This window comes from Magnolia sinica, chromosome 10 (genome assembly GCF_029962835.1).
Source record: "Magnolia sinica isolate HGM2019 chromosome 10, MsV1, whole genome shotgun sequence".
Taxonomy (NCBI): Eukaryota; Viridiplantae; Streptophyta; class Magnoliopsida; order Magnoliales; family Magnoliaceae; genus Magnolia; species Magnolia sinica.
The window spans coordinates 80,013,166-80,075,355 of record NC_080582.1 but is presented as its reverse complement, the minus strand read 5'-3'; the positions used below and the strand labels follow the sequence as shown (position 1 = coordinate 80,075,355).

The window sequence follows — 62,190 nt, the reverse complement described above, 5'->3', positions numbered from 1 at the left end:
CGAATCCAACTCTTTATGCCACGTCGTATATGCAGAATGCAGTCTCCTTGTGCGGAGACTGGAGTTGACACCAACTGGACGAGTCGCGCGCGTACGTATACAATCCTATCGCAGAAAAAGATGATAACATGACACACGTGTGATAGATCACATCCGTTTATCAGATATTTCCGTGTGTATTATATTTGAAAAAAAATTAATTCTACTTGGAAGGCCATATCTGCCCGTTGAAGATGCACCTTTAGTAAATATTCTTCAACCATCCATTTTAAATACAAGAATGGCCCACCTAGTAAGCAAGTAGCAGACTATCCTAATGGTGGGCCAGGAAAAATACAGATGGATACCTTCTGATGAATGTTGTACATCTTAAATACATGTTCCACGCCGGCACGTGTTACCGGCCAGCGCGCTGTAATTGAGACGCACAAAGCTGCGTTCGTGCAGAGACAATGATTTATAATGAAATGCCCCTACAGTTTTTCCTGTTTATAATATCACCCTTTAGTTTCTTATCTCATAAATACCGTACGGTGATTTTTTTTTAAACACCTTCCCATGTGAAATCGTATCATTTTCGTTCCACTGTTTAGATCTTGTTAGGAAATGACAGAAAATACCCTTAATCTATTACAACAGTCGTCAGGTAGGGTATGTCGTGAAGGTGGAGGGCATTTTAGTCATTTCAATTCCAACGATGATTTCATATTCACTGTGGTTTTTGATATTATAAACACTTAGTAATTAACGTTAGGTGATATTTTTAAACACCCTCCCATGTGCTAATTTGTGAATTCATGTCCTTTTCCTTCCATGGTTTAAATTTTGTTAGGAAATGACAAAAATGCCCTCATTGTAAAAGAAAATGAACCGTACAAGTTCTCAGCCATCCATCAAGTGGGGTACATTGAGAAGGTGGGGAGCATTTCCGTCATTTTCATTTCATCAACGATTTCTCGTATTTTTAAATATCTCTGATAGTTTTTTATATTATAAAGTCTTAGTGCAATACGTGAACTCATATCATTTTCTAGGGTTTAGAATTTGTTAGGAAATAACAATAATGCCCTCACATTAGAAAAGGATGTGTGAAAGTTCTCAGTTATCTATCAGGTGGGGTACATGATGAAGGTGGAGGGTATTTTAGTTATTTTCACTATAATAATAGTTTCTCATATTTATAAAGATCCCTTATAGTTTTTGATGTTATAAATAACTAGTAACGTTTGGTTTTATTTTTAAACACTTTCCAGTATGCTAATTTGTAAACTTGTATCTTTTTGGTTCCATGATTTAGAATTTGTTAGGAAGTGGCAAAAATGCCCTCATAGTAAAAGAAAGGAATGTCTGAGTTATCAGCCATCTGTCAAGTGGGGTACACAACGAAGGTGGAGGGCATTTTGGTCCTTTTCATTTCAACAACGGTTTCTCATATTTTTAAACATCCCTTATATTTTTTGATATTACAAATACTTTGTTAAATATCATCATCACTTTTCTTGAATATTCGGGAGTCTTTTGGAAACTTCCAAACATTTCTGAAAATTTCTAGAATTTTATAAAAATTTTCGGAAACTTCTAGAGTTTGATAGAGTTTTCTTGACTCTTTCGGAATATTCCGAACTATGCTAGAATCTTCGGGATTCTCTTAGAATACTCTGTAATATAATAGAACCTTATAAGATATTTGTAAGCTTCTAAAACTCTTTAGAGTTGTGTTGATTTTAGAATTTCTCATAGCCCTCTAAAAATATAGGAAGTTTCTCATTATGTACACATATAAACAAAAAAGAGTAAGTTCAAGAGTGAAAGAAATGTGTCCAAGTATTAAGAGTTCAAAAGAGTCTTTCCTTGTGTGTGAGAGTTGTCATTCAAGAGTGATAGTTTATAAACGTTGTAAAGCATACCCTTGCTGTGTACAAGTATTTGTAATAAATATAATTACATTTATTTGTCGTGTTCAACTCTTCAATTTGGTATCAGAGCGAGGTTTGGTCGAGATCCGTTTTCTAAGGTGATCGTGCATAGTTTGAAAACTGTGAAGTTTATTAGCTTGCTTGGTAAATTGAGTGATAATCACACCAAGTTACGATGGCGGATCTTGTGAACATAACGAGCGGAGTTATGAGGCTTAACAACCACAACTATCAAAATTGAAAGAGTCACATTAAGTCCTACCTTGAAGGGCAGGACTTGTGGGAGGTTGTTAATGGGAATAAGATTACCCCATCTCCTAAGGAAAATGCTGAAGCACTCCGAAAGTGGAAGATTAAGGCCGGGAAGGCAATGTACGTGTTCAAGTCAACCATTGAGGATGAGTTGCTCAGGCGAATCAAGGATGACGACACACCCAAGATGGCATGGGACACCTTTGCATCATTGTTTTCAAAAACAAATGATGCTCGACTTCAATATTTGGAGAATGAGTTAATGTCCACCACCCAAGAAGATAAGTCGATTAGCGAATACTTTACAAGAGTAAAAGATTTATACTGAGAAATTTCAGAATCAGATCCGAAAGCAAATATTCATGAGGAAAGAATGAGGAGGATCATTATACACGAGTTGAAGCCCGAGTATAATGCTTTTATCACAGCAATACGAGGTTGGCCTACTCAAGTTACTCTCATAAAGTTGAAGAATTTGTTAGCCAATTAAGAAAGTTTATGCAAATAAATGGCTGGAGTGTCGATAAACAAGGAAGAGGAAGCACTCTACTGCAATAATAAAAAAGACGGACATCGACAGTAGAACAGAAAGGGCGAACAAAGTCAGCAGAACTTTGGAAAGTCGAAGAAGAGAGAAGAGCAAGGAAGAAGTCATCAGACAGGGGGAGTTCAATCTGACAATAATACAAATAAACGACGATCCTCCGTATCTCGAAAGTATGATATAGAGTGTTTCAATTGCGGCAAGAAATGTCACTTTAAAAAAAATTGTTGGTTCAAGAAAAAATCAGCCGAAGGTAACTTGATGACTTGTAGAAATCACCAAGAAGACAGTGAAGATGACTGGGACTTTCAGGCATCCTTAGCAGTGTCTGAATCTATCAAAGGAGATTATTCAGAGAAAGATATAGATTTTGATGAACCACTCAAGCAGTCTAACATAGTCACTGACGAAGTAGCTGTTTCTTCAATAGTGACAAAGACGGGTAAAATAGTCATTGCTGCAGTTTCCAATCAAGGAGCTATCAACTACAATGATGATTGGATCATTGATTCAGGGTGCTACACATCGAGGAATGTTGTCTTTGATGAAGCCTCATCATGGTGGTCGCCACTGAAGGAGGAGTTGCCAAACTCTCAAGACTTAGAAGATGAACTGCATAAGAAGATAGGGGAGACAAGGGAAGGAGAAGAATCTCCTAGTTCAACTAAGGAGTTGACGCCTACAGCAGGAGATGGTGAGCAAGTGCCTAATCTGTCTGGAACACCAGATAAATCTAAGAGTTCATGGCAAACTGAAGTACATCAAAGTAGTCCAGAAGATCTTTGCCCGAGTCAACAGGAGGTTGCGGTAGACAACCCACCACTTAGGAGGATGACTAGACAGGGAAAGCCTAACCCAAGATACGTGGATGCTGCCTTAGCAAAAGAAGAGACCGTGAAAGAGCCAACGACATTTGAAGAAGCATCCCGAGACATAGAATGGCAGAAGGCGATGGAAGAAGAGATTAAGGCATTGAACCAAAATCAGATTTGAAAACTAGTTCTAAAACCCAAGGATGTGAAGCCGATATCATGCAAATGGGTGTACAAAATCAAGACTCGCCCCGATGGATCAATAGAAAGGTACAAAGCTCAACTAGTGGCTAGAGGATTCTCACAAAAATATGGGTTGGACTATGATGAGACTTTTAGCCCAGTAGCAAAAATTACAATGGTGCGAGTACTACTAGCACTTGCAGCGAGCAAATCTTGAAAGATGTGGCAAATGGATGTGAAGAATGTCTTTCTACATTGAGAAATTGATCGAGATATTTACATGGAGCACCCAAGTGGTTTCCAGAGTAAAAGGCATCAGGATTATGTCTGTAAACTAAAGAAGGCCTTCTATGGGCTTAAACAAGCACCGAGGGCATGGTACGGCAAGATAGGAGAATACCTAGTGTAAAGCGGGTTCTCGGTGGCACCTGCGGACTCCAGTATCTTTGTAAAAATCTAAGAAGGTAAACTAGCAATAGTGCTAGTGTACGTGGATGACTTGATCATCACTGGAGATGATGATGGTGAGATTGAAAGGACAAGAGAGAACTTGTCCGTGCGATTCCAAATGAAGGAACTTGGAGAACTAAAGCATTTTCTTGGGCTGGAGATTGACCGAAACAACAAAGGCATATTCCTCTGTCAGCAGAAGTACACCAAAGACCTATTAAAGAAATATGGGATGCTCGAATGCAAGCCAATTGCCACACCTATAAAGGTTAACGCCAGGCTATGTTTGAAAGAAGGAAAAGACTTGGAAGATGTAACCATGTACCGACAAATAATTGGTAGTTTAATCTACATTACATTATCGCGACAAGATATAGCTTACGCAGTTGGTGTGGTTAGCCGGTTCATGCAAATACCAAAGAAGCCGCATCTTGAAGCAGTACGTCGAATACTGAGGTATATGAAGGGTAAACCTTGGTTTATTGTACAAGAAAGGTGGAGCATGCAAGATAGTTAGGTACTGCGATGACTATGGTGGTGATCATGACACACAATGATCAACTACTAGATACGTATTCAACCTTGGCTCAGAAGCAATCTCTTGGTGTAGCAAGAGACAACCTACAGTATCTTTATCAACTACGGATGCTGAATACAGAGCAATGGCAATGGCAGCACAAGAAAGCACATGGCTTATACAGTTAATGAGGGATCTTCATCAACCAGATGATTATCCAATGATATTGTGCTGCAACAATCAATCAGTAATCTGCTTGGCTGAGAATCCAGTGTTTCATGTCAGGACCAAGCATGTGGAGGTACACTATCACTTCGTGAGAGAGAAGGTACTTCAAGGAGAAATCGAGATGAGTCATGTAAAGACCGACGACCAAGTTGCAAACATACTCACGAAAGGATTTAGCAATGCTAAGTTCACCGAATTCAGAAAGCAACTTGGCATGATGACCAAGGCCGCACGTCAGGAGAATCCCAACCCTGTTAAATGTCATCACCACCTCTCTTGAATATTCCGGAGTCTTCCGTAAACTTTCAGACATTTCTGAAAAATTCTATAATTTTCTAGAATCTTTCGAAAACTTTTAGAGTTTGATAGAGTTTTCTTGACTCTTTCAGAATATTCCGGACTATGTTAAAACCTTCTGAATTCTCTTAGAATGTTCCGGAATATAATAGAACCTTATAGGATATTTGGAAGCTTCTAGAACTCTTTAAAGATGTGTTGATTCTAAAATCTTCCATAGCCCTATAGGAAGTTTCTCATTATATACACACATATAAATAAAAAAGAGTGAGTTTAAGAGTGAAAGAAATGTGTCCAAGTATTAAAAGTTCAAAAGAATTTTTCCTTATATGTGAGAGTTGTCATTCAAGAGTGATAGTTTGTGAGTGTTGTAAAGCATACCCTTATTGTGTACAAGTATTTGTAATAAATATAATTATATTTACTTGTCGTGTTCAACTCTTCATACTTACTAACGTTCAGTGACATTTTTAAACACCTTTCATGTGTAATGCGTGAACTCATATCATTTTCTATGGTTTAGAATTTGTTAGGAAATAACAAAAATGCCCTCACCTTAAAAGATAAGGATGTGTGAAAGTTCTCAGCCATCCATCAGGCGGGGTAGATGACTACAATGATTGTTTCTCATATTTATAAAAATCCCCTATAGTTTCTGATATTATAAATACCTAGTAATTTTGGGTGATATTTTTAAACACTTTCCCATATGTTAATATGTAAACTTGTATCTTTTTGGTTTCATGATTTAAAATTTGTTAGGAAATGATAAAAATGCCCTCATTGTAAAAGGATGTGTGAAAGTTCTCAGTCATCCATCAAGTGGGGTACTTCATGGAGGTGGAGGGCATTTTAGCCCTTTTCATTTGACGGTTCCTCATATTTATAAATATCCCATATAGTTTCTGATATTAGAAATACTCATTAATATTTGGTGATATTTTTAAATACCTTCCCATGTGCTAATTTGTGAACTTCTACTCTTTTTTATGGTTTAAAATTTGTTAAGAAATGACAAAAATGCCCTCATTGTAAAAGAAAAGGACGTGTGAAAGTTCTCAGCCATCCGTCATGTGGGGTACATGATGAAGGTGAAGGGCATTTTAGTCATTTTCACTATAATAAAGGTTTCTCATATATAAGCATCCATATAGTTTTTTATATTATAAATACTTAGTAACATATGATAATATTTTAAAACACCTTCCTATGTGCTAATCCGTAAACTCATATCATTTTCGTTCCATGGTTTAGAATTTGTTAGGAAATGATAAATGCCTCACCGTAAAAGAAAAGGACATGTAAAAGCTCTTAGCCATCCTTGTGGTACATTATGAAGGTGGAGGGCATTTTAGTCATTTCCATTACCATGACCGTTTCTCATCTTTATAAATATCCCCTATGGTTTCTGATATTATAAATACCAAATAATATTTGGTGATATTTTTAAACACCATCCCATTTACTAATATGTAAAGTCATTTCTTTTTCCATTTCATAGTTTAGAATTTATTAGAAAATGACAAAAATGCTCTCCATGTAAAAGAAAATGACAAAAAAGGATGTATGAAAATTGCATCGGTCAAGTGAGGTATGTCATGAAGGTGAAGTGCATTTTAGTCTTTTCCATTACAATGTGTTCAAGGGAGCTTATTATCCCACTGCTTTATTTAAATAATAAAACCCTAAAAATGATGAAAGTGGACCAAGCCCAACGAAGAAAAAAAAAACAGCCTAACACATAAGTAGGGGTGCAATCTAGTTGTATGAGTGGACAAATGTGGGGCCCACGTGATTTATGAAGGTCATCGAACCGTTCATCGGATGGGTCATCTCATAATACCGGCAAGTGCAAAAAATCAACGGGTTCCAACACTCGAGTGGGTAAAATGCAGGGAAAATGCGATAGGGGACACCCACCCTTGATTTACAAAGGGACACACACCTGAATTTCAAAACAGCTTGATTTTTCTTACCTAACTGAATGAAGCGTCTGAAAGGACTGGATCTCGCATACAGAACATGGTGGGCCCTCCACAAATTAAGGGAGGAAATTTCATCACATCTTGTTCCTGTGGTGTGGCCCACCTGATTCATGGATCAAAATAATTTTAGGATGCTGGTAGTAATATTAGGTGGTGCATCCAATGGACGCATTGGATTTAATGCAAGTGTCACGTGGACCCTCCTGCTCGGTACTACCGTAGCTTACGGTGGTACAGGTAGCAGCGAGAAGCTATGGTAGGTATATTGATTTCCCAGCAAAAATAGGGGGTTAGAAAAAAAAAAAGGTGATTTTTCCATTGGTCCGCCTGACTTTGCATCCGAGTACAATAATGATACATAAAAGTCCATTTTACCCTTGGTTGACCGTAGATATTAATGTTTCAGCTAACCGTTTCCAAATGACAGTGATGTACTCCACCAATGTTTTTAGCCTATCATTGGCACGTGAGGATAGGTGAGTTGCACATGAACGTCCCTGCATGAAGATAAGTACAGCTCATCAGAACAGTTCTTTAATTCATCAAGGTTTATATGATCTGATCAACAGGTTGGACGGAAAATATACATCATGAAAACATTACAGTAGATCTTAGGAAGTTTTTAATAACAAGGCGCTAAATCAATACCCTAATCCATAACTCAAGTGGTAGACAGAGTGAAAGATACCTTCTTCTTTTTTTCCCTTAGCCTGTTAGTACACTCACTGTCAGTTCACACTTCACTGGTAGCCACCCCCACCAGGGAATTGGTACCAAGACCTTAGGGCCCGTTTGGCCGGATGGATTGGAAGGGATTGAATGGTATTATGGTGGATGGCATGAATTCCAAGGTAATGATGGCTGTGTCAGTGGATTGGTGCAAGATCCATGGGATTGCTATATCGAGCCTTTTTGGCATGCCAGCCAACCTGCGATTAAACCTTCCCCTCCCTTCCAATCCCTCAAACCAACCACGTCCCAGGCAAATTTGAACAGATTGGGGTGGATTGGATGGGATTTAAAAGTAATGATGGTATTGTCAGTGGATTGTCTTAAGATCCATGGGATTGCTATATCCCGGAATCAGATCACCCTGTTTGGCACGCCTGGCTAATCCTGGGATTTAACTTCCAATCCCTTCCAATACCATCCAATCCCTTCCAATCCGCCTGGCCAAACAGGCCCTTAGTGTTAAAATGAGGTATCCTTCGATCAATCTACCACTATTAGCCACACTCACTTGGGAATCGATACCAAGACCTCGGTGTTGAAATGAGGTCTCCTTCACTCAGTCTACCACTGTTAGCCACCCCCACTTGGGAATCGGTACTAAGACCTGTGGTAGACTGAGTGAAAGATACCTCATTTTAGCATTAAGGTCTTGGTAGCATTCTCTAGTGAGGTAGTTAATAGTGAAGTGTCAACTGATGGTGGGGTGTACTAACTAACAAGCAACCAAACAAGAAAAAAATAAAAAAAAAAAGGAAGAAGAAGAATTAAATCGACTTCATTTTTTTTATATAATGCTCTCAAATGATGTGGACAAATGGATGGACAGCGTCTATATAGAATATATACATCAAGGTGCACCCCACAGTAAAGGCCGCACCGTCCTAGGTGGGGCAGTAGACCTTAATATAAAGTAAGCCACACGGCAGAAAAAGGTGAGATTGACTGGTGTTGTTGAGATATCTTGAGGCCAAGCAAGGCTTATTTTCTTTTCCAATTTTGAGTTCATGGCTTAAAATGACTTGGAAAAATAGATGGATTGGGTGGATTTACAAAAACCATCAATCGTGACCCCACGCATGGTGGGAATTGGGTTGGCACAGCAATCAATGATATTCATTGTTAGACTCGAGAGGTTTGGTGGACATTTAAGTCTAGAGGATATTCTTTCCTTAACTTAGTTGGAGCCCACCATGATGATTATGACAAATCCACTCCGTCCATCTGTTTTACTGCCTCATTTTACGGCATAAGCCTAAAAATTCTGTTGATCTAAATCTCAAGTGGGACAAACGAATATGAAAAGGTGGGAATTAAATACTCACCCTTACACATTCATAGAGCCACGTTATGTTTTTCCCAAGTCTAACCGTCCATCTGTTTTTTCCAAATCATTTTATGACATGAACTGAAAAATGAAAACAATATGAAGCTCTGGTGGGCTATATGACAGGAAAGAGTGAGATGGAAGGGCCAACATGGAAACATCTTCTGACCATCCTAGCACCATTTTTAGCTTTTGATTTGCTTTAGTTTTAGACCCATAACCTAAAATGAGTTGAGAAAATAGATAGACGGGATGAATTTCTAATAATATAAAAGTGGGTCGCACGTATGGGGATAGGTTTGAGAGTTGTTAGATCATTGGTGGGCCATAATGATGTTTGTAACAAATACACTCTCCATCTGTTTTACAATCTCATCTTAGCGCATGCAAAAAAAAGAAAAAAGAAACTTATCATGAGCACAAGCTGGCCAAACTAACATGAAACATTGGGAATTGAATGACTTTTGTTGAAATATATGATGTGCTATTTGTTTTTCCATGTCATTTTATGGATTGGGCCCAAAAATAAGGCCAATGGTCCTTACTCTTACCTGAGTGGCAGACTCTCAGGAGTTTCAACACCTGGTAAGGGTTCGAGTACCCATAGGTGGTGAAATCCCACTACAGCATGAGTGAAGGGAGGGGGAGTTTAAAAAAAAAAAAAAAAAAAAAAAAAGGCTCCAGTGGCCTAATTGACAATAAACGCTGGGGAATGAGCACCACCATTGAAAATTCCAGAGGCCATCGAGGGCCCAGTTTGTGATTTGAATATGCTTCTTTTTTTAATCCGAACTTAAAGTGAGCTGGAAAAACATATGAACTGCGTGGATTTCTCATAAACAAGGTAGGCCCCATGTACGGTCGGGTTGGGTAGCGTGTTAGTGAATTCACCGTAGTATAACAAAGGGAGATTGCAGATGCGGTAAGGTGATGGCAAAGTGATGGTAGTTTTGTCATTATCAAATTAAAGGATACCATTTGTACAGTTAAAACCAATAGCTAGTGGTTTTATGTACAACAGTAAAAATTATGGGCAGTTTTCGCTAAATATTTTAAAGCAGGAGGTTTTTGGTCCCTAGCGGAAAAGGCAGGCGATCATATGGAAAATTCCCTTAAAAAAAAGACATCTCCCACTACTGTTGACTCGAGTCTTTTGCATTAATCTCCGGTATGATACACCTCCGGAACACGGATTCATGTAGTTCTCATGTAAATTGCTATAAATAGTGGGACCCACTTTTTTTCAACTGGTTCCGTACTACCAACAGAAGTCCAAGTTCACTGAGATGGCCCAAGAGCGAATCACCCATCGAGCATCCCACATTTATAGCATTTTTTTGGATAATCCGAACGGTCCATCTTGTTGGCTATATCCGATTGGCCCAGCCCAGTCAGATTTTACAGCCCCAATGGCCTACAAGGCTAGGCCCGAGCCCGTTCCTTAAAGAACAAAGCTTGAAGATCCATTGGACTGTCCTGATCCTTTCATACCACTACCATCCTAAATGGCCCTCGATTTGGACGGTCTAGATTGGCATGTATTTATAAGTAGGGGAGAACCCACTAGAATAAAGAACGATGGTGGTCTAGTCAGACTCACGTGAGAAAAATAAGTAACTTCCCCAACGTATCTTGTGATGGATTTCCCGTCTCTGCAATACTTTCTTCGTATTCATCAAAACCCTTCTTTAATGGGCCTTTTTTTTAATAGGAAAAACTTTGATACTCTGGCAGAGTGTGACGGTTGATACACGTGCATTTAGAAATTAATTGGAAAAATTCAAGTTAAACCGTCTAAAATTATTCTCCCAGTTTAGTTGTATTGTTTTTCAAAAATAACGCTGACGGTGGGATTGGTGGATATTTATTTGGACGGTTAAGAATGAAAAATAGAGCGAAGGGTCGCATTTCAACAAAGAACTGTGAATCCGAACAATCTGACTCTGGGACTCTGACAATGTATGTCACGTGTGTTACGAGCGCATGCGTATAAAGCATCATACGCTGCCGGAGTATCAAATAACTTCCATTCTAAAAGCTTTCCGAAGCTTGCCTCGTTTCAAATTATAACTTCCATTCTAAAAGCTTTCTGAAGCTTGCCTCGTTCATGGGGTATTAGATGGGATGGAATTGCCTGTGGTCCTCTGCAAATTCCATTTGAGCATTGGGAAAGGATGAGAAAGGTTGAGATTAGATGGGAGGGAATTGTATTTGGTCCATGGAATTGTAACTGGGTGGCTTAGCTACTGGTATGTTAACTCGCTACCGAAGTGACATCACTAAGTTTGGTAAGTCCACCATGATGTATGTTTAGTATCTGCACTGTCCAATCATTTGGAGCGATCATTTTAAGGGCATAACCCAAAGAATGAGTCGGATCCAAATCTCTTGTACACCCAGATCTATAGCTCAACTAGCAGACTGAGTGGAGATACCTCATTTCAGCACTAGAGGTCTTGGTATCGATCCCTAATGGGGGTGGCTAACATGGAGTGTGTGTACTGACATGGGTGTGTACTAACAAGCTAACCCGAAAAATAAAAATAAAAATCCAAATCTCGTGTGGACCCCACCATAGAAAACAGGGGAAAGAGTGATGCCCACCATTAAATACTTATAAGGGCCACAAACGTAAAGTTTTTGATGAAGCTGTTATTTGTGTTTTCCCTTTTTTAATGTATGTTTTAACTTATAAACATCACTTCAATATCGAGTCTAGCTACTCAACCTGTCATTAGCTAATCCCAGTCCAGTTAGATGTGTGCATAAGTGAATGACATCTATTGTGAATTTGGTCCATTAATTACAATATCATGGCCCACCAAATAGGATTTTTCCTATGGCAAGAATTTTATCCCAAATATGGAATTAGATGGCTAAAATACCATTTTATTTCCATACATGCAATTGTGCAATACCGATATCAATACCATTTAATACAATTCAATGCCATTTAATTCAACGGACCAAACACGCGGCTTTAACGCTGACGAATCCGGATCCCGACTCTTACGGACTGAGTGCTGTAAATGAGCCTGGGTCAGGCCTGTCAAAATTAAAATTTTAATTTGTGCCAGCCCTAAACAGCTCAAAATCTGAAAGGAGAAGAACCCAAGCCAGACCCGTTGACAGCCTTACCTGGACCCCTGCCCCCAGCCTGGACGGTAAGCGGTCCAGACGGGAGTTATATGCGTGAGTTTGTTTTATCCACGGTTTATCCATTTTTTGTAGATCATTTGAGGATATGATCCCAAAAATAAGACAGATTTAAGTCTCATGTGGACTACACCACATGAAGTAATGGTAATAATGATATCCACCGTTGAAACCTTTTTAAGGCCCACCATGATGTTTATTTTCCATCCAATCTGTTGGCAAGGTCATGAAGGGAAAACACAAATATAAGCTTGATTCAATACTTATGCGGCTCCTTAAGAACTTTGTAATGGTAGGCGTTTAATTCCTACAGTGTGGTCCACTTGAGATTTGGATCTGCCTCGTTTTTGAGATTATACATAAAAATTATGTTTCAAAATGGATAGACGGCGTGGATAAAATACATACATTATGGTGGGGCCCACAGAGCCCTGACTGGACCAATTAACGTAGAGGAGGAGGCAGGACGCAATCCGCTACCCTTTTAACTCGGAGAAGAGCACTTTATCTATTTACAGGATAAAGAGTTCCATATTCTGCCAGAGTATGATGCACCATGCTCGTGCACAAAGAAATTGGACCCCACTACAGAAAAAGGTTGCACCCAAAAATCAACTGAAGGTGTGATCGGATTGGCACATTGGTAGACACTAAATGAGGTTAAAATAGGCAATTCAACGGTCCAGAGTGAACAATGAAATTTCTGTTAATCTGAGGTGAGGATCTTCTACTAAGTCTGGTTCCAGGGTAATGAGCCAATGACCCATCTACGGTGGGTCCCACCAGTTGATTTAATTTGAGTTACATGCATTCAACGTCAACCTTTTCCCTGTGAAAGAGTATGGAGCATTATGTTCCGCCAGAGTATCTCATATCAAGATGAAATTTGACTGAATATGCAATGATTGATATTGAAAGTCTATGCCAAGCCGCTTTCTAGGATTTTATCGGGAAAATGTCACGCAAAGTAAATGTCTAAAATTATTTATAGTAGAAAATAAATAAATAATTCAAAGTTTTAGATCATGTAAGGGCATGATTCTAAAATTGAAGTATATCCAAAGCTCAAGTGGACCACACCACAGGAATCGATGGACATAATAATGTCCACCGTCGAAACCTTAATATGACTCAAGATTATGTTTACTTGTCGTCTAACATGTTTTAGAAGGTAAAACAGATATGTGTAAAACGAAAACACAAAAAAACAACTTGATGCAAAGCATGCGTTGTTAGATGGTAAAACAGATGTGTAAAAAGAAAACACAAAAAACAACTTGGTCCAAAGCTTGCGTAGTCTCTAAAAGAATTTTTTTTGTTTTTGTTTTGTTTTTATAGTAATTCGATTTTGAATGTTGCTTGTGATGTGGTTCACTTGAGCTTGGGATATGTTGTAATTTTGGGGTCGTGCCATAAAATAATTCAAAAATAGATGGATAGTGTGTATAAGACACATACATCACCGTGGGAAGACTCATAGAATTTATTAGTAGACTATACTAAATAAACTCAGTGGGAATCACCTTCAACTCAAGTATATATCTTATCTACATTGTCTATTTATTTTTTCAAATAATTTTAATGCATGAGCCCAAAAATGAAGTGGGCCACACCACATGAAACAATGGGATAACCACATCCATTGTTTAAACCTTCCTAGGGCTCAGTTATGTTTATTTGTCATCCAACTGGTTCACAAGGTCAAATAGCCATGGATGAAAGTAAAACACAAATATCAGCTTGATCTAAAACTTGTGGTCCCAAGAAGTTTTCAATGGTAGGTATTCAATTCCCACTTTTTTTCTCTGATGTGGTCTACTAGAGTTTTAGATACCCTTCAATACTTGGCTCATGCCCTAAAATGGGCCAGTAGAATGGATAGTCGGTGTCACAATCTGGGAAGATTGCTACTTAGAGAACTCGGATTGCGTACTGAGTAACTCAGTGGGCTCTTATCCTACTGAGTAAACTCAGTTGGGCCCACCTCGAATGTATTTGGTCTATCCACGCCGTACATCCGTTTTTCCATCTAATTTAAGGGGTTGAGCTCAAAATTGAAGCATATCCAAAGATCAAGTGGATCACACCACAAGAAACAGTTGGGATAATGATTTTCACAGTTGAAACCTTTCTAGGCCCCACAGTGATGTTTATTTCTCATCCAACCTATTTATAAGATCATAAAGACATCAATGAAGGAAAAACACAAATATAAGCTTGATTCAAAACTTCTGTGGACCCTAAGAATTTTTCATCCGTAGATGTTCAATTCAACTGTTTCTGTGATGTGGTCCATTTGAACGTTCTATATACTTCATTTTCGGGCTCAGGCCTAAAATTATCTGATAAAATTGATGGAAGGAGCGGATCAGATACATAATTCATGGTGGACCTCACAGAGTTTACTCAATCCGCTTCCTGCTTAAAAATCTGGAGATATTTTCAAAATCTCACGACACTATAAACATATATGATATTTAGGAAGTAATCGCGAGATTTTTAAATATCTGCGAGATATTTGTAACTAGTAAGGGAAGCTGGTGCCAAATCGGAGTAGGAACTGTGGAAACGCATTTCTGAAGGAGATGTGCAATAAAAGCACTATCCCAAGTGCTCAGTGCGATCCCATATTTCTTCTCCTCAATCAAAGTGGTGGACCCCACCAAAATCCCAATCGTCCGCCTTCGTTTTTTAAACCAAAAGGGGTGCGGACAAAAAATAAATAAATAAAGAAAAGCAAAGGACTTGCAACGTGTCACAACGAGCAAAGGGATGCGGACAATAAATAAATAAAGAAAGAAAAGCAGAGGACTCGCAACGCGTCACAACGAGCAAAGGGATGCGGACAATAAATAAATAAATAAAAAAATAAGCAGAGGATTTGCAACGCGTCACAACGAGCAAACCCACGGAAATGGATTGGCTACTCCCCCTGACACCAGCCCCGGAGCTGGTGGTCGGTGCTCTGTGGGCCCCATCATGATGTATATGTTTCATCCATTCAGTTCATCCATTTTTAAATATCATTTTATGTTTTTATTTCAAAAATGAGAGGGATATAAATCTCAAGTGGATCACACCACAGAAAAACAATAGTGATTGGATATCCATCATTTAAATCCTCCTAAGGCCCTCTGTACTGTTTATTTGACATCCAATCCGTTGATTAGGTCATAAAGACCCAGATGAAGGGAGAAAACAAAGATCAACTTGATCCAATACTTTTATGGCTACCAAAAAGTTTTTAACGGTCGAAGTTCATTAAACACCGTTTCCTGTAATGTGTTCCACTTGAGACTGGGATATACCTCATTTTTTGTGTATTAGCATAAATTGGTCTAGAAAAATAGATGGACGGAATGGATGAAACACATACATCATGGTGGGCCCACAGAGCACCGACAACCAGCTCCGGGGCTGGTGTCAGTGGGAGTAGCCAATCCGTTTCCCAAACCCACACAATCGCTAGGTTGCTCCCCACTAGCCATCTGTTGCCTATCTCTGATTGGGTGGTGTCACTACAACCAAACGTCTAAATTACGGGTAACACCCCTACCGTAGGGCCCACCTTGATGATTTGTTGTATATCCACGCATCCCATCCGTTTCTACGTATCCAAATCTCAGGTTTTGGTAATGTTTATTTGAAATCCAACCCCGTTGATAATATCAAGAAAAACTGGATGAAAGAATTATAGATATATCAGATTGATCCAAAAATTGTGGCCCACGGAAAGCTTTTAATTGTTATTCATCACTGTTTCTATTGGTATGGTCCACCTGAGATTTTGATCTTATGATTTTGGGATCTTGTCCTAAAATGAGATTTTAAAAAAACATGTGGACGCCGTGGATATACAAAAAAGAAATACATCAAGGTGGGCCAGTAAGCTGGTACCCCTCCCCTAGATTACTGAATGATGGGCCCACTTGACAGAAGCAAAAAACAAACCATTCTTCAAATGGGAATGGTAAATCCTAGAAGCTGATTTTAAAAACCAGATCCCTTGATTGTCATACTTAGCCTATTTGGACTCACTCGCCAAAGGAGCTTTTGGGGCCATAACACCATTTTGATCCAAATGCAGGTTGCACGTTTGGCCGTCTCCTATTCGACAAAATGATCATTGGCAATGTGTCAAAAAAGCCCATTCCAAAACCCCCTTTTCCAGAAATCCCATTTTGAGTGTGTCCAAAAAGATCCGATTGAAGTTGCAAGGGAACCCCTTTTCCGTCAACATGAGTGCTAAAATTCTATAACGTGGAGAAGAGATTTGCTCGGTACACTAGCCAGACAGAAACCATGCCAATGCTCGGGCAAGACACATGCACAACTGTAATGAAGGGGGAGCGTTTAGATCTTCCATCATGTGGCCACTTAAGATTTATTCCTGGTCTAACAGCAAAAATGAGATAAGTGTAACAGCAAATGATCAATCCAGAGTCTGTAGGACAAGCGACCACCAGCACGCCTTAGCTGATTCAAGGAAATGATTTACCATGAAAAGAACCCAAAAATAAAAAATAAAAAATCACGGGACTTCGACGAATACAGCACCACACAAGATTACTGATTATAGCATGATTGAAAAGCGCTACAAGCGGTGGGCCATGTATGGTTACAATGCAGAAGCAGGGAAAAATGCACCAACATCTAGTTGAGAAAAGAGTGCATCAGCATCAAGGAGACAGTATTCTCCTCCATATGACTTCATTCTCAAATTGAGTTTTAAGCTGCTGCTGTCTACAACGGATTTTTGTCTAAAAATCTAAATCTCCAATGAGCAACACTGCAATGGCCTGGCAAGGAAAACGAGCAGCAACGATTGAACATGAGACCCCACCTTTCAGTGACCAACCATGACCAGTGAACAAAACCTTCTCCAACAGGAAACCGCAACCATATAAAACAGTGGGTTGTTCGTGTCAAACCTGGACCAACAGCTCAACCACAGTGACTGGGACCAATGGATTTTTGCTAAACAGCTCACCCTTGGTAGGAGAAATCCAGAAGAAGATGAGACTGGATCACTGAAACATGGGTTTACCGAAAAGGGCCATTCTCAATGCCCTGGTGAACGAATTTCATGTCTTTTAAGAACCATATAAATAATACCACGGATGGTAGTTCCCACTGTAAAAGTTCCTTTCACATGAGAACACATGGTGGAGCTGTCAAGAAAGCCCCCTCTCATCCATGTTGCAGTAGGAGGCGTGCTCATGACCACCGGCACAGCGCAATGACTCATGTCGTAGTACAGAAGACTGGGTTGTACGGGCCGATAACATGCTGTAAACCAAAGCTTCCATGCATATGCTGAGATTCTTCTTCCCCATTTATTCAAACAGAACCATGGCTTCCTCTCTTTATGAAATCAGCAATGCAGCAAAACACAGAAGTTGCTGAGTCACCCTTCCATGACAGTTTTTACACTCCTTTCATCTTAAAGACCGAAGAGACGGTGAAGCTAGTTGGTGAAATAGAAAGGGGCTTTGACATATGGCACCCTTCTTTTTTTTCTCTTTAGACAAATAACAACCTAATCCGAACCTTACCCTTACATGAGGTTAGGATTAGGGTTTTGGAGATTTCATGGAGCAGATGTATTCATTTTCTAAAACGATTTTGCTAACCTAATTAGTTTTTCCGTCCAAAAAATCAAAAGCAGCAAGGTGGTTTTTTACCATATTTGGAAACGGCATGAGGGAGCATGTTATATGTCTTTGGGCCAAAAGGGAGGATGTTGTGTCCAAAATTTCAAATAAAAGATAAAACCCAATCTCCAAATCCACATTGATTTAACCTCTTTTCTCCTTTTTAAGTCACCCCTCTTACTTTGCTGTACTAGAATATTATGTAAGTCCATACCATTGTATTACTGAAAGTAGAAAGGGTGGGGTGTATACACCAATTAGTATGGCTCGCAGAAGAAGTTTAAAAAGATAAGAAAACGATCCCTCTTTTTTCATTCTGGTAATAGAATGGTACAAATCTGTACTACAGTATTACCAAAAGTAAAATGAGTGAGCATATGCAGTGGTTGCGGATGTAATATCTCTGTGAAAATTTTTAAAACAGAAAAAGAAGTTTATTTTTTAAAATGTAACCCAAATAATCCCTTGGAACCTGTTTGGTTGCCACTTTTACAAAAAATGGTTTCATCTAATTTAATTATAGAACAGAGATCGTGGCTTATATAAATTACGGGTTATCAAAGATCATTTTAAATCCTTACAAAAATCTGTAACTAGGGCTTTCAATGGGACAGGCTCGGGCCTGGCAAAATCAAATTTTTGAATAGGCCTGGCCTGAATAGTTCAAAATATGGGCCGAAGCCAACCCCAGGCCTGGCCCATTGACAGCCACATCTCTAATGAATAATTACTGTTAACTAAAATTAGATGAACTCTTCTTCTTTTTTCGTGGCAAACAAACAGGACTTGGTATTTTGAATTTTGAAAAAGAAAAGATTGAATACCAGCATGCCCTTGAGCAGCTCCTCGACCCATATACTTCAAAAGACAAAACGCCATTTAGAAGTTTCCATGAAGAGGCGCACTCACAGCCGGAGAGAGTCGAGCACTGGAAGCATCCAAGCAAGACTCAATCGTTTGAAGACGACCACGACAGGAGGGGCGAGGCGAAAGGACGAGAAACCACGAGGCATCTTCGCAGCCAAAGGGAGTCAAGTCAAAGCAGCGAAGAGTCTAATGGAGTGAGGCGTGGTCAACCAAGGCTCATCAATCATTTGAAGATGACGGGCGTGGGTGGGGCGAGCGGAGTACGAAACCGCAAGGTGAGTGTAGATTCACAAAAGCAGTGTACGTATGAGATTGAAGCAGCAAAGTTCTCTACCGAGTCGTTTAAGCAGAACCACGCCTCCTCAAACACACAAAAAAAAGGTACATATCTCAGTGAATATTCTACCCTCATCATTTTCCTTAAGACCCTTCTATATAAAGAAACTGCAATTTGAAATGTATCGATAGAAACTAAAAGATCAAATGTAATAAAAAGCAGGAAAGAAACTTATCCAAATCTGAGCAGTCGAGGCTGTGCGTGTCGCAAATTAAAACACACTGTTCCAATGAAGCCCATGTTACCGACTCCAGATTTCTAAACCCATGTTACTCTCAATACAGACTAGTCTCCAGCACTGCCATTGTTCAGCTCCTGCTCCTGCGGCGGTCTCTAACAGCAGCAGCAGCAGGATTTCTGCGTATAGATCAGAAGCAGAGTAAGTCATTTCATCCAATGGTAAGGAACAAGAGGAAATAATTAGCACTCAGCTGTCTAAATTGGAAGCACAGTTTCATCTATCCAGCACTCAGTACAGAACCCGATGGTATGTGATTTAGATCATTCATCTGGTGGACCGCAGCATGCATAGGTGACAGAGCATAAATTTCACCCATCAGACCATCAAAGCCGTTTGATCAACAGCCTGAGCCTTTAGATCAGAGGCCTGCAATGACGGAAAGTCAACGAATTGGATGACTAGGATGCTCGATGGATGTGAATTTTGGTCCAGCACCATCTGCTGCAGGGTCCAGCAATCAGGATAACTGAAATGTGGTCCCGCCTATGGAATGCTTGGTCTGAATAACAACAACAGTTTTTTTTAAAGATAAAAACAGTAATTCAGGCAGAGAATTATATAATATCTCAGACCACCAGGAACCCAACTGACACACAGCTTACCCATTAGCATATGGTGATTCCTCGCGCCCGCGGTGATATGAAGGCGACTTGCTATAGCTGCGACCACGAGGAGCTGGTGACACGCTTCGGCGCCGTGGAGAACGATCACGAGGACTGTAACTCCTGTTCAAAGCAATTAAGTTTCACAACGCAATAATAAATCAAACAAACAGGAGCTTTGAAGACAGTTGTTCTCTCTCTCTCTCTCTCTCTCTCTCTCTCTCTCTCTCTCTCTCTCTCTCTCTCTCTCTCTCTCTCGGAAAAGGTACTATGCGCTCGAACTCACGAGTCCGTCCCATGAGGTCGAGCTGTGTGGACCCCACCATGATGCGTGTCGAACATCTACCCCATCAGTCAGATGCACCATTCCATCGTGGGCCTAGGTCTCAAAAATCAAGTCAATCCGTGACTTGTGTGGGCCACACCACATACAGAAGTGGGGAGGGGCCGTGCACCATTAAAACATTCATAATCATTTTTTGGGCCCACCGAGATGTGGTTTGCAAATCCAGCCCATCCATTATGTGTGTCCCACTTGGAAGAGGGTTCAGACCAAGTTTCAGCAGCATTCAAAACTCAGGTGGGCCCCACCAAGTGCTTTTATATGTTTTAACGGTGTCTTCACATGATTTTAGATGGTATGGCCCACCTGAGTTCCGTATACGGCTGATTTTTGGGATAACCCATAATTTAGAGGGGACCCATCAAATGCACGGTGTTGATGGTCGACACGCATCATGGTGGGGCCCACACAGCTCGACCTCACGGAAGCTTATCGTGAGGTCGAGAGCATAGTACCTTTTCCCTATATATATATATATATATATAACAGTAAACATGGCCTCTTCTTCACTCATCTATGCAAATTGCAACCAATATTATATACTCAGTGTCCTCTGCCCCCCTTCCCTATCATCCTCTCACAACCTCAGCCAGAACCTAGAGTGTTTTCAATGATCCAAACCACCCATCCGCTCCACAACTCAAGTACCCGAAATACAAAAGACGTGCATGCAGAGTGCAAAATAATGGCCACTTTGCAAAACCAAAACTTCATAAACAGTTCGATTTGTTAAATATGAGGTACACCCGTGTAGTAATAACAGAAACGAGAGGTCAAAGCCACTAGCAAGTAGCAACCTAATAACAGCATGTGAAGAACAGGTTCTATAACCTTGGAAAAGGAAGTGAGAAGTTATGCTGTAACTTGTAAGCATGTTTATGATTGTTGCCTTCCTTACCTTCGACCATAGCTTGGACTTCTGCGATATCTACTTGGAGGGGTGCGGCTACGGCGTCTTCCACTGCCCAATCCACCAGAACCAATTCGCAGGCGGCATTCTCGGGCAAAATGACCTGGCTCACCACACTCGTAACATTTCATATCAGAGCCTCCTCCCGAACGATCACGGCCTCCACCACGGCCACCCCCCCGGCCACCACCCCCACCTTTAGAGTTATGAGAGAGCTCCACTCTCCACCCATTCTTACCTATTGCATCAGAGACAGTTGCATTAGATTTTTAAAGAAAGAGACCACCCAGTGCTAGGGATAGACTTTACATCAAACAGTCCAATAGGCTTAAGGTTACACCTGACAAGCCAGAGGTGAAAAAAGGGACAACAGTTGCACGTGCAAGAAAATTGCATTCTGGAAATAATGCTTTAAATCCAGGGCTCCATTGACCAACACAATTTTTTATAAAGCATATGTGAATCTGGCCTATAATTGGCTGGCCAAAGCAGCATCATTCATGTAATATTGTTCTCAGCAGTAACTATCAGAAGCTATTGCAAATATATAGGCTACCTTTAACTAGTTAGAAAAAACTTGCAATAATTGACGATTTCTAAACCATCCATGCGGTGTAGAGTTCTTTATTATTTAGCAAAGTGGGCCTCTATTTGTGTTAACTTAGATGGTTGTAATTTTCTTTCTTTAGGAGAGTGATTGTCCCGCTACCTCAGCGGTCTGTCCTCTTCCCTTCTGTTTGTTGTTTTGTTGCTTTCCTTTTTCCTCCTTATATAAAGCAGTTCTCTCAAAAAAAAAAAAAAAAAAAAAACATCCATGCAACACCTCAAACTTGACTAACACAGTTTTCTGAGTTTCTTCATCATTCGCAGCAAGCAGCTATGCACTTCTTTGGTCAACATGAACGTTTTGGGCGAGCAGCTACTCCTTACTCTCTCCACTTTCTTATTTTTTCTCTAACAGTGTTTACTTCCACAGAGTTACCCATTTAGGAAACTTTTCCCTCTAGCAGCCATCAATTGGATCATTGGACTTCATCAGTATGATTTTAGACGTATGATCCATCTAGTGTACTCCAAAATTTGGATGGTCTGGATAGCATACATGAGTAACACAATTGAGAATAATGAGACACCATTTATAATGAAAGGGCATTTTCACACCGGGCTCGAGTGGAGTTGCCTGTGGGATGCAGGGGCACACTCGAGGTGGGCAGCCTCTGTGAGGCGGGTGGCTCGTGTGAGGCTGACCCCATCTGTGTGAAGCAGGTGGCTCGTGTGAAGTGGAACCCATGTGAAGTGTGGCCCACGAGGGGGGTTCAGCAGAGGTCCTAACCCATGCGATGTGAGGCATGGGCTATAAGATAAAGGAATTAATTCGCCATGCTCTATCAGTTCGAGCTTTTAGAGCAAGTGGTTAAATTACCTACATCAAAGTGGTATCAGAGCGGGAAGTCTCGTGTTCGACACTCCTAACCGAGAGTGATTAATGCAAGGGCATTTTCACACCGGGCTTGAGTAAGGTTGCCTGTGGGATGCAGGGGAACACTCGGGGTCGGCGGCCCGAAATAGTGGTGAACTATCACAGGAGCACAACCCTAGAAAACAAATCATTTATCCCCATGAGGTACCAAATGAGACAGAACGATGTTAGAAGGGATACAATGAAACTCCTTGTTGCCTGAGGAAGGCCTTGATACTCTAGCAGAGTGTGCAGTATGATACACACACGCTAAGAAATTAGTGAGAAATTGCTTGTGGCATGCAAGTGAGTCAACTGAACTGTCTAAATTGTAGTTCCCAGTTTGGATGTTTCGTAAAGAAAAACTATGCTCACTTGATTATCTGACTATTGGATAGGTGGACATTCACTGGATAGTTTCAAAACCAAAATTTATCCTATGGTTCTCTTTCAACAAACCAGTGTCCAACAAGCGGAGGTTAAAATTGTTCAAACAATCTGACAAGTTTTGGGAATATAACTTAGAGACGGTGGAGACTGCAATTTAATCGGTTTACCTTGAGTGATCACATGTGACTCAAGCGTCATACACTGTCTGACTGAGTTACTACCCAAGAAAGGTAAAACATCATCCACACGAGCGTCATTCACTGCCTGACTGAATACTACCCAAGAGAGGAAAAACAACATCCACATGAGTGTCATACACTGAGTGACTGAGATACTACCCAAGAGAGGAGAAACAAGATCCACACGAGCAGACTACAAAGTCATATACATAAAGAGGTTTATCTAACAGGAATGATCTCCTACAGGTTATCAATAAGCAGGTGATTATTTTATGTCCTTACTTTATCCCACTGAATATCTCTATATCTCATATTAATCAATATATAATGTACATTATGTTTCTTTTATCACAAGGGTGGGAACTACTCTTTCTCATCTTCACTTGGTGATTAATATTGGCAGACAAAGCCTGCCTAAAGGCATCGTTCCCTAGAACTGTTGAGAAAGCCAGATGGCATTATTGAGTAACACCTCAAAACCATCTTATATCTTGTGGGAGGAAGGTAAGACCTACCAAGAATACAACCCACATCACATCCAATGTGATCAACATCTCCAACCCCATCCTCATAAAATGGGCATGATACCATGGCATACGCACATACCACACATTTCAAGACATATGGGAACAATGGTTTCTTTAGAGATTCGAGAAGCAACCTTACAAAATTCAAACCTTGCTTATGATTAAATTCAATGAGGCAGATGGAATACATCATTCTAGGACAACATGCTCACTCAACAGGGGTTCATCATCATCATCCTCGTTGGTAGGGGCGCTCACAAATAACAAAAAGCACACACCCCATCATTAAGACAAATTAACGAAGTTTTTCTCGACTACTTCTAGGTGGTAATGATCTAAGAAAGTGCATTAAGTTATGTCTTCCTTTGCATGACCATATAAACAATGTCATAGATCATAATCTACAAGGGTATCATGTGCCTTCCGCTAGGGAAATACATTTTAGGTGCACAGAAACTGACACAGTCAAGTCCTACCTGCAAACGGCTCAACAACTATCACTGTACGGAGCAGTCCAAGGTAACCAAATCCAACATTGTGAAGGTCGTTCAGTGGTGCCAATACTCGCACATCACTCCCCTTCTTCAATATGATCGCACAATCAATACAATTACATGAGTTGGAGCACCAAGCGCGCACATGCAATCGTGTGACCACGAACATCCGCCTCACAACATTTCGTTTCTAATAATGTATCATTCACATGATCCATAGAGATTTATAGGATATATTCATAATCAAATGCATAATCCAGGACACTTGAAGGACATAGTATCACAAACTCATGTATTGAGTTATGCAAAAATAAGTACAAACTCTCCGAATTTGTAAGCCATAGTACCTCACACCATATGTATAAGATTATTGTACTACCCTAGATTCCCAAATAGCCGGCAATGCAACCATGCGCCCATCCCAACTACCTATGCATAGGAGACCCTCACGCCTGTTGGAGAACACAAGCACCCCACGTTTCGTTCCATACGTGAGAACGCATCATCCAGCACCTCTGGTGGGGACCTAGACGGACCGTGCACAGCACGCACCCATGTGACTCAACCTAGCAAATGTCGAAACCCCCCATCATGTTGATTGGCCGATGCCCTGGTCACTGTGGTGCCACCCGTGCATCAATGCGATGCACCGTAGCATGCTATGGCGCGAAGAACCTGAGACCCATATGCGCTTGTTGCATGTAAGAGAAGTAACCTTAGTGAGCTTGGGCCCATACCCAATAGACTTGAGCCCATACCCATTTGTGCTAGGATCCCATGGAGCTAGAATCCAAATATAAGACTCCATTCACAAAAATTCAAAATAAGATCTCTACACCCATTTGAAGACACTTTCTCATGCTTCTTACACCCCATCATAGTCATGCCACATCACCCCCTATCACCTCACCTTTAACTATCATAGTCATGCCACATCACCCCCTACCACCTCACCTTTAACCAATATTTGTCAAGCTTTTGTCTAAATCATCATCTCTCCACCAATGAAAATCCATCATATTGTCAACTAGACATTCCACTACTATACCTTTTCCTAAACTAATCATGAGTTTCTAAGCATGCCTAGCCACCTCATAATCCATGTGGGCCAATGCATGCCCATTCTTCTTCCACATCATCCCATTCTAGCCAATGCATGGCCCCTTGCATCCACATCACCTTCCACCTAAGCAACACCTCTTTTTCACCTAATGCATACCTCCCATCTTGCCATGTCACCTTTCCGCTACCTACCATTCTATACTTGAACCATTTCACTAGAGAACTCTCTTATTTTCCTTTGCTATAAAAAATAAAAATAAAAATAAAAAAAACCTAAGGAGAGAGCGAATCGAAGAGATGGACGGGCAAGATCCAAGCCATCCAAGCACTAAGTAGGTGGGCCTTCTCTTCCTTGATCTTATTTCTTTTTCTTTGATGAACTGTAAAATGGGACTTAATCTTGGTAGGAAATGGAGTTGGTGCCCTCTAGGTGGGCCATCATCTTAGTGGAGGAATCCAAATGAGCCAAGCCATCCAAAGTCTCTAGTGAGTCATCCTCCTCCTTGGTCTTCTTTTTCGTGTGGGCATTAAAGTGGAACTCACCATGCAAATATGGTGGTGTTTAGGTGGCCCAATAACCACGAATAAGTGGGCCACCCGTTTAAGGAAACAATGGGAATGGACCCACCATTGAAAACTATCCGAGGGCCATCTTAATGAAATGTGTTGCATCACAAATCTGTTCATCTGTTTTATTAACCCTTTTTGTTAGATTTGTGAGGTTCAAAGACAATTAATTGGTCCCAAATTTTGTGTTATAATAATAGACTTTATAGAGCATGTATGTACCAAGTTTGGGGACAATCCGATCAGTCTAACCCCTTTATCCGATTAATGCAATTCGGACTAGGTTTGTTGTCCAGTGCAGTGATCAGCACTGACACCCTTCTGAACATCCGAAATTTGTGGAGTCCACAAATATATAATTGGTCCCAAATTTTATGCAGTGATAATAAACTTACTTGAGCATGTATGTAGCAAATTTAGGGTCAATCCAATCTATCTAACCCCTTCATCCGATTAATACAATTCGGACCAAGTTTGTTGTCCAGTGCAGTGGTTAGCACTGACACCCTTCTGAAGGGCCGAGATTTGTGGAATCCACGGATATGTAATTGGTCCCAAATTTTGTGTAATAATAATAGACTTAATAGAGCATATATGTAGCAAATTTGGGGTCAATCCGATCTGTCTAACCCCTTAATCAATTTGGACCAGATTTATTCTCCAGTGCAATGGTCAGCACTGACACCCTTCTAGAGGGGTCCACAAATATGTAATTGGTCCCAAATTTTGTGTGATAATAATCAGCTTGATAGAGCATGTGTGTTCCAAATTTGGGTTCAATCTGATCCGTCCAACCCCTTCATCCGATTAATGCAATTTGGACCAAGTTTGTTGTCCAGTGCAATGGTCGGCACTAGCACTATTCTGAACTGCTCAGATTTAAGGGGTCCATAGATATGTAATTGGTTTAAAATTGTGTGTGATGGTATTAGACTATGTAGAGCATGTATATGCCAAATTTTAGGTCAATCCAATCTGTCTAACCCTTCATCCAGGTCATAATGACCACAAGAATGGTCTAAATGATGCATAAACATCATAAATGGGTCAACCACAATTTTTTTTTTTAAAGCAACGAGAATGCGTTAAAAAGAAAAGGAGAACAAGAGGAGCTACTGAGATAGCAGCAGCAAAAGAAACAAACAAAAAAGAACTAAAAGCCTAAAAACAGAAAATCAAAATCATGAAGGGCAGGAACAACAGAGGCCCATTCGATCAGCAATTGTTTGGCTTTTGACCCAACCGATTGTGGCGTGGCCTGCGCATTGTTGAAACACCTGTTGTTGCGCTCCTTCCAAACTGCCCACCAAATAGCCATAATTGCCATTTTCCAGACCGTAGATTTGGCTTTGCCCATCTTAAATCCGTGCCAATACGCAAGAAGGGAGGGCGCTGAAGCAGGCACATTTTTGGAATCATGTCTTGACATGATTGGGAAAAACGATGGACAAGGACTTTCACAAACATCATGGTGGGCCTTGGAAAGTTTTTAATGGTAAGCATCAATCCCACTGCTCCCTACAACGTGGCCAACATGAAAATGGACGGTGTAGATAAAACACATACACTATGGTGGGTCCCATAGCGGATCCCACTTGGTGGGGCCTAAGAATGTTTCACAGTGGACGCCGTTATCCCCAATTTTTTTTGTTGTGCGGTCCACCCTCTAGATATGCATCATTGTGAGTGACAGTGTTGACCACTGCACTGGACAGCAAACCTGGTTCAAATTGCATTAATCGAATGAAGGGGTTAGAAAGATCGGATTGACTCCAAATTTAGTGCATGCATTTTCTATGAAGTCTATTATCATCATACAAAATTTGGGACCGATTACATATATCCATAAACCCCACAAATATGGGTCGTTTTAAAAGGATGTCAGCGTTGACCACTGCACTGGACAACAAACATGGTCCGAATTGCAAAAATTGGATAAAGGAATTGAACAGATTAGATTGACCACAAATTTGGTACATACATGCTCTATCGAGTCTAATATCATCATACAAAATTTGGTACCAATTATATATCGATGAACCCCACAAATCTAGGCAGTTCAGAACGGTGTCAATTCTAACCACTACACTGGACAACAAACCCGATCCAATTTGCATTAAACGAATGAAAGGATCAGACAAATCAGATCGACCTCAAATCTGGTACATGCATACTCTATCAAGTCTATTATCATCACACAAAAATTGAGACCAATTACATATCGATGAACCCCACAAATATGGGCCATTCAAAATGTGTCAATGCTGACCACTGTACTGGACATTAAACCTAGTCTATATTGCATTAATCGAATGAAGGGGTTAAACATATCAGATTGACCTCAAATTTGGTACATACATAATCTATCAAGTCTATTATTATCACACAAAATTTGGGACCAATAGCATATTTGTGGGCTACACAAATATGAGTCGTTCAGAAGGGTGTAAGTGCTGACCACTGCACTGGACAACAAACATTGTCTGAATTACATTAATCTAATGAAAGGGTTAGACAAATCAAATTGCTCCCCAATTTGATACATACATGCTCTATCGAGTCTATTATTATCAAACAAAATTTAAAACCAATTACATATCTGTGAACCTCACAAATCTAACAAAATGGGCTAGTAAAATAGATTGACAGATTTGTTATGCAACACATGAAAAAGAAAGAAGATCAAGGATGAGAATAAAGACCCACCTAGTTAACGTTTGGATGGCTTGGATCTTGCTCCAAGTTGTCCACCTCTCTCTCTCTCTCTCTCTCTCTCTCTCTCTCTCTCTCTCTCTCCCTAGATTTTCTCTAGCAAAGAAAATAAGAGAGTTCTTAAGATAAATGACTAGTATAGAATGGTAGGTAGTGGAAAAGTGACATGGCAAGATTGGAGCAAGATATTCCGTATCGGTAATGGTGGCCTAACAGTCCCACCATTACCAATACGGCGGCATAACGACCGTTACGACCCCTATAATGGTTGAAAATTTTCTTTTGCCCCAAATATTATGAAAAAATATCTAGAATGTAAATATTCCAAAAATGTATTTATTTTTTGTTTTGAACAAGTTTATGGTAGTGTAACGGTCCACTCTTTGGTGAGAGTGTTGTCTGGGGTTGTCTAGTGAATTTGTGAACATGATTATATGCCTCTAATGTTTATACATCACAATCAAGTATTAGAACTAGAAATCGGAAAAAAAAATGCATAAATACCGCCTTTTCAATTTTTTTGAAATAAAAAAGCCATCAGAGCTTATATTCGCTCAAATCACTTCAATCAATGGTTTTAATCTTAAAACTATAATAAGAGTTGTTGAAATCTATTATAAAATGACCTAGGAGAGTTTTTGGAATGAGAAAAGTGAAAAATAGAGAAAAATGAATTTAAATAGAAAAAAGGTGGCTATTTTTCGACCGTTGCTAGGGTAATGGTCATTATGCCCCGTAACGGCCTTTACAACCACCATAATGGCTTATACGATTCAACAAAACCAACTACCCCGTTTTACCCCTGTATTGCGTAACAGTTACGGTCGTTACCTATGTGTATCGGCCTTTACGGTGTATCGTAACATATATGGAACACCTTGGAAGGGAGCATGCAATGGGTTGAAAAGAGGTACTACTTAAGCAGAAGGTGATGTGGATGCAAGAGGCCAAGCATTAGCTAGAATGGGATGATGCAGAAGAAGAATGGGCATGCATTGGCCCACATGGATGATGAATTGGCTAGGTGTGCTTAGAAACTCATTATTAGTTTGAGAGAATGTGTATTGGAATGTCTAGTTGGTAAGATGATGTATTTTCATTGGTGGAGAGATGATGAATGATGAGGTGGATGGAGAGGTGAATAAAAGCTTGACATGTATTGGTTAGAGGTGATGTGGTAGGGGGTGATGTGACATAACTATGATGGGTTGTAAGAAGCATGAAAATTTTTATCTTCACATGGGTGTAGAAATCCTATTTTGGATTTTTGTGAATGAACTCTTGTACTTGGATTTTAACTCCATGGGATCCTAACACATGAATATGGGCCCAAGCCTACTAAGGTTACTTCTTTCACAAGCAACATGCGCACATGGGTCTCGAGTTCTTCGCGCCATAGCGCGTTGATGATGCATCACATTGACGCGCGAGTGGCACCTCAGCGTCTAGGGTGGCGGCACGGTCAACATGACAGGGGTTTCGACATTTGCTCAGTCGAGTCACACAGGTGCACGTGGCGAGCAGACCATCCAGGTCCCGCCAAAGATGTCAGACAATGCGTTCTCACGTGCGGAACAAAATGTGGGTTATCAGTGTTCTACAACAGGCGAGGGTCTCCTACGCGCAGGTAGTCGATATAGGCACATGGTCGCGCTAACGGCTACCGGGAAATTTGGGGTATTACAATTATTCATGCTTATCATGACATGTAATGTCCCACAACATGAGCATTACATGTGCATATGGTATGATCTACATGACAACCTCACTCAACCCAGGGCATGTCGGGAACTATGGTGTCCCATCTTCACATGATGGTTGAGTGCCCATACATCCAAAACACAACCTAGATTGCGATGTCCCTCTTGCATGCATTGGAAGCAATGACCATACATGCACGGATATCCGAGTTAAGACTCAACATGAACCAAAGTGTCATGCATCATGTGCATTTGATAAAGAGCGAGAAAGAGAGACCATATCTCATGACCACAAGAGATCACATTACCATTCAAATCACAGGATAGCAATCACCACATAAACAAAGCATCAAAATCATGCACAAACATGTCCAAAACAATTAAGAATCAATGTGCTGCTTGCATCTTGCCATGCAACAACAATAAACTGATCTAATGATATCCCCTACATCAGGCAATCAGACAATTGATCCAAGTCATTAGACGTCTTCAGCACATCAACATTGAGCTATGGTAAAAGATTTAGCTCAACCTGACCTCAAACAAATGAAATCCGTTGAAGACAAGATGACCGACTATGGTCACATCCAATCCAAATCCAGCCAACCTCTGTCAAATCTAACCATCCATCTTAGAGAGCATGTTGAAGGGAATCCCCAGATCAAACTTCAAGTTAATCCAACCCCCGATGGATGAGATATGGCCCGATCAAGTTTCAATCAATCTTAACCGTCCAAAATTTTCATGAACCATACAATCCTACAAAGGCATCCACATATACAAATTGGCCAATCATATATATCTCATCAGTTTCATGTGGCTTGGCCAAGTTTGTTTGCATGATCATGTTGATAACACGTACTCTTGGGCCCCATTCATCATTATAGTGGGCTAGATGTGTCCTGCCCACACCTTCAGAGGGCGTCAATGGGCACCACATCCTACACGTGGATGTCCAAGCCAATGCACACTTTCCTAATTAGATTCAGTATAAGCTATTTATATATGGAATGAACATGATCAATCAAAGATATCACATTGGACCAATTTTCCACAGAATTTCCAGATTTAGAAATTCCCAAATTCCTCCCACTAGATGACTAGGCAAGAAAATAGAGTTTCCAAATTTGAAAATTGGTGAAAAACTCATAAGATGGAGAGAGGAGGAACGTGGATTAAAAAAAATAGGAAAGAGGGGCTTTGCTTCCCTCTCCCCTAATGTGGTATGCACGTACAGACATCCCTAGGGTGCAGAGTTTGTATGGCTGGCCTCTGTGGGGTCCCCAAAGAGGGCCCCACGCAGGAAATTTGCTGCACCCATTAAGCTCCCACTCTCCCCAAGTGCTTTGCCTATTTTCTACTTTTCATGATCGTATCACAGCTATCATCAACCCATTGCACTTTTTGTACATACCAGAAACATTTCTCCACCAAATTCAAAATATGTTGGTAAAACGGTCCACAAAGATGATGAGCAAACATTAACACACACACACACACACACACACACACACACATGCATATGCATGGGCAACAGTTCATAAATGGATCAAAGAATCACACAAGTTGGAATCAATTTACAATTCAATTGGGTACATTCAAACCATCAACTCAAAAATCTGTTTTTTGTTTTTTTCTTTTTGAAAGGTATCAACTCAGAAATCTGTATATAAGAAACAAAATTAAATTTCAATATTTGGATTAACACAGACTAAAAAACGCTGATTATTTAATTCTAACATGAGAAATATATTGTAAGGTGATCATGCTACATCGCATTTTAAATGGGAAAATATAGGTAAGCTTCCAACATACCATCCAATTCACGAATTGCATCTAGAGCATCTCTGCGGTCATCAAAGTCAATGAAGGCATAGCCTGGCGGTTTCCGAGCAACCCATACACTGCATCAAAGACATGCAGCAAGTTAACAAATATACACAAGATACGAATGAATGAAATGAAGCATGGCTCAAGCTCGCTTCTCTTAGAAGTAGGGCTGCAACTTGGGTTCAGGTTAACTCAAACCCGACTGGCCCAACACAAGTTTAGGTCAGGTTGGGTCAAGTTGTCAAGGTCCTCGGGTTGCGTGCAGGTTGAAAAATGCCAACCCGATTAGAATTTGGGTTGGGAACAATCACATGTATTCGGGTCAGGTTGGGTCAAATTTGTTGAGTATAGAGGATTTTGGGCACCTCAGAATTCGGGTCGGGTTGTGGGTTGGGTCTAGGGTGGGCACTCTCTCAGGTTCAGGCTTGGGCCCAGCATAAACATTTCGGGCTGGACTGTTTTGGCCGGTCACAGGCCCAACCCAAGTTTGGACTTACTTTGAACAATGCAAGCCGGGCTTGGAGAGAGCTTGGCTCGGCCCATTGACACCCATAGTTGGGTCCACTTGAGGTCGGGTTGGGCTCAGGTTGACCCTCAACACGAACCAACCCGACCTGCTTGAGTTGTACCCCTAATGGAAGACATTAACTAGCATGATTGATAGAAGCACAAAACGACCGAGTGACAATATCCATGTGCAGTATTGGATAATAGATATTTAGAAACAATGATCTAACAAAGCACAGATAGGAGTAAAACAAGGCAACCGTAAAGCCAAACATGACTGTGTTTCAACATTTTTCTGGGTAAATCCCTACTACTCATAAATACTAGATCACAAAATATAATGTAACAAACATGTGCAGAGGTGAACAAGAATGATACTATACAAGTATGGCAGAAACTGAGAAACACACACATGCATAAACGCAATAAGGTTTTATGCTAATGGCTACGTCAACATGGCTGAGATGCATGCGCAACACATAAATTACATAAGATAACATTCAAGAAAACCATTTCTGAGTTTGTCATGCACATCTTACCTTCGCAAAACCCCATAAACACGAAACTCATCTTCAAGTTCTCGTTCAGTTACTCTGGGATCCAAATTCCCGACGTAGACACGAGACATGGCTAGTAAAGATACCTAACAAAACAGAGCAAATAAGATGATAAGAAACCCTTTTAAGCCATTTGGAAAATATTAATATTCTGTCATCATCATCATCTAAACCTCATCCTAATTACTTAGGGTCAACTAAAATATGGATATTCTGTGAACTCCAAAACTATCAGTAATGGAACATCGTCATGAACCAACCACAAGTGCCTGGTATTGCATCACAAGGAATTAAGAAATTCCCTGCTACAAAATGATGGCCATAAAGGCAAATATTTCATAAAAGACATCCTCACATATTAAAGAACCATGAGGTACTCAATCATACAGGGTTCAAGATACCAGTAGAGTTGCAGATACATATTCGCCATATCAGCCAATATCAGCCAATGTATTTATTAGTCATATCGGTTGGTTGGTCAGTCATGTCAGCTGTAGCAGCTTTCCAAAACTTAAAAAACTAATACATGTCAGATAAAATGTGTCCAGCCGATATTTCAGACAATGTCTAATACTACATCAGGTAATCAATAATACAGGGTTCAAAATACCAGTACAGATGCATATACATATTCACCATATCAGCCGATGTATTGGTGGTATCAGTTGATATATCAGTCATGTCGGCTGTAGCAGTTTTCCAAAAATATTAATACGTGTCAGATAAAATATTTATGCAGCCAATATTTTGAACAGCGTATGATATCAAGTGTATGCGTGTGTGCCTCAAAGCTTAAAAACTCAAACTTCAACCTTGACTCAGACTTGAGAGGATAACAAGTTCGTGTTGACTTGAAACTCAACCAAGAAACGCCCACAGAAAGTTTTTAGATTTTTTTTTTTTAGTAGAATACAAGGTACTTAATTACCTGATGGAGAGTAAAAATTCGGCATTCGTGAGGGCAAGTTCTCTAAAGGTGTATTTGGGTGACACCCCGAAATCATTTCAGTGAGGCCAATAGACACAATAGGACAATAGATGGTGTCAACGCCTGTCAGATTTTCTACTCATGGTTTGAATTATGTCCAGAGTTGTGGACCATCCATTTAACTGATGGGTCTGATCAGTGAAGGCCCTTTTCATTGATGGCACTTCATGCAGATGGATTGGAACCAGCATGTGCGACACATGTTATTTACCACCTATGCCAAATGATTTAGCAAAAAAACAGCAGGAAAGCCTTGGCATGACAGCCATGCAGGCAGAGATGAAATGACAAACGAGCCAATTTTGGGCAACATCCAAACCTAATCAATTTTGGGTATTCTCGAAGAAAACCAAGTAACCCTTTCAAACTGAGCCTCGATCAAGTTGGGTAACTGGCTGATTTTCAAATGTGTAATGGAGTTTTTTTCCTTTAGTCCCAGGGTGAATGCATATTAGATAAATGTAAAGCACAACAAGACATCCAGACTAGTGTAACAAAGTTTATTAATGAATTACTAGCAAGTCAGTGAGCCTGCAAATCACATATATGTATGAGAAACAGCACCCACATGCATTTTGCTTGTTGCATAGGCAATCAACCCAAGTAATAAAAGAAAAAATAATAATAATAAATAAATAAAAGAGGTTTTGACATATAGCAACCTGCCTTTGGGCCCAAAGACAAATAACACCCTCCCAAAGGCATTTTCCCAAACAACACCCTGGTTTCAAAATATGGTAACAAAAAAAAAAAAAACTGTTGTTAAATTTTTGGACTACCATGGTTAGGTTTCCAAAATCTTTTTAAAAATGGCAATATTATTAGAGCTGTACACGAACCGTGTTAGCTCGGTTAACTGGCTCAACTCGACTCGAAAAAGCTCGATTCGACTTAGTTCGAAACTGAGTTCGAGCCGAGTCGAGCTGATTTTTTGAGCTCGAAAAAATTTCAAGCCGAGTTCAAGCTTGCCCAAGCTCGACTCGACTCGAATCGAACCTCAACTCAAATTGACTTGAATCGACTCGGCTCAGTGACTCGGTTATGTTGATATTGATGTTGCTCGCCAAGTGTTTGATGAAATGACTCAATGAAGTGCTGTTTCGGGTGCATACACTCTCCACAGGATCGGCTAGTGGCGAAGAAGGAATGGATACGAAACAAATCACATTATAAAACTACACTCAAATCATGATTTTGATGTTGCCCGCCCAATGTTTGATGAAATACTTGTGAGCTGCTGTTACTGTTTTGCATTCTGTGAAAATTTGAAGATGCCCTCTACGTGTTTGAGAAAACGTCGCATAGGCTCGAACTGGCCCGAGCTACTGACCGAGCCGAGCCAAGTTCGAGCTAGGGCTAGCTACTAGCCGAGCCGAGCCGGGCCAAGCTCAACTCGGTGACTCGTGTACAGCTCTAAATATTATACCTCTCCAAATTCCCAAAACCCAACCCTTTACTTCTTCTACCAATTTTTAGGAAGATCAAAGAAGACGTTGGGAATTGAGATTAATCCACTTTGAGGAGGATCGTGCCTCCTAAATCTCAAAAGATAATTGTTTTGGGAAGAAAATTGCCCGCTTTCATTAACAATGCTTATTTAAGTACAGCCCATAGGCCACATCACCAGACCTACCTAGAAGGACCATTCTCCCCACTATTAGGTAATTACTTCGCTTCCCACTACTAGATAACTAACACCACAACCCATGACCAATCCCCAATTACATGACACATATCACTCCTCCCCACTTACACCCACCCCATCCTCAAGGTGAAGGTCCAGGAAACGATCAACGATGGACTAGTACTTCTCCCACGTTGTATCTTCTATGGGTGCACCCTGCCAATGCCATTGAATCGAGACTTCAGTAATAGCTTGGTTCCATGCTTAACCATCCTGTGATCAAGGATTGCTTGCAGCAGGGGTTGTAAGATGCCTTCTTCAGTAAAGGGTGACAACATATCAGATAACTGAATATGCTCCCCTAACTTCTTCTTAAGGCACGAAACGTGGAATACCGAATGGATCTTGGAGCCAAGGGGAAGGTCGAGGTTATATGCAACTAGTCCAATTCATTACGAAACCTGATACGGTCCATAATAACATGTTAATATCTTGAGAGAGCATCTTACCGCTAAGGAAGTTTGACAATAAGATTGTAATCTGAGGTAGACCAAATCTACAACTGAGAATTCTCGCACTGTCCTATGGCGATCAGTGTACTTCTTCATCCATTCTTGTGCTAAGTCCAAATGCTCCTTGAGTAGTTTTAAAACTCGATACCCGTTTAATAACTTTGACCCTACAGCTTGTACCTTTGTGGTTTTGGCAACGTATGTGGCCAAGCTTGGTGGGGGAACACCATAAACTACCTCATAAGGAGTCATCCGTGTCGTTGAATGATAGGTGGCATTGTACCACCATTCGGCCCAAGGAAACCACCTGACCCACTCCTTGGGTCTCGCGCTTATAAGGCATCGGAGGTAGTTCTTAGGACACCGGTTCAGGACTTCTGTTTGGCCATCAAATTGGGATGATAGGATGAACTCATTTAAAGCCGGGTTCCCTATAAGTGAAACAATCTTCCAAAAGTGATTAGTGAATGCTAGATCCCGATCACTAACAATAGAGATCGGCTTTCCATGGAGCTTAAATATGCTTTCAACAAAGACTCTTGCTATTGTAAGTGTTGTGTAGGTGAGTCAAAGCGATGAAATGTGCATACTTAGATAATTGGTCTACAACTACAAAGATGACAGTCTTGCCATGGGATGAAGGCAACCCATCAATGAAGTACATGGCGATTTCAATCTATACTCGCTCTAGGACTAGTAACGATTGGAGAAGACAAGGTGCAGCCACATTTTCACCCTTGTGCCCTTGACAAGTGTCCCATTCTTTCATGAACCCTTGCACGTCCCTAGCCAATGGAACGTATCTATGATCCTTTTAAGGGTCTTGTAGTAACCTGAGTGACCTGAGGAGGGGGTTTCATGCATCTCTATGAGAATAGGATTCTTTAGTGGTGAGGTGGGCCCTAATACTACTCTCCCTTTTTTAAAGAGGAATCCTTCCATGAATACATACCTTTGTCAGGTAAGATTTCTGCATTCTAACTCCTTGATTCGGGCTTGTAGATAAGGATCATTTGAAGTCTCCAATCGCACCTTCTCTAGCGACATAGACACCGGCATAGAGATGGGTACGATCTCAGCTTCCTCGTCACGTCAGGATAAGGCATCAGCAGCTTGATTTCATGCCCCTTCTTTAATTCGGTTATAAAATCATAACCCAACAGTTTAACCAGCCACTTATGTTGTGCCAGGGCCCAAGGTAGTAATTCGTTGTTTCAACAAGAACTTACTACTCTTTCGATCAATCTGTACTATGAATCTCCGACCCAAGAGATACAGACCCCATGTTTGAATGGAGGTTATAAGTGTGAGCAGCTCCTTTCCATACATTGACAACACTAGGTTCCGGCCATGTAATGCTTGACTTAGAAATGCTATTAGAAACCCATCCTACATTAATACACCACCTATCCCTGTACATGATGCATCACACTTGACAGTAAATGGTTAAGAGAAGTTAGGTAGTACAAGCACGTAAGCTTGTGTCATAGCTTGCTTAAGTATGTTGAAGGCTCGATCAACTTCATCGGACCACCCCCAAGCATTCTTTTTTAACAATGAGGATAAAGGGGATGCGATTTTGCCAGTCCTTGATGAACTTACAATAATATCCCGTTAGGCCTAGAAACACACACAGAACCTTTTGGGTCCGTGGTCGTGGCCATTCCAACATGCTTGCAATTTTTGTGGGGTCCACCGAAACCCCTTTGTCCAAAATTATATGACCAAAATAATCTACATCTTGACAACAAAACTTACATTTTGCCTCCTTAGCATAGAGTTGGTGCTACCTTAAAACCTTCAATGTCAAAGAAAGACGGTGGAGATGCTCTTTCTCAAGTCCAATTATATACCAGAATGTCGTCAAAAAATACTAAAACAAAGTTGAAAATATGGCTTGAACACCTCACTCATTAGACTTTAGAAAGTCGATTGGGGCATTGGTGAGCCCAAACAGCATCACCAATAATTCATAATGGCCCTTGTGAGTGTGAAATTTTGTTTTGGAAATATCTTCTTCATGGACTCAGATCTGGTGGTACCCAGATCACAAGTCTATCTTTGAGTAAAACATGGACCCATGCAACTCATCTAATAGCTCATCTATAATTGGAATTGGAAACTTATCCTTAATTGGGACTTCGTTAAGAGAACAATAGTCAATGCAAAAGTGCTGACTTCCAACCCATTTACAAACCAAAAGCACGGTTGACAGGTATGGACTCATGCTTGGCCTTAAAATCCCCGAAGACAACATATCTTTTACTATTCGCTCTATCTCATTTTTTTATAAAACGGGTACCTGTATAGGCGGACACTCACAGGCTTGCTTCCTTCAATGAGGAGCATGCGGTGATCATGAGATTGTGATGGGGGCAAGCCAGATGGTTCACTAAACACATCCTGGAATTCAGCCAATAAATTCCACAGTGCTTCATCCTCGATCATGGCTAATAGGGGAGGCTTGATGTTGTATAGTTGTAGCACCATAGCCATTCACTCTTTACGAACCTCCTTCTCGAACGCCCCTTGATCGGTGCCTTCCATGTGTGAGGGTTGCAGCCCCTTCAACTTACGTGGTTGATTGACATTGCATTAGTCATGGTGAGTTGAGAAAAATCACAAACGACAGTCCGAGGGTCCTTAACCATTAAGCCCCCAAAACCGCATTGCAATTGCTCAGGTTGAGGAAGGAGAAATATGTTGTGATCATAACACCTTGAACTTAGATGGTTAGAACAGCACACCACCCCTTGCTGGCGAGTCGATCTCTGTTGACTACCATTACCTCAAATGAAGCACCACTTTGTACAGATACATGGGCCTTACAAATGTCCATGGGATTTATGAAATTGTGTGTTTCCGATGTTTAGAACCATAATTGGTTGCCATTGTAGAAGTCCTCCAACCCGCATTGTTTCCAGAGCAGTTGGACCAAAGATGCATGAAGTGATATCTATGGAGAGTCCTCTAACTTGGATTATCTTTGATCAATTCAATAGTCTCCATCGATTCCCCCTTCCGGCCATGACCCTTCTATCGAAAATAACTTTTTGATTTATGCACTTGTGGCCGGGGTGAAACTTTTCGTCACAGTTGTAGCAAAGTCCCTTCTCCCTCCTTCGCTTCAATGGGTGACAGACACTTAATGGGTGGCAGAAATGGTTTAAAAGCACTAGCTTGATTAGTTGGGCTAGACTTGCTTGCTTCAAACCCGGTTTGCCTACGTCAAGCCACCATGTTCTCCTCCTAAAGTCAAGCCAATCTTATGGCAGCAGACAACAACATAGGATGGAACATTTGAATGCCAAGGCTATCTCATCCTTCAATCCACAAAAGAAATAGCTCACTAGAAAGACCTCATTGAATCCATTTGTACGGTTAGCAAGCCTTTCAAACTAATTTTGATCATCTCAAACCATGCTCATCTGACGTATCCTAGCAAGGGATCCCACATAATCCTCGTACTCCGTAGACCCAAACCTCGTGTTGAGCGTTATGACAAACTCCACCCACACCAAATGAGGTTGGAACTTCTCACGTCGTAACCATTGTAGAGCCTCCCCCTCCATGTGGATGGAGGTGATGGCAAATCTTTGTTCCATAGCGGTGTTATGGTAGGCATGGAACTATTTTATACAATCTACCCAACCGGACAGGTTGGTTCCGTCGAATCGGGGGAAATCAAGACCTACAACTCATGATTGTATAGCCCAGCCTGCACAACTAATGGCCCCACCTTCACTCCAAGGGTGGCGATCAACCGATTGCCCACCGATGCCTCTACCTGATCTTGCATCAGGTTTTGAGATATTTGGTCGTACTTGAGATCAATTATTGTGAGTAATTGAAGGATCTTCCCAAGCCGTTGCCCATGCCGCTCAATGGTATCTTGAAGTTGCTTCACCGCTTCCTTCATTTTTGTTGCTCTCGTACTATCAACCATTTCTTGAGTCGACAACTCTAATACCAGAATGTTACGTGACTCACATCTACTTTCCTTCTTCAACCAATTTTTCAGAAGATCAAAGAAGACGTTGGGGTTGATCCACTTCAAGGGAGATCATGCCTCCTAAATCTCAAAAGAGAATTCTTTTGGGAAGAAAATTCTGTCTACTTTCATTAACAATGTTTATTTAAGTACAAATCTGTAGCCCATAGGCCACATCACCATAATTACTTACAAGGACCATTCTCCCCACTACTAGGTAATTACACTTCTCACTACTTGGATAATTAACCCTACTACCCATTACTACATAACTAACCCTACAACCCATGACCAATTTCCAATTACATGGCGTGTATCATAAACTCTCTCTTCTCTCCTCTCACAACCCCTGGACCTAAACCTGAAATAAGGTAAAAAGGTTTTTTTTTCCCATCATCAGCAGTAAACTAACGGATATGGGATGGTAACCGTAACAATGGCTGTAACGGCTACCACCATTACTGTTACAATACGGGCCACAACGGCCGTTACAGCCTCCTTTATTTTATTTTATTTTTTAGGGAAAAAAAACCTGTATCAGCTCCATAACAGACTGTTATGGGGTCGTTCCGTTACAGGGCCGATATGGGTTTTTTCTGTAAAGGCCATTATGACCGCATAACATGTAACTGTTGGCACCATTACCGTGACGCAATGGCCTTTACGCCCATCACGTTTTGCCAGCAGATGCTAATCACATGGTGGATCTTCCTGAAAATGGAAAACTGAAAGAATTCATCAGGGATACTGAAAAGGGAGGGTGGTGTTTGACTTCGGGCCAAAAGGGAGGACGCGATATCTAAAAATCCCGCCCCCCGCCCCCAAAAAAAAAAAAAAACGGTAAGCTTGGATCTGTGTCCTTCTTTCATCAGAAACAAGTTTCAAATTCATTTTCTTGGAAACAGATTACACGGCAGGCTATCCAAACAGGCATAGAAAGCAACATGAGCAGAAGCCCTCATTCAAATCCAAAAACAATGGCTTCCAAACAATAGATCCAATCTACCACATTCGATAAATCAAAAGAAAATTGATAGAATCTATGAATCCAAGGACCCAACAGCAGCAGAACCACTTGTACTGCCTTATTACCAAAGGTTTAAAAGGGGGTGTATTTATCAGTCAAAGAGGGGGTCAATATCAATTCCATGCATCTACAAAACTACAAGATGGGATCTTTCGCCAAAGAGTGCATCATAGATGCTTGTCGAAGAGGTGTATCCGAGATCGATCTACATCTGAATGACAGAAGGGTTTTGATGAAACGGAGATTTATAGATCTGGCTCTAACGATCGGAAAGAGAGGAAGAGAGGGAGAGAGAGAGGGAAGCAGAGAGAGAGAGAGAGAGAGAGAGAGAGAGAGAGAGAGATGTACCAGGCCCTGAGAGATCGGAGAAAAGAGATCCTTCGGTTGAAGACAGGAGGCGAGAAAGGGAAAATTTCAGGAGCAGCGAAACCCTAGCGGCCTTTCTTTCTCACAGAGATATTTATAGGGAATCTCACAGAAAACTACCTAGAAATATAGAATTTACATTCCGGTAGCTTTTTCCAGGAGGCGGTTTGCGGACTCTAGCCACGGACGGGCCGATCCGTGTGGGGGCCATCTGGATGTATCTGTGTATGAACACCGTCCATCCCTTTTCTCAGGTAATTTCAATATATAGTCCAAAACATTGGGGTATGATTGATTTTCCATAATACACGTAAATGCTGCTAAATAAGTAATTATTACTTTTTCACCTTGTTTGAAATTGTGAGAATAATTTGACTTCGAAAATAAATACAAAAGTGTTGACTTAAATATATGGACCCACCCCAATGTATATGATATATTCACACCGTCCATCTATTTTATTAAAACATTTTGAGACATGAGCCATAAAATGAGGTAGATCCAACACTCAAATGGCCCACACAAAAGGAAACAAGGGCCTTAATTTGTCTACCATTAAAAGTTATTTTCTTCACTGACCCATATTGAGGTTTTTTCATCATCTAACTTATTCATATGGTCACACAGACATGGATAAGAGGAAAACACAAATATCAGCTCATCCAAAACTTTTAAGAGCCCAAATAAGTTTTTAATGATAGGAGTTTGATTTTTCTTGTGGTGTGGTCCACTTGAGCTTTGGATTTGCCCCATTTTTTTTCTCGTGCCCTAAATTTAGTTAGCATAACAAATGAGCGGTGTAGATAAGTCACAAACATCACGATGGGCCCCACATTGATTTTATAAATTTCTCCAAGGAAAGATGTGATAATTACGTAAATAATTATTACCCATTTATATGGTAATTACAGTTGAACCGAAAAATCAAATAGGCCCCACAAAGATCCAACACTCAAATTAACCATACCAAATAGTAAAGCTTGGTTGCATTAAATGCATAAAACATTAAATGCAGGTTGCATCATATGTGAAGTCATCCACTTACCTCATTTTTTTTAGCTTACATCTTAAAATTATCTAAGAAAATAGATAGATAGTATGGATAAACAACTACATTATGGTAGACCCCATACTAATCTGCCCGTTGGTGGCTAGAGACGAGCAAGGGTATAATGCAATCCACGTCACTTTTTCTATAAATTTCTCCATAAGATACACAATTAATTTTTAGGTGATAATCATTGCAACCAAGTTTGTTGGCCTACAATCAATGAAGTCAAAAGCTTGGATGAGCCCATCCTAATGTTTATGTGAAATTCATCGCGTGCATTGCCACGCCCCAAAATTCAAGTACGGACTGTGCACCCTCAAACCCGAGTTTCAGTTCATAACTCGTCCACAAAGTACACTAACTTAATTCCTTAATCAGTTTAATCAGATGTGATAATTACATTCAGTCTAAGTTTCACCTCAACTTCAATCACACATACATAACACCTAGCACCAATTAACCAGGCATATATAAATCTTAACGACCCTTAAAATAATATAAATCTTAAAAATCATTTATTTATTATATCACCATACTATAAATATGTTTATTCCAGACTAACATTTTTCCAATGAGATAAATCTAAACAATTTCCTAAAATCTCAAAATCTATACCAACATGTATTATACGCTAATCAAAATATCATAACAAATAAATCACATAATTAGAAAATAGTGTAATGCCGCCACTTCATTTTTATATGAGTATGACCACATTTCACATGGGTTGTGTTTAAGTGCGATGGATCCTTCCGGTTCTTACGCTACATCATCTGCTAGTGGCTCCTCTATACAATTTTTTCATCAATAAAAAATAAGTTAGTCAAGCTTAACGAAATAACCCAACATGGTTCATAAACATAGCAATTAAAATAATATAAGAATGTGTGTATAATGATATATATGTGTGTGTGTGTGTGTGTGTGTGTTGTATGAATGTATCAAATAAGATGATCGTCCATCTGCCTGGGTTAGAGGTCATCAACTTGCATCCACCCATTAGATAGGCTTCCACCTTTCAGTAGGTATGGGTATAACCCACATCTGGTAACGCTCTACTAAGATTGACATTTCTTTCATGAAGGGCCCTTAGGACCGACCACGCACTATACAAATGCAATGAATTATAGATTATGTATGAATATATCATTTTCATAACTGTCATATATACTTGTATTGATAAATAAATTCAACGTACAATTATAATTTTATGCAATTTAATAAAGATTAGCATATGATTTACCACATCATATAATATTACAACAAAACACTCAAATCAATAAATCAATCAATTAATCCATCACAAATAATTTATTTTATGTTCAATAAATTATGAGACACGTTGGGTTACTCACCTGAGTCTAGTAGTATAGGCTCGTAAGGTAATTAAGTTGGTTTGAATTCCAAGGTTCTATTAATTACATTAACAATATTATTATTCGTCTAGTTTTATTACATGGTGGGGCCCACCTTTGATTAACATTCAAGGTGGTCAAATCCTAAATGATCAAATAGTTAGAATTTATATTTAGATTTTTTATCTTTTATTTCATTTTTAAGATTATAAAATTGAACGGAAATTGCTTGGTCAGGGTGGCTCATTGGATGATTAGGTCATTCAGATTATTGAAGTCTTATCATGTTTTGCATCCACATATTAGGTGAATGGTGTGGATCTAACCATACATATATCAATGGTTCATTTCGATCTTCCATGCCAAGTGATACCAATGAATTGCACAGAAATCTAAGATTCTCTTATTAAACACTTTTATATATGACTAATGTGACCCATCTAATGGTCAGATTGATCTGAAAATCATGGTCTTTATATATTATGGCCTTAGGGATCATATGATCCGTACAGATATGATCTAATTTAACCAGATGTATACCAATCACAATTACAAAATTTTATACTTCCCTCACATTTACGTCGTATCTACTCATAATTCAATACAATGAACGTGTGGCCGATGCACACCGTTTATTGTATACATCGAATCAAATTACATTGATTGTATAAAAATACTAAAAGAATGACGATATACATATCTAATCTAAGTTATCCAAAATTCTCTTTCTTCCTTTCTCTATTGTCACATGTGGCTTTTTTTGTTAATATCTAATTTGGATTATAACTATTTTTTGACGTACATTTGAGTGTTTGAATCTTGAGAGATGCAGGGAGAGTTAGGGTATATATAAGATAGACAGATTAATGATATAAATAAGATGTGAGATAAAATAGAGATAAAATAAATATAAAATAAAGATCAGCTTTAAAAAAAAATAATAATATTATTATTATTAATTTTTCACGGCCGTTATATTCTACCCCCCTTAAAATAAAATCTCATCTTCGAGATTTAAAAATTGATATCTTAAAATTTTTAAGTTTAAATAGCGTTGGTCATGCTTATCTTATGAATGATTTTAGACATCGGATTAGTCTTTTAGTTTTTCTAGTAGTGAATTTATAAATATGTAAAATTTTGTCAAGAACTAAGATTTATAAAAGATTCAAAAATTCAGACAATGAGAGTTGTCTAGAAATAAATGATTTTTTTTTTCAGTTTTAAAAAAATAAATAAATAAATTTATAGTTTATTAATTATTTTATTTTGAAATCAATTTATCAATATACATTGTGATCACCTTAATTGGACTCGTATTTAATTAGTTATGAATTCTCAAATCAGGTGATTTACATTATTTAATAAAATAAAAGTGACAAAATTTTTTTAAAAAATATTATGGGGTCATAGGTTGGGTTTTTCAGTTTCAAACATCACAATTATCAATGATTTTATGTATTGCATCTCTCGAAATGACCAACGAAAAATTTCAAATTCGGACTGACAGACACAATGTTATTTAAAGAATTTTAACATTCGAACCAAATGTCTGAATGAATTGAAATTTGAGAAGTATATCATTGACTATCTGCTTTAAAAAAAAGAATATTAAAATCATTACTTTTACTAGGGTTTTAATCGCTACTAAGGGGGAAAAATCCTATTATCCAACAAATGTTTTTATCGTTTACAACACAATGTTTTAATGTTTATAATTTATCTATAACTCAAATCATCGTAAAATTTTATGAAGTTGTCAGGGGTATGTACATGACTAAAAAAAAATCAAGAATTTATTACACATAATAATTTTACTTGGTTCGATCACGGACAATAAATTGGCCCAGATTTTCAATCAACATTGTAACAAAAAATTGTTATAAATTAAAAATATCATCATTGAACCTTGAAATTTTGGGATGACATTGTCCTATACCTGAAAAAGATCCTAGTAAGTTTAAAATTTATTTTTTTTTTCTTTTTAGTAAAAAAAAATCATTAAGTATGAGATTATGACCCTATAAAAAAAAAATTTAATTTAGTAGAGATTGTAGTGGTCTTTATTTTATTTTACACTTAATACTTTTTTAAAAAATAAAGTACTTCAAATAAAAATATTAATTTAACCAAAGGTAATTATTAAAATGAAAACCTTTATTGGTTAAATCGATATAAAACTAGTAGGGACAAATTGATATTCGGTTTCATGACTATTGTTTATATCACATTTTCTTATACTTTAAAATTTCAGATTATGTTTTAAAATTTTCTGAAAATCTTATTATAAGTTTACTATGTCTTTGTCAAATTTTACCTAAAAATTTCAAGCATAAAATATTTTAAAATTCTTGCAGTCAGACCTGACCAGAATTTGATTAATTATAACCAGCCTGTACTAACTCACTGAATTATTATAGTGACTATAATATTCGAATATTATTATTATTTTTATCTTAATTTAGACTTGTTTATCTTTGATTAGGCTTTCAAATCGCTTCGATTGGAGTAGTACTTTTATATTCTGAATTTTATAAGTTAGGTAATTCTTACTGCATATTACTGTCCAACATAAATTTGTACATTAAATATTTTTAAAATTCGTTTTAGTTATATTAACTCATCTTAATCTAAATTATATTCAAATAAGAGTGCAAAGAATCTAGATTTTTATTTTTACGTTCCATAAAAATTAATAGGAACTCATATTTGGGTCTCTAAGTTCTTCAATACATACATCAATCAATAGGGGTATCTTAATGAAATGTTTATAATTTCAAAGGTTTACAATTTATGAAATTTAGTGGGGTATATAACTTATAGGTCACTCTATGTTTTAGAAAAAGTCTCTATTTGATACTATTCTGTCACGTCTCGAAATTCAAGTACAAAGTGTGCACCCTTAGACCCGAATTTCAGTCTGTAACTCGTACACAAAGTATACTAACTTAATTCATTGATCAGTTTAATCAAATGTGATAATTACATTAAGTCTAAGTTTCACCCCAACTCCAATCACACATACATAACACTTAGCACCAATCAACCAAGCATATATAAATATTGAAGACCCTTAAAATAATATAAATCTTAAAAATCATTCATTTATTATATCATCCTACTATAAATATGTTTATTTCAAAATAACATTGTTTCAATAATATAAATCTAAACAATTTCTTAAAATTTCAAAACAAATGCCAGTATGAATTATACGATAATCAAAATATTATAACAAATAAATCACATAATCAGAAATGGTATAATGTCGCTACTTTATCTTCAGATAAATATGACCACGTTTCACATGAGTTGTGTTCAGGTGCGGTGGATCCTTCCGGTTCTTGCACCACATCATCTGTTAATGCCTCCTCCGTATGATTTTTTTCATCAATAAAAAAGTAAGTTGGCCAGGCTTACTGAAATAACTCAGCACAGTTCATAAACATAGCAATTAAAATAATACAAGAATGTATGTACAATGATATATATACAAATATTGTATGAATGTATCAGATGAGATTATCGTCCATTTGCTTGAGTTGAAGGTTATCAACCTGTATCCACCTGTTGAGTAGCCTTCCACCTTTCGGTAGGTTTGGGCATAACCCGCATCTACTAACGCTCTACCAAGATCGACATTTCTTCCATGGAAGGCCCTTAAGTTCGACCATGCATTATATAAATGCAATGAATGATGGATGATGTATGAACGTATCATTTTCATAATTGCCATATATACTTGTCTTGATAAATGAATTCAACGTACAATTACAATTTCATGCAATTTGACATATATTAGTATATAATTTACCGCATCATATAATAATACAACAAAACACTTATCAGTACATCAATCAATCAAACCATTACAAATAATTTATTTTAATTCCAATGAATCATAAGACACGTTGGGTTACTCACCTAAGTTTAGTAGTATACACTCACAAGGTAATTAGGTTAGTTTGAATTTCGATGTCCTATCAATTACATCAACGATATTATTATTCATCTAGTTTTATTACATGGTGGGGCCCACATTTGATTAACATCCAAGGTGGTCAAATCCTAAATGATTAAATAATTAAAATTTTTATTTAGATTTTTTATCTTTTATTTCCTTTTTTAGATTATAAAATTAAATATAAATTGCCTAATCAAGGTGACCCATTGGATGATTAGATCATTTAGATTCTTAAGGTCTCATCATATTTTGCCTTTACACGTTAGATGAATGGTGTGGATCTAACCACACATACACCGATGGCTCATCTCAACCTTTTACTCCAAGTGATACCAATCAGTTGTGCAAAAATTTAAGATTCCCTTATTAAACTCTTCTAAATCTAGCTAATGTGGCCCATTTGATGGTCAGATTGATTTGAAAATTAGGGCCTTTATATAATTTGGCCTTAGGGATTATATGATCTGTACAGATCTAATATAATTTGACCATATGCATACCAATTACAATTACAAAATTTTAGACTTCCCTTACTTTTACATCGTATCTACCCATAATTCAATGCAATGAACGTGTAGCTGATTTACACTAAATTACATTAAATGTATAAATATACTAAAACAAGAACGATATATATACATGTACTAAGCTATCCAAAATTTTCTTTTTTCATTTATCTGTTTTTACAGGTAGTTTTTTTATTATTATTAATATCTAATTTGGATTAGAACTCTTTTTACGACATACATTTGAGTATTTAAATCTTGAGAGATGTAGGGAGGGTTAGAGTATATATAAGGTGATGAATTAATGATATACATAAGATATGAGATAAGATAGAGATAAAAATAAATATAAAATAGAGATAAGATAAAAAACCTTTCATTATTATTATTATTATTATTATTAAATTTTCACGGCCGTTACATTCTACCCCCCTTAAAATAAAATATCGTCCTTGATATTTAGAAACTGACATCTTAAATTTTTTTAGTTTTAATGATGTTGGTCACGTTTATCTTATGGATGATTTTAGACACTACATTAGTCTTTTAATTTTTATAGTGGTGAATTTATAAATATGTAAAATTTTGTCAAAATCTAAGGTTTATAAAATATTCAAAAATTCAGACAATGAGGGTTGTCTATAAATAAATGATTTTTTTCAGTTAAATTTTATTTTTTTTGAATTTTTAATTTCTTAATTAATTTCTTTTGAACTCGATTTATTAATTTACGATGTGGCCCTTGAATCACCTTAATCGAACTCGTACTTAATTAATTATAAGTTTCTCAAATCAGGTGATTTCCATTATTTAACAAAATATGAGGGGTAAACTTTTTAAAAAAATATTACGAGGTTCTAGGTTGAGTTTATAAGTTTCAAACATCACAATTATTAATGATTTTATATATTGCATATCTCAAAATGTCTAATGGAAAAATTCAAATTCGGACTGACAGGCATAATGTTATTTACGGAATTTTAACATTCAAACCAAAAGTCTAAACGACTTGAAATTTAGAAAGTATGTCATTAACTATCTGGTAAAAAAGAAAAAATAAATAAAAATCATTACTTTTATTAGGGTTTTCATCGCTATTAAGGAGGAAAAATCCCATAGTCCAACAACTGTTTCTATCTTTTATAGTCTAGTGTTTAAATGTTTATAATTTCTCTACAACTCGAATCATCATAAAATTTTATGGAATTGTATAGGGGTTTGTACATGACTGAAAAAAATAAATTCGAGAATTTATTTCACACAATAATTTTATTTGATTTGACCAAGGACACTAAATTAGTCCAAATTTTCAATCAACAATGTAAAAAAAAAAAAAATCGTCAGAAATTAGAAATACCCTCGAACCTTGAAATTTGGGGATGACATTGTCCTAAATCTGAAAAAGGTTATAGTAAGTTTAAGATTTAATTTTCTTTTTTTTTGTTCTTTTTAGTAAAAAAATAAAATTCATTAAGCATGGGATTATGATCGTATAAGAAAGAATTTTAAATTTAGTAGAGTTTATGGTCTTTATTATATTTTACACTTTATATATATATATATATATATATATATTTAAAATAAAGTACTTTAAATAAAAATATTAATTTAACTAAATGTAATTATTAAAATGAAAACATCTATTAGTTAAATCGATATAAAACCAGTAGGGGCAGATTAACTTTTGGTTTGATAACTATTGTTTATATCACATTTTCTTGTACTTTAAATTTTCAGATTATGTTCTAAATTTTTCTGAAAATCTTATTATAAGTTTACTATGTCTCTGTCAAATATTAGCTAAAAATTTTAAGAACAATTTTTTTTATAAAATTCTTGTAGTCAGACCTGTGCAAATTTTGATGAATTATGATCAGCTTGTGCTAACTCACTGAATCAGTATAGTGACTATGATATTCGAATTTTATTATTACTTTTATCTTAATTTACACTTGTCTATCTTCGATCAGACTTTCAAATTGCCTTGATTAAAGTAGTGTTTTTATAGTTATAAATTTTACAAGTTGGGTAATTCTTCCTGTCCATCGATGCCTAGCATAATTTTATGGATTAAATATCTTTAAAATTCATTTTCGTTATATTAACACATCTTAATCTAAATTATATTCAAATAAGAGTACAGAGAATCTAAATTTTTATTTATATGTTCCACAAAAATTAATAGGAACTTAAATTTGAGTCTTTAAGTTCATTAATCCATACATCAATCAAGAGAGATATCCTAATGAAATATTTTTAATTTCAAGGGTCTACAATTTATGAAATTTAGTAGAGTACATAACCTACAAGTAACTCTAAGTTCTAGAAAAGGCCTTTCTCTGATACCATTCTATCACGCCCTGAAATTCAAGTACAGAGTGTGCACCCTCAAACTCGAGTCCCAGTTCCTAACTCGTACACAAAGTGTACTAACTTAATTCCTTGATTAGTTTAATTAGAAGTGATAGTTACATTCAGTCTAAGTTTCACCCAAACTCCAATCAAACATACATAACACTTAGTATCAATCAACCGGGCATATATAAATCTTGACGCCCCTTAAAATAATATAAATATTAAAAATCATTCATTTATTATATCATCATACTATGAATATGTTTATTGCAAATAAACATTGTTTCAATGAGATAAATCTAAACAATTTCTTAAAATCTCAAAATTAATACCAATATGCATTATACGCTAATCAAACTATTCTAGCAAATAAATCACATAATCATAAATGGTCTAATGCCACCTCTTCATCTTCAAATAAGTATGGATACATTTCACATGGGTCGTGTTTAGGTGCAGTGACTCTTTCCGGTTCTTATGCCACATCATCTGCTAATGGCTCCTCCGTACGGTTTTTTCATCAATAAAAATGTAAGCTAGCTAGGCTTAGTGAAATAACCCAGCATGGTTTATAATCATAATAATTAAAATAATGTAAAAATGTATGTACAATTATATGGATGCAAATGGTGTATGAATGTATCAGATGAGATGATTGTTCATCTGCTTGGGTTGGAGGTCATCAACCCGCATCCATCCGTTAGGTAGGCTTCCACCTTTCGGTAGGCTTGGGCACAGCCCGCATCTGGTAACGCTCTACCAGGATCGACATTTCTTCCATGGAGGGCCCTTAGGATCGACCATGCATTATGCAAATGCAATGAATGATGGATGATGTATAAACGTATCATTTTCATAACTGCCATATATACGTATCTTGATAAATGAATTCAACGTACAATTATAATTTCATGTAATTTGGCATAGATTAGCATATAATTTACCACATCATATAATATTACAATAAAACACTTGAATCAGTACATCAATCAATTAAACCATCACAAATAATTTATTTTAACTCCAATAAATTATGAGACACGTTGGGTTACTCAACTGAGTCTGGTGGTATAGACTCGTCATGTAATTAAGTTGGTTTGAATTCCGATGTCATATCAATTGCATCAACGATATTATTATTTATATAGTTCTATTAAATGGTAGAGCCCAAATTTGATTAACATTCAAGTTGGTTAAATCCTAAATGATCAAATAATTAAAAATTTTAATTTTAATTTTATTTTTTATTTTCTTTTTAAGATTATAAAATTGAATGAAAATTACTTGATTGGGGTGGGCCATTGGATGATTAGATCATTCAGATTCTTAAGGTCTTATCATATTTTGTCTCTACACATTAGATGAATGGTATGGATCTAACCACACATACACCGATGACCCATCTTGACTTTCTACGCTAAGTGATACCAATCAGTTGTGCAAAAATCTAATATTCCCTTTTTAAACACTTTTAGATTTGACTAATATAGCCCATTTGATGATTAGATTGATCTGAAAATTAGGGCCCTTATATATTTTGGTCTTAGGGATCATATGATCCATACAGATCTAATATAATTCAACCAGATGCATACCAATTACAAAATTTTAGACTTCCCTCAATTTACATCGTATCTACCCACAATTCAATGCAATGAAATATGTGGCCGATCCACACCGTTCACTGCATACATCGAATCAAATGACATTAAATGTATAAAAATACTAAAAGAAGGACAATATACATGCCTGTACTTAGCTATCCAAAATTATCTTTCTTCATTTCTTTGTTGTCGCAGGTAGTTTTTTTTATTAATATCTAATTTGGATTAGAACTCTTTTTACAACGTACTTTTGAATGTTTGAATCTTGAGAGATGCGGGGAGGGTTAGGATATATATAAGGTAGATGGATTAATGATATATATAAGATAGGAGATAAGATAAAAATAAAATAAATATAAAATAGAAATAAGATTTTAAAAAAAATATTTATTTATTTATTATTAAATTTTTACGGCCGTTACATTCCACCCCCCTTAAAATAAAATCTCGTTCTCGATATTTAGAAACTGATATCTTAAAATTTTTTGGTTTTAATGGCATTGGTCACGTTTATCTTATTGATGATTTTAGACAGTGGATTAGTCTTTTAGTTTTTCTAAAAGTGAATTTATAAGTATGTAAAATTTTGTAAAAAATTAAGGTTTATAGAAGATTAAAAAATTCATATAGTGAGGGTCGTACAGAAATAAATGATTTTTTTTTCAGTTAAAAAAACTAATTTTTTTCAGTTTCTAATTTCTTAATTATTTTCTTTCGAAATCAATTTATTAATTTACAATGTGACCCTTGAATCACCTTAATTGGACTCGTACTTAATTAGTTATGAGTTTATCAAATCAGGTGATTTTCATTATTTAACAAAATATAAGGGGTAAATTTTAAAAATATTATGGGTTCCTAGGTTGAGTTTCTAAGTTTCAGACATCACAATTAATAATGATTTTATGTATTGCATCTCTCGAAATAACTAACAGAAAATTTCAAATTCAGACTAAGAGACACAATGTTATTTACAGAATTTTAACATTCGAACAAAAAGTCTGAATGACTTAAAATTTGAAAAGTATGTCATTAACTATCTGGTAAAAAAAAAAAAAAAGATTAAAATCATTACTTTTATTAGGGTTTTCATCACTACTAAGGGGGGAAAATCCTACTGCCTGACAGCTGTTTTTATCATTTACGGTCTAGCGTTTAAAAGTTTATAATTTCTCTACAACTCGAATCATTATAAAATTTTATAGAGTTGCACAGGGGTTTGTACATGACTCAAAAAAAATAAATTTAAGAATTTATTTCACAGAATAATTTTACTTGGTTTGATCAGAGATACTAAATTGGTCTAGATTTTTAATCAACAATGTAAAAAAAAAGAAGTCAGAAATTAGAAATACTTTCGTTGAACCTTGAAATTTGGGGATGATATAGTCCTAGAACTGAAAAAGGTCCTAGTAAGTTTAAGATTTAATTTTCCCTTTTTTTATTCTTTTTAGTAAAATAAAATAAAATTTCATTAAGTATGGCATTATGATCCTATTAGAAAGAATTTTAAATTTAATAGAGATTATGGTCTTTATTTTATTTTACACTTAATATATATTTTTTAAAAAAGTACTTCAAATAAAAATATTAATTTAACCAAAGTTAATTATTAAAATGAAAACCTCTATTAGTTAAATCGATATAAAACCAGTAGGGGCAGATTGGTTTTCGATTTAATGACTGTTGTTTATATCACATTTTCTCATATTTTAAAATTTCAGATTATGTTCTAAATTTTTTTGGAAATCTTACTATAAGTTTACTATGTCTCTGTCAAATCTTAGCTAAAAATTACAAGCATAATTTTTTTTAAAATTCATGCAGTCAGACCTGTCCAGAATTTGATAAATTATGATCAGCCTGTATTAACATACTGAATCAGTATAGTGACTATGATATTTAAATTTTATTTTTATTATTATTATTATTTTAATTTAGAAATATTAACCCATCTTAATCTAAATTATATTCAAATATGAGTGTTGGAAATCTAAATTTTTATTTATATGTCTACAAAAATTAATAGGAACTTAGATTTGATTCTCTAAGTTCATCAATCCATACATCAATTAAGAGGGATACCCTAATGAAATGTTTCTAATTTTAAAGGTTTATAATTTATGAAATTTAGTGAGGTACATAACCTACAGGTAACTCTAGGTTTTAAAAAAAGCCTTTCTCTGATACCATTCTGTTACGCCTTGAAATTCAAGTACAAAGTGTGCACCCTCAGACTCGAGTTCCAGTTCATAACTCGTACACAAAGTGTACTAACTTAATTCTTTGATCAGTTTAATCTAAGGTGATAATTACATTCAGTCTAAGTTCCACCCCAACTCCAATCACACATATATAATACTTAGTACCAATCAACCAGGTGTAACACCTGTATCCTAGTCCGTACTGTTCCGTCGACTCTCGCGATCATTCCCGTCGAATTTCAACAACTTGACGTATAATCGATGTTTGCGCGCGACCGTAAGTTGAATTCCGTAGATTTGAGTCGGCTTAATCTAAGACTTGTACCATTGCGACCGCACCGTCGCCGCGGTTCCAATGCCGCGTCTTGCATACGATCTAATACCCTGGCAGTGAGATGTGGACCTGTGTTAAGTTCGAGGAAACGCCGCACGTTTGCAACCCAAGAGAATCTCTACAACATGTCAAATCAATCCAATCAATCACCTCACATGTCAAGTACATGTCCCATCCCCAATAGCAACCCCAAAGTCAACTCTTTCCCTCTCTCTCTCTCTCTTACACACCCATACATGTCAAGTACACGCCCATCACCTCATCACTCACTTCCCATCACTCCATCACTCCATCACACATCACCTCTCCTTACAACCCTCTCTCTCTCTCTCTCTCTCTCTCTCTCTCTCTCTCTCTCTCTTTCTCTCCACACTTTCCAAGCAACACCAAAGAGAGAAAAGAGTGTGAACGTCCAACATTTCTAAAGAGAGAAAAGTGATTTTTGAGTGGCCCACTTTCCTAACCCAAATCCTTCATCGTATCCATTCAAACCTCATCACCCTCCATCAAAGAGAAACACAAGGAGATCGGCTTTCCAACGGACCAAGAAGATCGAACGGTGGTTGTTTATTAGGCTAGAATTTTCATATTTTGATGATGGACCAATTGAGGCCTACTGATTGATGGTATGGATCTCACTTTGGACCCTAGGTGTGGCCGATGGCCCACCTTGATCCACATGATCATTCCATGATGGGGCCATTCCCCATGGACCCCATCATGATGTTTATTTTCTTTGCATGGCTAGAGGTCATCTAGACCTTCTATTTTGGTGGAGAAGGAATCTCCATCGTTGATCTTTGATGTGATGGGCCTACGTGTTATGAGACCCACTTGATGTATGATTGGTTGCAAAGGAGGGCCCATAATATCAGGGTCTCTCCATCACACGTGTCTCTCTCTCTTTCTCTCTCTCTTTCTTTTTTTATGTGATGATATGGCCATGTGGCCCACCTGGATGGACCCCACCAAGAAGCATGTATATGAGCTAAGCCATTTGTAGGTGGGGCCCATTTTATATATGTGTTGTATCCACGCCATCCACGATTTGGTGGCCCACCTGAGCAGGGCCCACCTTTATATATGTGGTGTGCCCGAATCGTCCAGGGTCCAGGGACGCCGGACGTTAACAACAAAAATATAAATATTAGCTTGGTTTAAAGCATTTGGGTTGGGCTACTCGTGTAGCCCCACCTTGATGCATGAATATAATCTATGCCATTCATCCTATTCTTCAGATCATTTTAGACGTTGAGCCGAAAAATGAAGTTGATCCGGGTATTTGGTGGGCCATAGTGTTGAAAACAGTGTCATTACCATTAAAATCTACCCTGATATTTCTATACACCGAAATATATCGAATATTGGGCTTGTTTGGCTTGTCTTGAGCTATGGGAACCAATGAGAAGGGTGGATTCTTCCGATGTAGGCTCCACATATGAAAACCACTGAAAAACACATTTTAAAAAAAATGCATAAGCAGGCAGCGCCTGCTGCTGCTGCGTTTTGGTGGACGAACAGGCAGGGACGTTGGGTCCCTGCCGTGGGCCCCACCGTGATGTGTGAGAACATCCACACCATGCATTTGTTGGGTCTCCTTAGGGCAGTGGGCCACCCCCAAAATCAGTCGTATGCGGTGCTCAGGTGGCCCACATCACATGGAATAGTGTAATTGAACGTCTGCCCTTGAAACCCTTTTTGGGTTGTCACAGATGCTCTGGATCATATGAAAATTTGTTTTTCCTTTTCATCTAGGTCCGTGTGACCTTATTAACAGTTTGGATGACAAATAAACGTTATGGTGGGCCCACGTGGGACCCACGTGATGTATATGTTTTTTCCAGGCCGCCCGTCCAGGGTTGGGCGTTAGGTCAATATTAACATTGTACATCTGCTCCGTCCATCCATTTTTGCACCCATCAGGGACGGGCCCACTACCTCATGGGACCTACCCCATGGACGTTAGCCCAAACAGAAGGTGGATCCAAATCCCAAGTGGTCCACATGAGGAAACATTGGTGATTGGATGTCCACCGTTGGAACCGGTTAGGGCCACTTGCACATGTCAGAGACCCCACCTTAAGGTGCCTTTACCACCCAACCTACACATAGGGTCATTCAGACCTGGGTGAAATGGAAACACAAATACCAGCTTGGGCTGATACGCTGGACCCACCATAGCGTGAGGCCTGTTGTGATGTATGTATCTTATCCACGTTGTTTCTATTGGGACCTACCATGATTTCTATGTTTATACACACCGTGCATCCATTCAGCTAGTATGGGGTGGGCCCCTGTGTCGATAATATGTTGTATATCATACTGTCCATTTTACTTCTCGATATGGGCGCACCATGTTGTATGTGTTTGATACACGCCGTCCATTTATATATGGGGCCGACAATGATGTATGGGCCTTAACCACACTATCCATTGCCAATGAGGCCCACCTATTATATGGGGCCTATGGTGAAGTATAAGATGCCCTATGAGGCCTAATATGTTGTGCATGAGGCCCATTGGTGCGGCCCACCTTGGTATATATATGAGGCCCATGTGATTAGGCCCACCTTGATGTATTTGTGGCCCGTTGTTGAGGCTCACCTTGATATACATGAGGCCCATGTTGTGAGGCCCATTTAATGTATTGGCGGCCCATGGGTCGATGTGAGACCCGACCCGAGTTCGCATGTGTGCATGTGTGTGTGTAAGTATGCATTCCGTCCATCTTGATCCCGCGGTCCTACCGGTTGAATCCCGGCTACCCGTGACCCTTGGATAGTGTTTGCGGTCATCCGTGAGCTACTTTAAAATTTTAGATTATGTTCTAAATTTTTTTGGAGATCTTATTATAAGTTTACTATGTCTTTGTCAAATCTTAGCTAAAAATTACAAGCATAAATTTTTTTAAAATTCATGTAGTCAGACCTGTCCAGAATTTGATGAATTATTATCAGCCTGTACTAACTCACTGAATCAGTATAGTGAATATGATATTTAAATATTATTATTATTTTTATCTTAATTTAGAAATATTAACCCATCTTAATCTAAATATATTCAAATATGAGTGTAGGGAATCTAAATTTTTATTTATATGTATATAAAAATTAATAGGAACTTAGATTTGATTATCTAAGTTCATCAATCCATACATCAATAAAGAGGGATACCCTAATGAAATATTTCTAATTTCAAAGGTTTACAATTTATGAAATTTAGTGAGGTACATAACCTACAGGTAACTATAGGTTTTAGAAAAAGCATTTCTCTGATACCATTCTATCATGCCTTGAAATTCAAGTACAAAGTGTGTACCCTCAGACCCGAGTTCCAGTTCGTAACTCGTAAACAAAGTGTACTAACTTAATTCTTTGATCAGTTTAATCAGAGGTGATAATTACATTCAGTCTAAGTTCTACCCTAACTCCAATCACACATATATAACACTTAGTACCAATCAACCAGGTGTAAGACCCGTATCCTAGTCCGTACTGTTCCGTCAACTCTTGCGATCCTTCCCGTCGAATTTCAACAACCTGCGACGTATAATCGACGTTTACGCGCGACCGTAAGTCGAATCTCGTAGATTTGAGTCGGCTTAATCTGAGACTTGTACCATTGCGACCGCACCATCGCCACGTCTTGCATATCGATCCGATATCCTGGCAGGGAGATGTGGACCCGTGTTCAGTTCGAGGAAACACCGCACGTTTGCAATCCTAAGAGAATCTCTATAATATGTTAAATCAATCCAATCAATCACCTCACATGTCAAGTACATGTCCCATCCCTAAAAGCAACTCCAAAGTCAACTCGCTCCCTCTCTCTCTCTTACACACCATACATGTCAAGTACATGCCCATCACCCCATCACTCACTTCCCATCACTCCATCACTCATCACCTCTCCTTACAACCCTCTCTTTCTCTCTTTCTCTCCACACTTTCCAAGCAACACCAAAGAGAGAAAAGAGTGTGGACATCCAACATTTCTAAAGAGAGAAAAGTGATTTTTGTGTGGCCCACTGTCTTAACCCAAATCCTTTATCGTATCCATTCAAACCTCATCACCCTCCATCAAAGAGAAGCACAAGGAGATCAGCTTTCCAACGGACCAAGAAGATCGAACGGTGAGTGTTTATTAGGCTAGAATTTCCATGTTTTGATGATGGGCTAATTGAGGCCTACTGATTGATGGTATGGATCTCACTTTGGACCCTAGGTGTGACAGATGACCCACCTTGATCCACATGATCATTCCATGATGGGGCCATTCCCCATGGACCCCATCATGATGTTTATTTTCTTTGCATGGCTAGAGGTCATCTAGACCTTCCATTTTAGTGGAGAAGGAATCTCCACAGTTGATCTTTGATTTGATGGGCCCACGTGTTATGGGACCCACTTGATGTATGATTGGTTGCAAAGGAGGGCCCATAGCATCGGGGTCCCTCCATCACACGCGTGTCTCTCTCTCTTTCTTTTTTTACGTGATGATATGGCCTTGTGGCCCACCCGGATGGACCCCCACCAAGAAGCATGTATATGATCCAAGCCATTTGTATGTGGGGCCCATTTTATATATGTATTGTATCCACGCCATCCATGATTTGGTAGCCCACTCGAGCAGGGCCCACCTTTATATATGTGGTGTGCCCAAATCGTCCAGTGTCCAGGGACGCTTGGCATTAACAACAAAAATATAAATATTAGCTTGGTTTAAAGCATTTGGGTTGGGCTACTCATGTAGGCCCCACCTTGATGCATGAATATAATCTATGTCATTCATCTTATTCTTCAGATCATTTTAGGCGTTGAGCTGAAAAATGAAGTTGATCCGGGTATCTGGTGGGCCATAGCGTTGAAAACTGTGTTATTATGGTTGAAATCTACCCTGATATTTCTATACAACGAAATATATAGAATATTAGGCTTGTTTGGCTTGTCTTGAGCTATGGGAACCAATGAGAAGGGTGGATTCTTCCAATGCAGGCTCCACATATGAAAAACCACAGAAAAACACATTTTTTTTTTAAAATAAAAAAAATGCATAAGCAGGCAGCGCCTGCTGCTGCTGCGTTTTGGCGGACAGACAGGTAGGGATGTTGGGTCCCTGCCGTGGGCCCCATCATGATGTGTGAGAACATCCACACCGTGCATTTGTTGGGTCTCCTTAGGGCAGTGGGCTACCCCCAAAATCAGTCGTATACGGTGCTCAGGTGGCCCACATCACATGGAATAGTGTAATTGAACGTCTGCCCTTGAAACCCGTTTTGGGTTGTCACAGATGCTCTGGATCATATGAAAATTTGTTTTTCCTTTTCATCTAGGTTCGTGTGAGCTTATCAACAGTTTGGATGACAAATAAATGTTATGGTGGGCCCACGTGGGACCCACGTGATGTATATGTTTTATCCAGACCGCCCGTCCAGGGTTGGGCACTAGGCCAATATTAACATTGTACATCTGCTCCGTCCATCCATTTTTGCACCCATCAAGGACGGGCCCACTACCTCATGGGACCTACCCCATGGACGTTAGCCCAAACAGAAGGTGGATCCAAATCCCAAGTGGTCCACATGAGGAAACATTGGTGAATGGATGTCCACCGTTGGAACCAGTTGGGGCCACTTGCACATGTCAGAGACCCCACCTTGAGGTGCCTTTACCACCCAACCTACACATAGGGTCATTCAGACCTGGGTGAAATGGAAACACAAATACCAGCTTGGGTTGATACGTTAGACCCACCACAGCGTGAGGCCTGTTGTGATGTATGTACCACTGTTGGGAAGCGCGGAAGGTGAGCCCTCAAGATCTGACGGTTTACACGATGTTTGGAACCTTTACAAAGCAGAAGAAAGGTACTCCAACGGCCCGCCTATCTACTACTGGAGCAGATGGAACTATTCACACCTCTGATCCTACGGTATATAGTGGTCCCGGATTGCGATCTATGGATCAGATCGTCCCAAGGACAAGCTAAGATGGACAGACTCTCGTGCACAATGTTTTTCTCTCCGTATACTCTCAGTATTTTGTATATCTACTTATGCGAGAGAGAGCGCATGCCTTTTTATAGGAAAGGAAGGGAGTTTGGATGAGACCATATCATCCGGTCTTATCCCTATCTCTTATCATAAATCAAATTCAATTTTGAATTTAAAATATAACAGAAAAGGAGAAAGGCCGGAAGATGCCTAAATATGTGGGACCCACCCACTAGTGATTGCTCACTAGTGGCCCCCACCGACCTACGTCCAACATCTCCCACTCAATCACATTGTGGGATAGGCACATAAATTTGTCCATTTAACTCGCCTATTAACAATTAAAGATCAAACATCGCGATCAAAAGAATCAGAGGCGTGGGACCAGCTGGATCACCATAATCTTCTCACAGGTGCTTAAGTACTAAGTGACCACTTGACTAGTACTCAATAACCCAAGCTTTGCAATGCCTGTCCTAGTCCGCATGACCACACCGGATTGAGTTATCTCCCGACCTAGAGTACTCGGCCAACATATGCACTTATCCAACTTATCGAGTTATTATGAAAACTTGATTTTTTACAAACTTCGAATAAAACCAATTCAAAGCAATACTTATATATATATAATATATAATATATATATATATAATATATAATATATAATATATATATATATATATATATATATATATATATATGCTTTTAAGAAAAAAATATTGTTTACAAAAGTCTAATAAAAACAACTGATACTAACGGCGGATAAGTCTTCAGGTGCGTATTTATAGTTCTAAAAACTTGGTGTAGCTATTACAGGATCTTCCCCACGCAGATGTGTAATTTGGAATTAATCAAGCTGCTTTCCTAGCGTAACTGAGTCTGGCCAATCAAGGACCTTTCGTCATAGTACACTAAAGTAGCAACACTCAATCTCATCCTCATATACACAAGAGGAGGGTAGCTAAGGACACAAAGAGTTACCT

General features: G+C 38.4%; 2 protein-coding genes across 4 annotated transcripts; both read right to left on the bottom strand.

Moving 5' to 3' along the window:
- Positions 1–17,074: 17,074 nt before the first annotated feature.
- On the bottom strand, positions 17,075–19,083 carry LOC131217114 (uncharacterized). The gene is made up of 2 exons (XM_058211877.1): positions 18,875–19,083; positions 17,075–17,760 (listed from the first exon to the last, which is right to left on the bottom strand). The coding sequence occupies exons 1-2, from the start codon at positions 18,927–18,929 to the stop codon at positions 17,459–17,461; spliced, it is 357 nt and encodes a 118-aa protein (XP_058067860.1). The 5' UTR covers positions 18,930–19,083; the 3' UTR covers positions 17,075–17,458.
- Positions 19,084–19,229: 146 nt separating this feature from the next.
- LOC131217113 (serine/arginine-rich splicing factor RSZ21A-like) lies at positions 19,230–41,962 on the bottom strand. Of its 3 annotated transcripts, none has more exons than XM_058211874.1 (6): positions 41,825–41,962; positions 33,317–33,420; positions 32,256–32,344; positions 21,339–21,588; positions 20,098–20,211; positions 19,230–19,611 (listed from the first exon to the last, which is right to left on the bottom strand). In XM_058211874.1, the coding sequence occupies exons 2-6, from the start codon at positions 33,403–33,405 to the stop codon at positions 19,563–19,565; spliced, it is 591 nt and encodes a 196-aa protein (XP_058067857.1). In that variant the 5' UTR covers positions 33,406–33,420; positions 41,825–41,962; the 3' UTR covers positions 19,230–19,562. The 3 variants fall into 3 exon arrangements, with proteins under 3 accessions (XP_058067857.1, XP_058067859.1, XP_058067856.1); XM_058211876.1 differs by having other exon boundaries at positions 20,089–20,220; positions 41,825–41,961; XM_058211873.1 differs by having other exon boundaries at positions 20,098–20,220; positions 41,825–41,961.
- Between the last annotated feature and the right edge of the window lie 20,228 nt (positions 41,963–62,190).

What these genes read in the sequence shown, in the direction of transcription:
- LOC131217114 (XM_058211877.1), bottom strand. Translation starts at nt 18,929, where the DNA reads ATGGCGTTTTGTCTTTTGAAGTATATGGGTCGAGGAGCTGCTCAAGGG. An exon ending in AGCTGCTCAAGGGCATGCTG is followed by an intron (nt 17,761 to 18,874) that starts GTATTCAATCTT and finishes GATTTCATAAAG; the next exon opens with AGAGGAAGCCATGGTTCTGT.
- LOC131217113 (XM_058211873.1), bottom strand. Translation starts at nt 33,405, where the DNA reads ATGTCTCGTGTCTACGTCGGGAATTTGGATCCCAGAGTAACTGAACGA. An exon ending in TGCAATTCGTGAATTGGATG is followed by an intron (nt 21,589 to 32,255) that starts GTATGTTGGAAG and finishes CTGATGCAATAG; the next exon opens with GTAAGAATGGGTGGAGAGTG. An exon ending in GAATCACCATATGCTAATGG is followed by an intron (nt 19,612 to 20,097) that starts GTAAGCTGTGTG and finishes ATCTATACGCAG; the next exon opens with AAATCCTGCTGCTGCTGCTG.